Raw genomic sequence first — 72,089 nt, forward strand, 5'->3', positions numbered from 1 at the left:
ATAATTTAGTAGATGAAAAAGGTTGCCTACAATTTAAAAATGAAGAAATAAAGATAATTAAAGAATATTATAAGCAACTGTATGACACAAAAGAAATTCCAAGAGAGAGAATGATCCAATATCTGGAAGAAAATAATCTTCCAAAAATTTCATAAACCTGTAAGATTATGTTAGCGGAAAAAATAACAATGAAGGAAATAACAGAGGCCATAAGAAGACAAAAAAAATGAGAAAACACCGGGGCCAGATGGAATACCGGCGGAGTTATATAAAGCTTTACAAGATATACTAAGTGAACCACTGAAAGACATCTGCAATGAACTTTTGTTGGAGGCTAAACTCCCAAATGCATGGATAGAAGCAAATATTACCTTAATACCAAAAGAAGACTCAGATTTGACACAGATAAAAAATTATAGACCTATATCATTACTAAATGTGGATTACAAAATTTTTACTTCAATAATGGCAGAGAGACTGAAAAGATTCCTAACTGAATTTATACATTCAGACCAAAATGGTTTTTTGCCTAAGAGACAAATTAAAAATAATTTAAGAGCGATAATGGATGTATTGGAATATTATGAATTACATCCAGGGAAACAACTGGCACTACTATTCCTAGATGCTCAAAAGGCATTTGATAAAGTTTCCTGGCAATTTATGATTCAGCAATTAAAAATAATGGACTTTGGACAGAATTCTATAAACATGATAAAAACAATATACAATAAACAAACAGCGAAAGTGATTGTGAATGGAGACTATTCTGAGAACTTTGAGATAAGAAAAGGCACAAGGCAAGGATGTCCATTATCTCCATTGTTATTTATTTTCACTTTAGAAGTTCTAAATAGAAATATTAGACAAGATATAGAAATTAAAAGACTAGAAATAAAAGGCATAACATATAAATTACAAGCATTTGCTGATGATTTGGTATTTATTTTAGAAGAACCTTTAGAGATGATTCCCAAACTGTTGGGAAAGATAGAACAGTATGGAAAAATGGCAGGACTGAAAATAAACAGAGAAAAAACCAAAGTAATAGTTAAAAACCTTACAGTTAAGCAAAAAAAAATAATTTATTTATTTATTTATTTAGTTATATTTATATACCGCCCTATTCCCTGAGGACTCAGGGCAGTTTACAGGGAATTAAAAATCCAAAATACAAAAATTAAGAACCAAATTAAAAAATATTAAATTGACCCCGTAGTCGATTAAAAAGAACCCCAAATTAAAATTTCTCCTCAGTCTGGGCCCGAGAGCTCGAAGAGCCAGGTCTTCAGGCCCTGGCGGAATGATCGGAGGTCGGGAGCAGTCCTCAGCTCCACCGGCAGCTGGTTCCAGAGGGCAGGCGCCCCCACTGAGAAGGCCCTATCCCTGGGTGTCACCCGCCGGCAATCTCTTACCGGCGGGACCCTGAGCAGACCCTCCCTGTGGGAGCGCACTGGGCGAAGGGCGTTTGATGATGGCAGCAGGTGTTCCCTCAAATACCCCGGACCCAGGCCATGTAGGGCTTTATAGGTGATAACCAGCACCTTGAATTTCACCCGGAGGGCAACCGGAAGCCAATGCAGCTCGCGGAGTAGAGGTGTTACATGGGAGTATCGGGAGACCCCCATTACAACTCGCGCGGCCGCATTCTGCACCAGTTGAAGCCTCCGAGTGGTCTTCAAGGGCAGCCCCATGTAGAGAGCGTTACAGTAGTCCAAACGGGAGGTCACAAGCGCATGAGTAACTGTGCGTAGGGCGTCTCGGTCCAGATAGGGACGCAACTGGTGCACCAGGCGAACCTGTGCAAAAGCCCCCCTGGTCACGGCTCCTATGTGATCTTCAAAATTGAGCCGTGAGTCCAGGAGGACGCCCAAGTTGCGAGCCCTATCAACGGGGGGTAACACCTCACCCCCCATCGTTAGAGGTGGAATAACTTGGTTAACCCGAGATGCCGATATGCACAGCCACTCAGTCTTGGCGGGATTGAGACGAAGCCTGTTTCTCCCCATCCAGACCTGAACCGCCTCCAGGCACCGGGACATCACAGAGAGGGCATCGCTGGGTTGGTTCGGGGTGGAAAGAAAAAGTTGGGTATCATCAGCGTACTGGTGATACCCCACCCCGAAGCCACGAATGATCTCGCCCAGCGGCTTCATATAGATGTTGAACAGGAGAGGCGAGAGAACCGACCCCTGAGGGACTCCACAAATGAGAGGCCTCGGGGCGGATCTCTGCCCTCCCGTCAACACCGACTGCGAGCGGCCCTGGAGGTAGGAGGAGAACCACCGTAAAACGGTGCCTCCCACTCCCAACCCCCTGAGACGCCGCAGCAGGATACCATGGTTGATGGTATCGAAAGCCGCTGAGAGATCTAATAGGACCAGGACAGAGGAGCAACCCCTGTCCCTTGCCCTCCAGAGATCATTCACCAGCGCGACCAATGCCGTCTCCGTGCTGTGTCCGGGCCTGAAACCCGATTGGTACGGGTCCAGATAATCAGTTTCCTCCAGGAACAGAGGGAGCTGATGCACCACCACACTCTCAACAACCTTCGCCAGAAAGCGAAGGTTGGAGACTGGACGGTAGTTGTCTAAAGCAGCCGGGTCCAAAGCAGGCTTCTTGAGAAGGGGTCTCACCACCGCCTCCTTCAAGGCGGCAGGGAAGACACCCTCCTTCAGAGAAGCAGTTATTACTGCATGGAACCAGCCTCGTGTTCTTTCCCGAGCCGCATAAGCTAGCCAGGAGGGGCACGGATCCAACAAACACGTGGTGGTGCTCAGTCTCCCCATGATCCTGTCCATATCATCAGGGGAAACAGGGTCGAACTCAGTCCAGATAACGTGCTCAAGACCGCCTGATTCCTCCACATCAGACTCTGCCCAGTCAGAGTCCAGGCCGGTCCGGATCCGAGCGATTTTGTCCGCCAGATGATGACTAAACTCCTCGGCTCGTCCCTGCAAGGGATCCTCTCTCACCTCCTGGTTAAGGAGGGAGCGAGTCACCCTAAACAGGGCGGCCGGGCGATTATCTGCGGACGCGATAAGGGCGGCAAAGTAGTTAGACTTCGCCATCCTTATCGCCGCAAGATAAGACCTTATAAAGGTTCTTAACTGCAATCGGTCGGATTCGGATCGGCTGGATCTCCAACCGCTCTCTAGACCTCGTCTCCGACGCTTCATCTCCCGGAGCTCCACAGAGAACCATGGGGCCCAACGGGATCTGCGCCGGGTCAGAGGTCGCATGGGTACAACGCCGTCAAGTGCCCTGGTGGCAGCCGTTTCCCAGGCCTCCACCAGAGCATCGACTGGGCTGTGGGTAAGGGTGATAGGTATAGGCCCAAGCGCCCTCTGGAATCGATCCGGGTCCATTAGGCGCCTGGGGCGGAACCACCTGGTCGGTTCCGCCGCCCAGCGGCGGGGGGGTGGCATGACGGAAAACCAGCCTCAGGAGGTGGTGATCTGACCATGACAGAGGGGTGATGGACGGGGAGCCCCCTCCCAGATCATCCAACCACTGTCCAGACAGGAATACCAGGTCGAGAGTATGATCCCCCACATGAGTCGGGGCCTCAATAACCTGGGTCAGGCCCATGGCTGTCATGGAAGCCATGAACTCCCGAGCTAACTCCGACGACCCTCCCAGTGACGGCAGGTTGAAGTCACCCAGGACTATAAGCCTGGGGAACTCCACCGCCAACCCTGAGAGGGTGTCGAGCAGCTCAGGCAGGGCTGTTGCCACACAGCTGGGCGCCAGGTATGTGAGCAACAAACCCAACTGAACCCGAGAACCACATCTCAAGAGGAGGGATTCGCTCCCGGCCATCTGGACAATGATGGCCTCCCGGGGACACAAAGTCTCCCGAATAACCACTGCCACCCCACCACCCCTGCCCTGAGCCCGTGGCTGGTGCAGCACCCGGAAACCTGGCGGGCATAACTCGGTGAGAGGCACCCCTCCCTCCGAACCCAACCAAGTTTCCGTGATGCACGCTAGATCCGCACCTTCCTCCTCGATCAGATCATGGATGAGGGGAGCTTTGTTAACTACGGATCTAGCGTTAAAATAGACCAACCTGAGCTCAGGGGCCTGATCACCCTCATCCCCGGGTAAGAGGGTGCTAACCGGAGGGTCGGAGCGCGCCACTGCTCGGAGATAGCGGGGGCGCGATCCCAGGTGTTGATATGGCCCTCCGCGCAAACACCTGCTGCCATTCCCTATCGCCATGGGGATTTGAAGCCCCACCCCCACATTCCCAGAACCAGCAGCCACCCCCCCCGACCCCATCCCGTCAGGACCTCTAACAGGTCCAGACTGAGTGCCGGTTAAAGATTCCCTCCCTCCCCTCCCCTCCCTCCCCCTCCCTAACCTTTTAAAATAACCGGCTAAAAATTTTATCAGGGGCCTCTTAGCACGTCTCCACTCGAGGCCCCTAGTTAAGCCCAGCCATGTCGGAAAGAACAGATTTTCAAATAGTTAAAAAGGTCAAATATCTGGGAATATATTTAACAGCAAGATGTTCAATGATAAAAAAAAAAGATAATTATACAAAACTATTGAATCAAATAAGACTGGATTTGGAAAAATGGAAAAAAAACTTGCAATTGTCAATATTAGGAAGAATTGCTACAGTGAAAATGAACATACTACTGAAAATCTTATTCCAAACAATACCTATAAAACGTGAGAAAAAATTCTTTGAAGACTTAAATGTATTAATCTTGAAATTTATTTGGCAAGGAAAGAAACTAGAATTATGATGCCAAGGAAAATGGAGGTCTTGGTTTACCAGAGTGGGTTTTATATTATCAAGCATCTGCATTAACATGGGTAATAGAATGGATAACTGTTAGAAATAAAAGGCTGTTATATCTAGAGGGACATGATTTACACTTGAGGTGGCACATTTTTTTATGGTACAGGAAAAATAAAGTTCATAAATATTTCCAAAATCACTATATAAGAAATGCATTATTAACATGGGAAAAAATAAAATGCAAAATATATTTGAAAATTCCAGGGTGGTTGTCAACAATGGAAGCATTTGTATGAATGAACCTTTATTGTCAAAGTACAACCATGTATACATTGAGATTGGCTGAGCCTCCCTTCATGCCCCCACCCCCAACTCACATGGACAACAAACCATCCATCATATTACACCATGTGAGCTAATTGCACAACACACCGGCCTCGCAAGTCAATCATACATAAAGTTTATAAAATTATTTCCCGTTCAAGAGCCTAACAGCCCATGGATAAAAGCTGTTCTTCAGCCTGTTGGTACGGCTGGCTATACTACTATATCTTTCAAATTTAGTGAACTTTGAAAAAATCTAGACATATAGAGATATTCTAAACTCTGAAGGGAATTTAAAATCCAAACAAGAAATTTATCATGGTTGACACATTTACAAATGCAAGCTAGATATGATAGAGATGTTAAACTGTATGGATTTTATAAGGAACAAACTGTGTTTGATAAGACATTGTTAACTTCTGATGAGAAACTAATTAAGAAAATGTATAATTTTCTATTAACTTTGAAAATGGAAAGCGAAGAAGTTAAAGAAACAATGATAAGATGGGAGAAATTTTTTGGATACAATATAAATTAGAAAAATGGCAAAATTTATGGGAAAGAAATTACAAACTGACAATGTCAACTTCCTACAAAGAAAATTTATATAAAATGTTTTATAGATAGCACTTGCCACCAGCAAAACTAGCAAAAATGTTCAAACACATATCAGATAGATGTTGGAAATGTAAACATAAGTCAGGGAGCCTTGGTGGAGCAGTGGGCTAATACCTCCTTAAGTAACATCAGCTGCCTGCAATTAGTGCAGGTTCGAGTCCCACCAGGCTCAAGGTTGACTCAGCCTTCCATCCTTCTGAGGTAGGTAAAATGAGGACCCAGATTGTTGGGGGCAATAAGCTGACTTTGTAATAATGCCGCTTGGGTGTGTGTGTGTGTGAAAGCCCTAATAAGCAGGCATATACATAGAATGAAGGCTACTGCTAAGCTTGTAAACCGCCCTGAGTCTTCGGAGAAGGGCAGGATATAAATGGAATTAAAATAAAAAAATAAAAATAAATTATTATCATGTTTGGTGGACTTGTGACAAAGTAAAGAGTTATTGGAAAAAGATACATCCCTGACTAGAAAAGATATTGGGAGAACATGTATATTTTAAACCTGAACTTTTTAAATTAGGTATAATGCCAGAAAAGGCTAACAAACAAAGCACATATTTGATTTTGCATGTCACCACAGCAGCAAGAATTATATTTGCACACTACTGGAAAAATGAAGGAATACCATCAGATGAAGAAATAATTAAAAAATAATACTAGAGTGTGCAGAGATGGATAGACTGGCTATGAGACTGAAAGAAAAAGAAGAAATGGAATATTATCAAACATGGGACTTATTTTATCGATGGCTAGAGGAAAGAACTAAGGATTAGGAATTAAATATGTATTAGCGAATGTAAACTCAGACAGCACATTGGTTGAAAAATTGTTACTGAATGTATGGGAACAAAAACAATAAAAACTTTTACAAAAAAAAAAAAGAATCCCAAGCCAACAGTCATGGTGAAAAGCCACCCTTAAATTCCATACAGAAGGTATGGTTGGATCAATTGCTCACTCATTGCAACCCCACACCCTCCATCAGCTAAACAAAACACACACACACACACACACACACACACAAACCTGGGCGACTTTGTAGGGGCTTACTAATGCTATCATATTTATTATTTTATTTATTTATTTTATTGGATTTATATACCGCCCTTCTCCCGAAGGACTCGGGGCGGTGTACAGGGCAGTTAAAACACAATTGTTGTTGTTGTTGTTAGCTGCGAAGTCGTGTCCGACTCATCGCGACCCTATGGACATCATCCCTCCAGGCCTTCCTGTCCTCTACCATCTTCTGGAGTCCATTTAAGCTCACGCCTACTGCTTCAGTGACTCCATCCAGCCACCTCATTCTCTGTCGTCCCCTTCTTCTATTGCCCTCGATCTTTCCCAGCATTAGGCTCTTCTCCAGTGAGTCCTTCCTTCTCATTAGGTGGCCAAAGTATTTGAGTTTTAGCTTCAGGATCTGGCCTTCTAAAGAGCAGTCAGGATTGATCTCCTCTAGGACTGACCGGTTTGATCGCCTTGCAGTCCAAGGGACTCGCAAGAGTCTTCTCCAGCACCAGAGTTCAAAGGCCTCAATTCTTTGGCGCTCAGCCTTTCTTATGGTCCAACTTTCACTGCCATACATTGCAACTGGGAAGACCATAGCCTTGACTATACGCACTTTTGTTGACAGGTAAAACACAATATATACAGTTAAAAATAAATTAAATTAAATTAGCCTCAACAAGTAAATCACATTCTAAAAATTTAAAATTCCAATCCCTCAGTCCAGGCCAGCAAGCTCAAATAACCAAGTTTTCCAGTCGCGGCGAAAGGAGCGAAGGTCGGGAGCCGTCCGGAGCTCAACAGGGAGCTGGTTCCAGAGGGCAGGTGCGCCCACAGAGAATGCTCTCCCCCTGGGGGCCGCCAGTCGGCATTCCCTGGCCGACGGCACCCTGAGGAGGCCCTCTCTGTGGGAGCACACAGGACGATGGGAAGTTAACGCCGGCAGAAGGTGCTCCCGTAAATAATCTGGACCCATGCCATTTAGGGCTTTATAGGTCATCACCAGCACCTTGAATCTCACCCGGAGGGCAACTGGAAGCCAATGCAGCTCGCGGAGCAGAGGTGTTATATGGGAGTATCGGGAGACCCCCAACACCACTCGTGCGGCTGCATTCTGCACCAGTTGGAGCCTCTGAGTGGTCCTCAAGGGCAGCCCCATGTAAAGAGCATTGCAGTAGTCAATCCAAGAGGTCACGAGTGCATGAGTGACTGTACGTAGGGCATCTCAGTCCAAATAGGGCCGCAACTGGCGCACCAGGCGAACCTGGGCAAAAGCCCCCCTGGTCACAGCTCCTATATGATCTTCTAAACTGAGCTGTGAATCAAGAAGGACAGCCAAGTTGTGAGCCCTATCTACGGGGGGGTAACACCTCACCCCCCATAGTTAAAGATGGAATAGACTGGATAACCCGAGATGCCGGTATGTACAGCCACTCGGTCTTGTCGGGATTAAGATGAAGCCTGTTCCTCCCCATCCAGACCCTCACTGCCTCCAGGCAACGGGATATCACGTTGAGGGCATCACTGGGGTGGTTTGGGGTCGAAATAAAAAGCTGAGTATCATCAGCATACTGATGATACTCAACTCCAAAACCACGAATGATCTCACCCAGCGGCTTCATATAGATGTTGAACAGGAGGGGCGAGAGGACCGACCCCTGAGGGACTCCACAAACGAGAGGCCTCGAGGCCGACCTCTGCCCCCCTGCCAACACCGACTGCAAACAACCCAGGAGGTAGGAGGAGAACCACTGTAAAACAGTGCCACCCACTCCCAACCCCCTGAGGAGCCACAGTAAGATACCATGGCCGATGGTATCAAAAGCCGCTGAGAGGTCTAATAGGACTAGGACAAAGAAACAACCCCTGTCCCGAGCCCGCCAGAGATCATTCACCAGTGTGACCAATGGCGTCTCCATATGGATGGAGTGGTCATTGTCAGATCTATCAAGAAGAGCCAAAAGTTTGTCCTTCCTTCCACAGCTGTAGTTGGGAACATTGGCTTCCCCAGTAGAGAGCATGTCCAGCAAGGCATCTCAAGTGCCAAGAGTGCTCAAATAGTTGTCATGGTTGTAGTCAAGTGTGACATTTTGCAGGAATTGACCAACCTAGCAAAAAAAAAAAAACAACCCTGTCCAAGTTATCTATAGACCAACAGGCAGAGTGGTACGCGAACATGTTATCTAAAGAGACCCATGTCCACTGTCCACCAGGAATTCCATTGACCTTTATCTAGTTCCAATTTAGCACTGACCAGTAGTTGACTAGATTCTTGTAGATACGTAGCAATAATAAACTCTGTTGTGCTTTGAACTCAATGGATGCTCTTGTTATTTTCCCCTGACATTATTATCATTACCATCAGCAGGAACAACTAAAAAATATTTCTGTTTTTCTATACTATCCCATTGTTGGAAGTCAGCACCCACCCACCCTCCTAGAGAAGGAAATATTTGGAGGAATAGGAAAAACGGCAGAATATTATATTTCCCCAAAGGAATAATGAAAAATCTTAGGCAAAGACAGCCCCAAGTCTCCTGTCCCAAGCAGAAACTAAGCAGAAACCACCTTTTAGAACTGCAGATTCAATAAACTATTCAGAAAAACTGAGGCTCTATTCATGAGCAAACAAATACTACCGGCAGAAGCTCATTCAAGGCAGGATCTCTCAAAATCCCTTGAAGCAAGATTTGACAGCTAACAATAGCAGAGTGATAGGATTAGAACCAGCAACCCCTCAGTCAAAAAATCCAACATAGGACATAGCCATCAGCCACAATAGAAGTTACCCAACACTCTTTTAGAATACACAAGCCCACCTCATTGCACAACCTCCTGGGACATTCCAAACACAAAACCCCAAAGTATGTATAAAAGCCCACCTATCCCAACACCACTTGGTCATCTGTCCCAGAACTGCATGTCGTTGCTGTTCTGCTCTTCAATAAATAAACCTTCTTTCCAAATAACCTCCATTTTTATTTCCAGTGTCTTAGTCTCCATTTTGTTTACTCCCAGCTTGGAATTGGGCCTGAGGATTTTTCTTTCAACACCATTGAGTCTCATGGTAATACTCATTCAAAATGAGAGACAATCTATATTCACCCATTACCATTTAATTTTTTCTGAGTGTTGAGAAGATGGGCTGGGTTTAATTATCATAAATATATCAAAAATGTTTAAGAAATTAGACAGGTTTTGTAATATAGAAGTAAGTAAGTAGGAAGGAAAGAAGGCAAGTGTTAAAACTGCAAAGTCACGCAAAGTCACTCTGAATGACTTACATGTGAAAGAAAATATTATACGTGGTATTGTTGTTGAAGAGGTGATCTCCCAGCCTATAAGAGCTCCATGGTTTGTTTTGGTTGTGATGCTCCAAACTCAGTGGGCACTTCATTCTCAGATTCCCAGAGACTGGCTGGGATAACAGCAGCATCAGAAGGAGAAGGATGTCCATAATTCATGGGGTTGAATCAATCCTCTTCCCATTTATAAACAAGAACAGGAATAAGAACAAGAGTTAGAAGAAATCAGAGTACTCTCATAAGGGGGAAATGCTGATGGTTTTCCTGATTCAAACAGAAACTAACCGAGCTTTACCCGGAAAGAAGAGAAAAGTACATTCAAGAGCACAGCCCCAGCCTATCACAAATTTTGTACCACACAGAGGCATTTGGTGGAGCAGTGGGCTAATGCCTCCTTAACTAACACCAGCTGCCTGCAATTAGTGCAGGTTCGAGTCCCACCAGGCTCAAGGTTGACTCAGCCTTCCATCCTTCCGAGGTAGGTAAAATGAGGACCCAGATTGTTGGGGGCAATTAAGCTGACTTTGTAATAATGCCGCTTGGGGGGGGGGTGAAAGCCCTAACAAGCAGGCATATACATAGAATGAAGGCTACTGCTAAGCTTGTAAGCCGCCCTGAGTCTTCGGAGAAGGGCGGGAGATAAATGGAATTAAAAAAAAAAAATTTTTTTTTATTACTTTCTGATGCAAGATCCTTTCCACATTGCTTCAATCAGATGTTTACATCAAAAACAGTCATTGAAGAAATACGGGTAGCAGAAGAGGTCTCAGTGGACTGGGATGGTGATTTCATGCGCAGAGGGGTAGATGGAAAAAATCATCAGACATACCACTGGGGGAAGAAAGTGGTACTGGAAGAAGATAGTTCAACATTCAGGGAATTGTAGAGAGTCTTTATTCAGAAACTGTAGGGAATCAGCAAAGTCAGCGTAAAAAGGGTACAGTCTTTCTCTAAGTACCGCTGTTAAGAAGTTTATTGTGGGAGGAAAAAAAAGGTTCCAATTTTAATTGTTGCTATTTGTTGCTGGATAAACATTAACATCAGGCTCAAAGCTGTTTGACTGTAATGGGACACTGGAGTTTTGAGCTTTACTTGTAAATTATGTTGTCTGTAGTAGTGATGTACTGATGTTGCTTGACCACAGGAGGGGGCCAAAGACTATTATATTGTTGGAATTGCTGTAGTAATAATAATAATAATAATAATAATAATAATAATAATAATAATAATAATAATAATAATAATAATAATAATAATAATAATAATAATAATAATAATAATAATAATAATAATAATAATAATAATACCTTTATTGTTAAAGTACAACATGTGTACATTGAGATTAGATTAGAGGAGCCTCTCCCCGTGCTCCCTCCCCCCAACACACAGTGACAACAAACCCTCCATCCTACCACACCATGTGAACCAACTACAACACACACCAGCCTCCCAAGTCAATTCAGAGAGATTATATCCCATTCAAAAGCCTAAGAGCCCACGGATAAAAGCTGTTTTTCAGCCTGTTGGTACGGCTGCCTATACTCCTATATCTCCTACCCGATGGTAGGAGAGTAAAGAGATACCGTCCAGGGTGTGAGTCATCCCTGGGAATGTCATCCAGTGGTGTCAGGGGACAGCCCACAATGTCTTGTGTTGTGCTCACTACCCTCTGTAATACTTTCCTGTCCGCGGCTGTCAGACCAGCATACCAAACCACAATACCACAATACTGCTATAACATTACAGAGATCAATAGAAAAAACAGTATTAACTTTATTTTTGTTTTGTTTTGTGATAACTTGGAAAACATCACCATGATGACAAGACGACAACTAGAAAGAAGAGGATCAAGGGAATTTGAATTCCTAAGAGTTATTCTGGAAGAATATTCAAGTAAAACACATAAAACAGGTATGTCAAACTGCTGACCCGCAGGCCAGATGTGCCACGCTGAAACCACGCCCAATGGGAAAAAAGTCGCAATATGTCATGCGATCTCACATGATGTTGCAAGTTTGACGTGCCTGACATAAAACAATCCAGGCAATCCATTACTATTTTACAAATACTGTTGTTTTGGTTTCTCATTTCCAAGAATTTATATATATATAAATGCTAGGCCCCAAACATGAACTGTCCGGTGTGACTACAGCCTGTTCGATGGCCTTCAAGATAGGCTGAAAACAGGAAATAAAGATTTGCCCCATGTTTGGGGCCTAGCAAGGTAATCTAAATAGTTAACATTTGAAACATATCTTCCCTTGCAGAAAGCTAACAGAGCGAGAGAGACCTTGTGGCTCAAGAGGCAAATAACACTGCCTAATATGCAATCAGCCCAGGTTCGAATCTCAGAAGGGTATAGCTGACTGATGAAGACTAAAGAGTCAGAAATGCATCTTCAGTTTCCCTTTAATTCTTTGTTAGTAATTTACACAAATATATGAACTGTCCGGTGTGACTGCAGCCTGTTCGATGGCCTTCAAGATAGGCTGAAAACAGGAAATAAAGATTTGCCCCATGTTTGGGGCCTAGCAAGGTAATCTAAATAGTTAACATTTGAAACATATCTTCCCTTGCAGAAAGCTAACAGAGCGAGAGAGACCTTGTGGCTCAAGAGGCAAATAACACTGCCTAATATGCAATCAGCCCAGGTTCGAATCTCAGAATGGTATAGCTGACTGATGAAGACTAAAGAGTCAGAAATGCATCTTCAGTTTCCCTTTAATTCTTTGTTAGTAATTTAAACAAATATATGAACTGTCCGGTGTGACTACAGCCTGTTCGATGGCCTTCAACATAGGCTGAAAACAGGAAATAAAGATTTGCCCCATGTTTGGGGCCTAGCAAGGTAATCTAAATAGTTAACATTTGAAACATATCTTCCCTTGCAGAAAGCTAACAGAGCGAGAGAGACCTTGTGGCTCAAGAGGCAAATAACACTGCCTAATATGCAATCAGCCCAGGTTCGAATCTCAGAAGGGTATAGCTGACTGATGAAGACTAAAGAGTCAGAAATGCATCTTCAGTTTCCCTTTAATTCTTTGTTAGTAATTTACACAAATATATGAACTGTCCGGTGTGACTGCAGCCTGTTCGATGGCCTTCAAGATAGGCTGAAAACAGGAAATAAAGATTTGCCCCATGTTTGGGGCCTAGCAAGGTAATCTAAATAGTTAACATTTGAAACATATCTTCCCTTGCAGAAAGCTAACAGAGCGAGAGAGACCTTGTGGCTCAAGAGGCAAATAACACTGCCTAATATGCAATCAGCCCAGATATATATACTGTATTAGATTATTCTTTTGCGTGCTTCTCTTTGATAAAGACACTTTGCAGTCAGGCCTTGGCTATGTTTGACACTCCTCAATACTTTCCTATCCCTGATACCTGAAAATAAAACTCATATTCTCTCAGGAAATCCTGCATTGAATGTATATGCAAGGCTGAAACTCGAAACAAGACTTGAACGGAGACATCAGTCAAGAGAAGAAGATAACAGGGCTAAATACTGAAAAAAAGATGTATAAGTTGAACGTTGTTGTCTCCAAATTCAGGCAATCTAAGCCTGGTGTGGAGCTGATATGAACTTGACCTCTGAGTTTGAGACATTCTTGCCTTTGCAAAGGGGCTTCTTTGTCCACCTGAAAATTCAAATCATCAAATAATTCAGGCAAAGCAAAAAGCATTTATTAAAGGTGATCAAGTCTATTTGATAGGGTGTACAAACAAATGATACACACATTTGGAATATGTGATAGGTTGGAAAGTAAGTGATCAAACAAAAATTGATTACATGTGATGGTTGAACGAGAGAAAAAATTGATTCTAGATAATGTTCCTCAAGTGACAAAATTTACAGGTTAGATTACTCTTTCCAAGTTGGGTTTTATCTTCCTTAAAACCTGCATGTATATTCAAGGACATTCAGAATATATTCTGTTGTTTTGTGCTAAAAATACAGGCTTTTACACCAAAATAAATGGCTTTGATTAAGAAATACCTGTTTTTCGCAAGCACAAAAGGAGGAGATTAATCAATTGATAACAGAAGAAGAAATTCTTATAGCAATTAAGGAACTGAAGGTGGATAAAGCGCCAGGCACGGATGGTTTGACTGCGGCCTACTACAAAAATTTACAATTGGAGCTGATAAAGCCGTTAAAGGAACTGTTCCAGACAATTCAGAGAGGGGGAAAGGTGCCTCCGTCTTGGAGAACTGCTTTTATTTCTTTGATTCCGAAGGAAGATCAAGATGCTACTCAAGTAAAAAAACTATAGACCGATATCACTTTTAAATACAGATTACAAGATATTTGCCAAGGTGTTAGCTAATAGATTGATGAGGGTTCTGCAACAGGTGATTCATGGGGATCAAACTGGGTTTATAAGTGGTAGACAAATGAAAAATAATGTGAGGCACATAGTTGATGTGGTGGAGTTTTTGGAAAGGAACAACCAGATCCCTGCGGCGCTAATCTTTTTAGATGCTGAAAAAGCTTTTGATCAATTGAATTGGCAATTTTTGATGAAAGTTTTAGATAAAATGAATTTTGGGGATAAATTTTTGCAACCAATTAGGGCATTATATCAAAAACAAACTGCCCGAATAATAGTTAACAATAGTTTGACTGAAGTATGCAATATTGAGAAGGGCACAAGACAAGGGTGTCCGTTATCACCTTTATTATTTGTTTTAACATTGGAGGTATTATTGATAAAAATACGGAACTCGGAAAAAATTAAGGGTATTCAAATTAGAGATCAGGATTATAGACTGAGGGCGTTTGCAGACGACCTGGTTGTTACAGTGACTCAGCCAGAAAACTCTGTTGTGGACCTGATGGAGATAATAATGCAATATGGGAAGGTTTCTGGATTTAAGGTTAACGCACAAAAAACCAAAATTTTGGCCAAAAATATGACAGTATCGCAAAAGGCCCTTTTAGAAGGATTAACTGGATTTGAGATTGTTAAAAGGGTCAAATATTTAGGGGTGTATTTGTCACCCTCTAATACAAAGTTATATAAAAATAACTATGAAAAGTTATGGAGAAAAATTCAAAAAGAATTGGAGAGCTGGGAAAAATTGCAATTGTCTTTGTTGGGAAGAATTGCAGCAGTGAAAATGAATGTCCTGCCTAAATTTTTATTTTTATTTCAAATGATACCGGTTCTTAAAAAAGATTCTAATTTGGAAGAATGGCAATGGGGTATCAATAAATTTGTTTGGGCAGGGAAAAGGCCACGAGTTAAACTTAAGATTATGCAGGATACTCGTGAAAGAGGTGGTCTTAAAATGCCTAATCTTAAATTATATTATGAAGCTGCTGCGTTATCAGGAATAAGTGATTGGATTAACTGGACACAAGAGAGATTATTAAATCTTGAGGGCCATGACTTGTTATTTGGCTGGCATGCATATTTGTTGTATGATAAGAAGGTAGATAATGTGTTTAAAGTGCATATTTTAAGACAGGCATTGTTGAGAGTTTGGAAGAAGTACAGACATAAGCTAGATTATAAGATGCCGTTGTGGGCAATTCCAAAGCACGCAATAGAAAACATAAATGTTGGCTTCAAACATGATGTGACTACGTATAAGGAGATTTTAAGTTTGGAAAGAAATGTCTGGTGTTTAAAGCCGTACAACCTCTTGCGAGATGAGAAGATTGTTCAAACTTGGTTTCAATATACTCAGTTACGGGCCAGGTGGAAAGAAGATCAGAAAATTGGTTTTGCAATGACTGATGAAAATTTGATAAAGCAAATTAGAAATCAGGGTCCAGCACATATTAAACGGATATATCTTGCATTGATAGAAATTGACTCAGAAGCAGAACTTGTTAAAGATTGTATGATAAAATGGGCCCAGAATATCCAAGAAGTTATTACAATGGACACGTGGGAAAAGATATGGGTGAGGAACGTAAAATTTACACAAGCCCAAAATCTAAGAGAGAACTTTTATAAAATGTTTTATAGATGGCATTTAGATCCTAAAAAGCTTGCAAGTATGTATCCGAACTATCAGCCAAAATGTTGGAGGTGTGGTGGCGAAGATGCAACATATTTTCATATATGGTGGACCTGCAAAAAGGTTAAGGCTTTTTGGATAAAAATTTGGTGGAATATGCAGAAGATCTTCAAGCAAAGGATAAAGTTTTGTCCGCAATTGTTTTTGTTGGGCATAATTACAGATGCTACTGTTGTGGACACTAAGTTGATGTTGAATTTAATTACAGCAGCAAGACTTTTAATAGGTCAATATTGGAAGAAGGAGGAACTGCCGACTATAGAAGAATGGACCCTAAAAGTTTCTGACCTGGCAGAGATGGCAAAGATCTCGGCTTACTTGAAAGATCATTCGCAAGAACGTTACATTATGGAGTGGAAAAAATGGATTGATTATATCCAGAACAAATATGGGACTAAAAAGTTTCATTTAGCATTTGAATAAGTTTTCTTTTCTTTTTTCTTTTTTCTTTTTTTCTTTTTATATGTAATATTAGTATTGCTTGTAGTCATTTCATATGAGCTAGAGGGCGATAGAGTTAATAGTTTATTGTTGTTAGCATATGGATGTTTATGATTGTTCTTTGTTTTTATACCTTGTACTTAGCTCTGGGAAGTCGGGGGGGGGAGGGGGAAATGGGGGGGAGGGACAGGGAGGGTTAGGTAGGGGTGGGGGGAGGGGGGATTGTTAAAGATAAAATGTACTGTAAAACTTTTCAATAAAAAAAAAGAAATACCTGTTTTTCTGAAGTTAAAACAGAGGCCTAGACTGCCATGTTAAATGTGCTACATCACCTTTTCAAATACTAATAATATAGCCTAAAATTTTACATAAAAAAAACAATGTTTTCTGTCTCAGTTACCAAGAACGAGCTAGGAATGAAGTTGCTCTGACTGACCAATTTCAAGAAAGGTTGACAGAAGAGATTCTTAGCCCAAATTGAATGTCCAGGCATGACAGAAGAATTCATTCAACTGTGCTTGCAGATAGATGGGTGCCTAAAACAAGGAAAGTTCAGAGCCTCTAGTAACAAAGCCTGTTGTTAAGCCTGTAGCACCTCACCCATGTTTAGACTTGAAAATACCTCCACCAAGGTGCCCATGCAGATTGGGGATGCACAGCCTCATCTGACAGATGCTCGTGTGGTGGTGGCCAGGGATACATGACAGCAAATTACTTTGGCAGGAAATCCAGCTTATCCCTCTTAGGAAATTGTTTAAGTTTAGGAGGGCTACCAAACTGGTGAAAAGTTCTTGCAAACCAAGACCAAACACTGTGAAAACACCAAGTGGTTTTAGTGTCAACGCAGGATTTGGATAAGCAACAGAAGCAATTTTATAAATTTGAGTGTCTTAAGAAACAGATTTCCTTTAAAATTCATCCATTTTTCCAAAAGATGAAGAGAAATTTTAGAATGGACTGTGGAGGAGAATCTACGGAATCTTGGAAACCTAACCATAGTTAAGACAGAGTTCAGATCAAATGTGATGCAGCAGTCAAGATATTGAGTGAAAAGCAGGGTGACCCAGTTCATAATATTCATTGAAGTCTTCATGACAATTATTCAATCCTTATCTCTAAAAGTGATTGGATGGAATGAAAAAATAAACTATATCCACTACTTTAAGAAGCTGAAGTAATTTGGGATATAAATCTAAAAAAAATGAATGAAGATTTAATGTCCAAGGAACATAAAAATCATTTTGATTCTCTGGGGACAGGATGGGAAAGGATGATGTTTCAAGGTAAGATTGCCTATGTTGTCAGACTCAGCAATGCCCTACTTTCCCTCCCCTCTCCACTGACACAAGCACACAGAAACACAAACATATTGAACATCTCAGGAAACCTGGAGGGGGTGAAATGATAGGGACACAAGGAAAGATTGCCTGGGATGCTGCTAGTTTTGGTTCTCAAACAAAATCAACTAAAACAGATTTCCAGAGATTACATCATGGGCTTTTGTTGGAAAACTTTGTAGATTTGGAAATGTCCAACAGTACAATAGTACAAAGAATGGCTGATAACCTATGGTAAAATTAAAATGATGGAACTTTGGAAGACCCCCCCTCCAGAAAATATTTCTGGTATATCAACAACATTCTCATTCAACCAGGGTCAGGTTTTAAATATTTGGAGTGTGGCATTTCAGACCTCAGGTAGGTTAAGGACAAAGTACAGATATGCTAATTGGACTGCTCAAAAGAACTGCTAAGCTTGTAAGCCGCCCTGAGTCTTCGGAGAAGGGCGGGATATAAATGGAATTAAAATAAATAAATAAATAAAAACTAAGCTGGCATCTTGCAATTATATTGGACAAAGATGGGGGAGGCTATATTCCAATTGCCTTTTAATTATTTCAACCAAAATCTTTGCCACTGCTCATGACACCAGACATGAGGCACCAGACCTTCGAACTTTCCGTCGGGGCCTGAAGACCCATCTGTTCGAATTAGCTGGTCTGGCCTGATGGGGGATTATGGGCTTTTAATTGTTTTTAATCTGTACTTCTGTTTTAATTGGGCATGGATTTAATTCTTTTTAATTTTTGTATAGTGTTTCTTATGTATGCCCTGTGAACCGCCCTGAGTCCCACCAAGGAGAAGGGCGGTATATAAATCAAATAAACTATAAACTATAAACTATAAACTATGTATGGGGAGAACTTGGAAGAATTTCCATGCTTGGCCTGTTGGAACATGTTGAGAGTTGAAATTCCTCTATCTCATATGTTCACATTTCTTCTGGTCGTAAGCTGCTCTTTTGTATTCAGGTCTGGCCTCAGAATAATAATGTAGCACTTGGGAATGAAGACGCAGCCCAGCAGACCAGCACTGGAGGCCAAGATGGAGAAGACCTGAACAGCCACCATGTATTTCCCTTTGGTGCTCAGGTAGGTGGGCACAAAACTCACCCAGACACTGCAGAAGACCAGCATGCTGAAGGTGATCAGCTTGGCTTCATTAAAGGCTCCAGGGAGATTCCTGGCTAGGAAGGCCACCGTGAAGCAAATGGCAGCTAAGAAGCCCAGGTAGCTGAGGGTGATATAAAACATGGAAATAGAGCCTTCACTGCATTGCAGGATGATCTCTCCAGGCTGGGAGTGAAAATCAGAGTCACGGAATGGAGGAGAAACTCCAAGCCAGATGGAGCAGATGATAATTTGGACAGCAGAACAAGAAAGGATGATGGAGTTGGCCAAGCTCTTCCCCAACCATCTCTTCACTCGGTTTCCTGGTTTTGTGGCCAGGAAAGCCAGAACCACCATGATTGTTTTGGCCAAGAGAGAAGAAATGGCAACTGAGAAGACAATGCTGAACACCGTTTGTCGGAGAAGGCAGGTGGCTTTCCTTGGTTGGCCAATGAAGAGAAAAGGAGACAAAAAACAAAGCAGGAGGGAGATCAGAAGGATGTAGGAGAGGTCCCGGTTGTTGGCTTTGACAATGGGAGTTTCTCGGTATTTAATGAATATGATTAAAACGAAGCCTGTGGCTAGGAACAAGAATAGGGAAAACAAAACCAGGATGATGCCCAGATGTTCTCCATAAAAAAGGAAGGTTATATTTTTGGGGATACATTGGATTTGGTCCTCATTTGGATATTTATCATCGAGACACTTGGTGCATTTTTCTGTATCTGAATAAACCAAAAGGTAATATTTCTTCAATATTCTGTTATTTTGCATTTCAAGAAATATCTTCTTGCAACAACAACTGTGACAAGCAGCATTTTCCAAGAAGCATTGCTTAAAATCTCCATAGAAAAAGGAAAGAAAAATAGCATTTTCTTAAAAAAAACCACCAATTATTTTTATAATCTTTGAAACTGGAGAATTCGTGACCTGAGTGACATCTTGTGTAATTTCCAGAACCTGCATAGGAACCTACATTATTAGAGGTAACTAATGAACCATTCAAACTTTCTACAAACATTTCCTGGGTCCTGTCACAGTGCACTTTTTAATATGCTGGACTCCAGATGCTATTCTTTTGAAATTAATTTGCCAGATAGAGAAAGCTAGTCTTGCAACTACTACTACTACTACTTCTCCTTCTCCTTCTCCTCCTCCTCCTCCTCCTCCTCCTCCTCCTCCTCCTCCTCCTCCTCCTCCTCCTTCTTCTTGGCAGCCCCTGAGATATTGGAACACTGCTATCATGTCACCCCTCACCCTTCTCTTCGTTAAACTACACATACCCAATTCCAGCAACCATTCCCTATATGTTTTAGCCTCCAGCCCCCCAATCATCTTTGTTGCTCTTCTCTGTACTCTTTCTAGAGTCTCGACATCTTTTTTACATCGTGGTGACCAAAACTGGATGCAGTATTCCAGGTGTGGCCTTACCAAGGCATTGTAAAGTGGTATTAGTACTTCACGTGATCTTGATTCTATCCCTCTGTTAATGCAGCCTAGCACTGTGTTGGCTTTTTTGGCGGCTGCAGCACACTGCTGGCTCATATTTAAGTGATTGTCCACTAGGACTCAGAGATCCCTCTCACAGTTAATACTATTGAGCCAGGTACCACCAAAACTATACCTGTGCATTTGATTTTTCCTGCCTAAATGCAGAACCTTACTTTTTTCACCACTGAATTTCATTTTCTTAGCGCCCAGTGTTTGAGTCTGTCCAGATCTTCCTGTATTTTAAGGCAATGTTCTGGAGTATTGGCTATTCCTGCCAGCTTGGTGTTGTCTGCAAATTTGATGATTTCCCCGTCTATCCCTTCACCCAAATCGTTGATGAAGATGTTGAAGAGCACTGGACCCAGAACAGAGCCCTGGGGCACCCCACTACACACTTCCTTCCATGTAGATGCAGTTCCATTGAGGACTTGAATAACTACTAGGAATGACTACTACTAGTGGTAATATGGATGTAATGAGGTCCACCCATAATGGTCCATACCACCTCATTGTGGACCAGCAATAATCTTCAAGCAGAGGCCTATATATAACAGAATAACAGAGTTTCAGACAAATAACATCATTTCAGACAAATGGTTGTCCAATCTCTTCTTAAAAACTTCCAGTGTTAGAGCATTCACAACCTTGAGAGGCAAGCTGTTCCACTCATTAATTGTTCTAACTGCCAGGAAATTTCTCCTTAGTTCTAAGTTATATTACTACAATATAACACATTGTAATAATCATTCCAGGAAAATGATTCCTCAAATTTCAAATAACACAGATGTATCTAGAGTGATAAATATAGAAGGACATATCCAAAGTAAAAAGCAGAAGAGATATTTTCTCTGGCAGTAGAGAAGCTTGCCAAATCTGCCAAACCCTCCTATCTCTTCCCAGGCCCTCCCTCAAAGCCTTTCTGTTATTCCTCCCTCTAGATAAAAAAAAATGTGCAGTTTAAAGATAAACAAACAAAAAAAATGTACTTAAATCTGTCTTTTTAACTGATATCTCCATGACAGTGTTTTGGATGAATCCACTTCTACATAACCTGTCATTTATTATCTTTGGTGTCCCTCACCTTCCTGAGTAGAGATGGTCCCCTCAGGACAAGGAACACAGTCGTAGCAGCAAGCAGGCTCTCCTTCTCGTTTTTGCTTGACAAATCCAGGATGACAATTTTCCACACATTGGGACTGAGGCAGAGACTAAACAGAAAATCAAGGAATGCCAAAAAACATTGTTAGAAGTACCGTATTTTTGGGACCATAAGACGCTCCTGACCATAAGACGCACCCAGTTTTTAGAGCAGGAAAACAAGAATTTGGATTCTACTTTTACACCCTGGGAGCAGCTTGCCTTTCAAACCTCCGATATATAAAAGAAGGGGAAACGTGTTACAAAGGTGCGTCTCGCGGAGTCTTTCTCAAGCAACACCTGCACTCCACCACTGCAGAAAAAGAAGCGCTGCATTTCTCACCAGTGCAGGCAGCCCGAGTCCTGTGAGAGGATGAGTGGGAATGAAGCAGCCCTCGGTTCTGTGCTGCGGAAAAGCCGCAAGTGCTGGTGTCGCCTGGGCTCCTGCCTGGCTCACTTGCTTGCAGAAAAGAGGCTGCTTGCTAAATGAGCTGGGCAGCAGCCCAGGATCAGCATTTTTGAGTGGGATTTCTCAGCATGACTCAGCTGATCCTGGGCTCACTTAGCAAGCAGCCTCTTTTCCACAAGCAAGTGAGCTGGGCAGAAGCCCAGGATCAGCTGAGTTGAACTTAGAAATCCCATTCAGAAACACTGATCCTGGGCTCCTGCCTGCTGAGACTCCAGATTTAAGCCGCAGACCAAAGGAGAACACCGCTAATCAGGTGGGAGGCTGGGAGTCCAGATCCGATGCCACCGGCCAGCTGGAAGTTCGGGCGGGAGGCCCCACTGCCGCCGAACAGCCGGGAGCATCGGCAACCTTCTCGTGGCCGCCAGTCACCTGGGAGTGCTGGTGCCTTTGGGCAGGAGCGGCCGTCAAGCCCCAGGCTCCCAGCTGACTGGCAGCCCCCAGAGAAGGTTGCCAATGCTCCCGGTTGTTCGGCGGTGTCGGGGCACCCACCGGGACTTCCAGCTGGCTGGCGGCGTTGGATCCGGAATCCCAGACTCCCACTTGATCAACGGTGTTCTCCTCTGGTCTGTGGATAAAATCCGGTGTCTCAGCCTCCCAGCTGATCAGCAGAGCGATGGGGGAGGAGCAGAATCTGGGGTACCACACCTTCGGACCATAAGACACAGCCTCGTTTCCCCCCCACACTTTTTGGGTGAAAAAAGTGTGTCTTATGGTCCGAAAAATACGGTAATCATCCATGGAAAATAGATATAGACATGAACATTAGCCAAATAGTGCCTGGGCTTCATTTAGGTAAATGTGAAATCACTGACTCATTCCAAGCAGATTTAAGAGAAATAATTACTGACAGATTGTTCATTTAGTTCCTCCCTTTTGCTTTGAGCATCTAACATTGAAACAAAGGATTTTTCCACTTAAGAAGGTCTGGAGGGATGGAACTGACAAAAGATTTAAGCCTTAAGTAACAGCCAGTTCAGTTCCTCCTCAAAGCCTCGTTAATACGCTTTCTCCATTCTTCTTTTAAAGTATAGCATGATGATATTGCAATAATTTTTGGAAAATAAATTATTATAAAAAGATTTATTAAATTATTAATCTATTAGATTTATTAAATAAAAATGACATTGCAATAAAGAAATAAATTTCTGACCAGTAGGATCCAGACAGGTTTCTTCTGGAGTATATAAAATATCGGAAAAACTGATCCCCTTTTTTCAGTAGTCCCAAACTGTTCTCCCAATTAAGATATAAAGGAGGAAAAATCCTTAAGCATTAGAGCTTTCTTTACCTGTGCGTTTCTTTCTTCAATTCATATGGCTCTCATGCTGGTGAACTAAGACTAAAACTGTTCTGTACCAGCCTGCTACCGGCCCTGCAGAAAAGGCAGGGACAACCCCTTTACAAACGGCAAGAGGCTGGAACTAAGCCTGCCAAATTTATTAACATAAAACAGAGCAAAACAAGACACGAACCATGAAACAGGAGCTATACAAGCGGTTGCCTTCAGCAAACCAGCCCTCCCACGCATTCCCCTTTTATACAGTTCAGGGCGTGGCTTCTCTCTGCCTCCTTCCAAGGTGCCCCATTGCCTTCCTCTGTTTACTCCTGATTGACTGCCTCCTGCGTCGGGCGTCCTTGAACAGGGCCAGCTGTGGGTCATCTTCATCCACGCTGTCAGGCTCACACAGCTGGGTCTCCGTCGTGACCAGGTGGGAGGGGCCTGGCTGAGGGCTCTCATCAGCAAGCTCTCCAACCCCCTCAGCAAGCTCTTCAACACCCCCCTCCTCCTCTGAGTCGTCCGACCCAACTGCTGAACCCACAGGCTGACCCTGAATCACAACAAAAACTGACTCCCTAGTTTCTAGAATTGGGGTGAGATAAGGTGCAGGAGAGGTCATGAGAACTTGTCCCTCTAAAAGGGCAAGTCAGGCACCTTTTCATCTTCAGCAAATGGGACAAGAGTATGAGACTTGTGCCAGAACCAGTGGTGGGATTCAGCTGGTTCGCACCACTTCGGCAGAACCGGTAGCTAATTTTTTGTTGCCCAGGCCCAGAATGGACTTCCGGAAGCGGCATCCACACAGAGAACCGGTTGTTCACATATATGAATCCCACCACTGGCCCGAACATAATATTTCTAACATCCAGCCCTGTATCTGGATTTCTTCTACTGAAGAACTATAATTAGAGCACAGCAACTGGCATGGAAAAACCTACATTTCTTATTAAATTTGTATCTTCCTTTTTGCCCAAAGAGACAAGGTAGCTAACAATAAAGATAAAAAATTGTATTCTAGATTTTTCAGATTAAGTGCCCTCTTACAAGCCAAAGCCCAAATCTAAGTAGCATTTCCTTTCAAATTCTTCCTTGTTATTTCCAAAATGAGAAAGGATCAAACTCTTCTTTCAATGCTTCAGTTTTCTAAGTCAAGGAATTATCTCACATCATAAACAGTTTTTATGAGTTCATGTGAACTTAAATGTTTGGACCTTCTTCAGGGGAGCAGAAGACTTATGGCTCATCCTAATAGGATGAAAGAGAGACATGGATAACTCTGGCCAGATTTGGGCTTCTTATAAACATTATAGAACATCAGTGACCTTTCAAAGGAGACATTCCCCAATCTGGACAAGGTGAAGCTTGTTTCCCATGAGGACCAACAGAATCTCTAACCAGTCACAACTATATTTCATCTGGTTCAGTCTGAACCTTAATGCAGACACTGGTTAAAAGAACCTGAGGCTATTAGCAATACAAATGCCAGCACTTGAATATTTCTCAGCAGTTTGATCCATGGTCTCCATCCTAAAGAATAATCACCCAGCATCTAATTTTGGATATGGCTGAATCTGTTTAAAACAGTTTCTTTAATCATGGCATCTGAAGGACACCTTTGTAAATAGTACTGAAATCCCCACAAACAATCCAACAAAATGTTAAGTTTTCTCTTCTGTATGTTCAACTCTGAGTGAAGGTCATCCACCAGGGTGACTAGCGTTAATCCACTTGAAAAGGGTCCTAATCTTTAGAAAAGAGAGAGAGAGAAAATACAGCGATATTTACCTACCCTGTTTAGCAAATTTAGCAATGAAAGAGTTGTTTGGTTTATAATAAGTTTCTGTCTTTCAATACTTCCCAGTTTCATTTTCATCAATCTCATCCCGGGCAAAACCACCAAGCACTCAATGTCCATATCTGCAGTTACTTCTCCATTTTGATCCAAGTACAGTTTCTTCTCTGAAAGATTGTAGAACTCATTCTTCTCCAGAAAGGGATGGAACTAGAATGGGAATGTGCAGGAATTTTAAAGTGTGAGAAAACCTCCATTGAGCAACCCATGAAGATTTGGGTACATGGCCTCATTTGAAAGATGCTGGGAAGACACTGAGATGAGAGAATAACATTTTTTATAACATGGTGACCAAAACTGGATGCAGTACTCTAAATGTGATCTTACTAAGGCTTTATAAAGTGGTACTGCTAAGCTTGTAAGCCGCCCTGAGTCTTCGGAGAAGGGCAGGATATAAATGGAATTAAAATAAAAAAAATAAAAAAATACTAACACTTTAATCAGTCAGAATAGAGCTGGAAGGGACCTTGGAGGTCGTCTAGTCCACCCACTGTTCAAACAGAAAACCCTATACCATTTCAGAAAATGTTGTCCAATCTCTTCCTAAAAACCTCCAGTGTTGGAGCACCCATAACTTATGGAGGCAAGTCATTCCATCAATTAATTGTTAACTGGTTGGCTTAATGTAAAGACTGAGCAGTCACCAGTCAGACAATATTTAACTGGGATTCCTGTAGAGCCCCCTTCATGGATTACTGCCTTGTCGTGGCGAAGGGGCTTGCGTAATTCAATGAAGCTATGAGCTATGCCGTGCAGGGCCACCCAAGACGGACAGGTCATAGCCGAGAGTTCTGACAAAACGTGATCCACTGGAGAAGGAAATGGCAACCCACTCCAGTATCTTTGCCATGAAAACCCTATGGACAGTACCAAAAGGCAAAATGATATGACGCTGGAAGATGAGCCCCTCAGGTCAGAAGGCGTCCAATTTGCTACTGGGGAAGAGCAGAGGGCTAGTACTAGTAGCGCCAGAAAGAATGAAGCGACTGGGCCAAAGCCGAAAGGACGCTCAGCTGTGGATGTGTCTGGTGGTGAAAGGAAAGTCCGATGCTGTAAAGATTTTTTCTCCATAGGAACCTGGAATGTAAGATCCATGAATCAAGGAAAGCTGGACGTGGTCAAACAAGAAATGACAAGACTGAACATCGACATCTTAGGTATCAGCGAACTAAAATGGACAGGAATGGGTGAATTTAATTCAGATGACCATCAGGTATACTACTGCGGGCAAGAATCCCTCAGAAGAAATGGAGTAGCCTTCATAGTCAATAAAAGAGTAGGAAAAGCAATACTGGGATACAATCCTCAAAATGACAGAATGATCTCAGTTCGAATCCAAGGCAAACCATTCAATATCACAGTAGTCCAAGTCTATGCCCCAACCACCAGTGCTGAAGAGGATGAAATTGACCGGTTCTATGAAGCCCTACAGCACCTTATAGAACTAACACCAAAAAATGATGTCCTTATCATCATGGGGGATTGGAATGCTAAAGTAGGAAGCCAAAAGATAACTGGAATAACAGGCAAGTTTGGCCTTGGAGTACAAAATGAAGCAGGGCACAGGCTGATAGAATTTTGTCAAGAGAATACGATGGTCATAGCAAACACTCTTTTCCAACAACCCAAGAGACGGCTCTACACATGGACATCACCAGACGGTCAACACAGAAATCAGATTGACTTTATGCTCTGCAGCCAAAGATGGAGAAGCTCTATACAGTCAGTAAAAACAAGACCAGGAGCTGACTGTGGCTCAGACCATGAGCTTCTCCTTGCAAAGTTTAAGCTTAAACTGAAGAAAGTAGGGAAAAGCACTAGGCCACTCAGGTATGAATTAAATCATATCCCTGTTGAATATACAGTAGAGGTGACAAATAGATTTAAGGAATAAGATCTGATAGACAGAGTGCCTGAAGAACTATGGACAGAGGTTCGCGACATTGTACAACAGGTAGCAACCAAAACCATCCCAAAGAAAAAGAAATGCAAGAAAGCAAAATGGCTGTCTGAGGAAGCTTTGCAAATAGCTAAGGAAAGGAGGGAAGCGAAAGGCAAGGGAGAAAAACATACATATGCCCAATTGAATGCAGAATTCCAGAGAATAGCTAGAAGAGATAAGAATGCCTTCTTAAATGAACAGTGCAAAGAAATAGAAGAAAACAATAGAATAGGGAGGACCAGAGATCTTTTCAAGAAAATTGGACAGATGAAGGGAACGTTTAATGCAAAAATGGGCATGATAAAGGACCAAAATGGCAGGGACCTAACAGAGGCAGAAGAGATTAAGAAGAGGTGGCAAAATTACACAGAAGAACTATACAAGAATGAGCTTAATGTCCCTGATAATCACAATGAGGTGGTCACTGACCTCGAGCCAGACATCCTAGAATGTGAAGTGAAGTGGGCCTTAGAAAAGCTGAGCAACAACAAAGCTAGTGGAGGTGACAGTATTCCAGCTGAGCTATTCAAAATCTTAAAAGACAGTGCAGTAAAAGTGCTACACTCAATTTGCCAGCAAATTTGGAAAACTCAACAGTGGCCACAGGATTGGAAAAGATCAGTTTACATTCCAATTCCAAAGAAAGGCAGTGCCAAAGAATGTTCAAACTATCGCACCATTGCACTCATTTCTCATGCTAGTAAAGTCATGCTTAAAATCCTACAAGCTAGACTTCAGCAGTATGTGGATCGAGAACTACCAGAAGTACAGGCAGGATTTCGAAGAGGCAGAGGAACTAGAGATCAAATTGCCAACATACGCTGGATCATGGAGAAAGCTAGGGAGTTCCAGAAAAACATCTACTTCTGCTTCATTGACTATGCTAAAGCCTTTGATTGTGTGGATCATAACAAACTGTGGCAAGTTCTTAAAGAGATGGGAGTACCAGACCATCTTATTTGTCTCTTGAGAAACCTATATGCGGGTCAAGAAGCAACAGTGAGAACTGGACATGGAACCACTGATTGGTTCAAAATTGGGAAAGGAGTCCGGCAAGGCTGTATACTGTCGCCCTGCCTATTTAACTTATATGCAGAGCACATCATGAGAAAGGCAGGGCTAGATGAATCAAAAGTTGGAATTAAGATTGCCGGAAGAAATATCAACAACCTTAGATACGCAGATGATACCACTCTAATGGCAGAAAGTGAAGAAGAACTAAAGAGCCTCTTGTTGCGGGTGAAGAAGGAGAGTGCAAAAGTTGGGTTGAAACTTAACATTAAGAAAACCAAGATCATGGCATCTGGCCCTCTCAATTCCTGGCAAATAGATGGGGAAGAAATGGAGGTAGTGACAGATTTTATTTTCCTGGGCTCCAAGATCACTGCAGATGGGGACTGTAGCCAAGAAATTAAAAGACGCTTGCTCCTGGGGAGGAAAGCCATGGCAAATCTAGACAGCACACTAAAAAGCAGAGACATCACCCTGTCAACAAAAGTGCGTATAGTCAAGGCTATGGTCTTCCCAGTTGCAATGTATGGCAGTGAAAGTTGGACCATAAGAAAGGCTGAGCGCCAAAGAATTGAGGCCTTTGAACTATGGTGCTGGAGAAGACTCCTGCGAGTCCCTTGGACTGCAAGGCGATCAAACCGGTCAGTGCTAGAGGAGATCAATCCTGACTGCTCTTTAGAAGGCCAGATCCTGAAGCTAAAACTCAAATACTTTGGCCACCTAATGAGAAGGAAGGACTCACTGGAGAAGAGCCTAATGCTGGGAAAGATCGAGGGCAATAGAAGAAGGGGACGACAGAGAATGAGGTGGCTGGATGGAGTCACTGAAGCAGTAGGCGTGAGCTTAAATGGACTCCAGAAGATGGTAGAGGACAGGAAGGCCTGGAGGAATGTTGTCCATAGGGTCGTGATGGGTCGGACACGACTTCGCAGCTAACAACAACCTGTAGAGCAGGGGTGTCAAACTCAATTTCATTGAGGGCCGCATCAGCATTGCGATTGCCTCAGGGGGCCGGGTGGGTATGGCCTGGGTGGGCATGGCCTACTGGGTGGGCGTGGCTAGAGTGTGTATGGCCTACTGGGTGGGCATGGCCAGCTCTACATCGTTTGCATCAAGGGTGCCTATGGGGGCCTGGGCAGGAGTGGGACAGATCTGAGGGTCTCTGGCAGAAGGAGGGTCTCTGTACTTTATCTTTGGTTTTGGATAATTCCTGGCTGAGTTTGGCTGTGGGTTTGTGGGCTATTGCTATTCCTAGGGGTTAGAGAATTCTGGCTGTCATTTCCAACACCATCCCTTTGTGTATGGTACAGATAGTTTTAGTGTGGTAGTTGGTTGTGTGGTGTGTTGTGGTTTGGGTGCTGTTTTTTTTTCAGAATATGAAGTTTTTTGGGTAGCCGTTATGTAGAAAGATGTCAAGCAGCCATTTCTCTTCCACTTTTCTTAATGTTGTGGTACTACAGTGTGTTCTGGCCCTTTTGAAGAGAGTCTGGACACAGTTTCTTTCGTGTGTGGTGGGGTGGTTTCTTGCAAAGCTCAGGATCTAGTCCATGTGCATAGGTTTGCAATAGATACAGGTTTCCAGTTCTCCATTGTTATGGAGAACATCCTTATGTTGTCAAGTCTCCAAATGCCACAATCCGCGAGCTGCATTGGCTTCCAGTTGCCCTCCGGGTGAGATTCAAGGTACAGTATATATACTGTGTGTGTGTGTGTGTGTGTGTGTGTGTGTGAAGTATTTGTCAAGTCTCCCTAAGCCTCCCTAATATATATATATATATATATATATATATATATATATATATATATATATATATATATATATATATATATATATATATATATATATATATATATATATATATATATATATATATATATATATATATATATATATCAGTGTTTACTATCAAAGTATATCTGGTGCTAGTTTCTTGGTAAATTATTCTCCAAGCAATTAGATTGGTGAAATCTCTTGCTCATTTGTAGCACAAGGAGGTTGAGAGGGCTCTCCTCCTTCTCTTATGAATTCCTTCTTTAAAAGAACTTAGCTTTTTGGTTTCTTGTTGGGACCCCATACCTGCCATGGCTGCAGCCTTGGAGCAACCAATGTCCTGTGGGCCTGCTTTCATGTCCTCCAGGATCTGGCCAAATATGCAGCCTTCAAGGCATGGGCCAAAGTCTTAAAGATAAGGTAAAGAGAGTCACTGTCCTTTTTCTGTTGGGTCTTCAATGGACGTTTTTGGGTGCATCTTCTCCTCCCCTTGATAGAAAAGACATGCTTTGAAAAAGAACAGTAAAAATTCTGAGGTTCAAACCGGTAATCCAAAGAGGGATAGGGTTCAAAAGCACCATATTTTGGCTTTATACTTTGCAGAAAATCAAAGTTCCAAATACTGTGAATGTATTTGAGCTTCCCATGGTGAAACATTAAATATTTTCCCAATGTTGTGGTGATCCAGACTTTCCCTTCAATGGAACCTGACAAATCTTGAAGCGATACTTGGAAAGAATAAAATGTGTGGTACACAATAATATATTCTATGAAGTGAACAAAGACATTGACTTGTCTCCACTTAGAACTGGCTTCCCTGAGTGGTAATGGATAATAAGTCATTGTGAATAGTTGTGATACAACAACACAAATTCCATTCCTAACAACCAAAGGAGTAAAAGTAATCATGAAATTCTCTCCCTCCTCTGTGTCTGGAGCAAGGAGACCAATCAAGGTCCATCTGAAATGCAGGAGCAGTTGGACAATTGCTGCATACTGAAACCCTTCTTTGGGCAGCATCTGGTGGAAAAAAGGGAATTTGCTTTTATCGCTCAGAGTCTCTGAAGCAACTCTGTCCCTGATCTGAAAAAACAATGAAGCATTATATTTATTTTTGAGGTCAGATCAAATACAAAATATCAGGTTTAAATAAATCCTACTTGATTTTAATGACCATATCAGATTAGTTTTTTGAAAATGCAAATTGTATTTATCATCCTTATAATTTACCACAATTAGCTTCACAAATGCAGATGAATGAATACTTTATTTGGCTGAGTGTTATTAGACACACAAGGATTTTGTCTCCAGTGTAGAAGCTTTCAGTGTACATGCAAAGCAACAGAGTAGCAATAATCATAATAAAGATGTTACTATATTGTTCCAATGAAGAGCCATTTTATATTTAATTTTTGAACATTGCTACATCCTTCTCTGCTTCTATATCCAAAATTCTTTGTACAGCATTCTCTCTACATTCTTTTTCAATTGTTAAAAAAAATAGGGGGTCATGTAACAGGCCCTTGTGTAATTTGCCAGTTGTATAATCCAAGAGGTTTTTAATTGTAATTTTGTCTGTTCTAACAGACACAATTTGGGGACACTGTCAGATTTCCTAGCTTTAATTTTATACCAATAATTATATGACCTGATTTTAGACAAAGAAGAAATTTTATCAATTTCTGATTCTGAGGACAGCAGTTGAAGTCCTTTTATATTGTTGTAGTAATGATATAATGACCATATATATGTCTGAGTATAAGGGACGCGGTGGCTCAGTGGGTTAGGACGCTGAGCTTGTCGATCAGAAGGTCGGCAGTTTGGCGGGTCAAATCCCGAGTGCCGCGTAACAGAGTGAGCACCTGTTACTCGTCCCAGCTTCTGCCAACCTAGCAGTTCGAAAGCACGTAAAAATGCAAGTAGAAAATTAGGGACCACTCCGGTGGGAAGGTAACAGCGTTCTGTGCGCCTTTGGCGTCTAGTCATGCCGGCCACATGACCACGGAGACGTCCTCGGACAAGCGCTGGCTCTTCGGCTTTGAAACGGAGATGAGCACCGGCCCCTAGAGTTGGAAACGACTAGCACACATGTGCGGGGGAACCTTTACCTTTACCTATGTCTGAGTCTGCTTATTAGAATAGAAACAGAAAACACAGAAATGCAGTATTCAGAAATGGGAAGATGACTTCCCCTCATGCTTGAGCAACAGCTGACAACTGGTTCCTATAAATCTAAATGAAATGGAACCCTAAGTACTGTCCTTGCTAAAACCTGTGGGAGACAGACTACACCCCCCCCTGAAAGAAATATTTTGGAGAATATTAAAAAGGCAGAATATTTCCCCAAAGAATAATGGGAAATCTTACCCAGAAACATGCCCGCCCCCCCAAGTCTCTCTGCCCCAAACAGAAACCAGATCTGTAGAAATGCAGATGTGATAATCCTGTCAGAAAGATTGGAGCTGGGAAGCTTAGAACTGATGGGATTAGAAAGACAAAGATCCCTAGAATCAACAACCCCTCACACCAAAAAATCCAACACAGGACATAGTAATCAGCCACATGCCCAGGGAAGCAGGATATGACCTTTAGGACATAATAGGATTAACCCACCACCATTAGAATACCAGAAAGGCAGACTGAGCCTCAGGTCAAAGTTCAAGGTAGAAAAACCCACCACCCCCAGCAACATGTGGCCAGCTATTCTGTCTGGCTCTGTTCTTCAATAAACTACAACCTTCTTTCTAAAGCAGTCTTCATTTTATTTATTCCCAGCTTGGACTGGATCCCGATGAAGATTTTTCTTTCAACAAACCAATACGTGTCCTTATATTTTATGCCGAAATGACTGCTGTGCAAAAAGGTCTATTAACACCAGGTTTGAGCATTGCATGCAGTATAGACACCTTGAAGCAAGTATGAGCGTAATTCATTGGAAGCTTGCTAATAAGACCGACTTTCAACCCCATCATTCTAGTCAAAATTTGAATTTGACAGACATAATATACTTTTCTACCAGCAAGGCCACTCTATCAACTCTACTCAAGAGGAAATTAGCATTTATTTTTAGTCACAATATCTATTTGACCAATGGGGCAGTAATTGCTAGGTACATTTTGTATCCTTTTACATATCCGTATGTAGAAAACACTATGGACATCTTCCATCCAACTGGAAAAAGGAGGTTTTATTCTTTGTTCATCTACCCACTCTCAATTGTACTAAAGAGGACCTTAGCATTTATCTTAGTCACAACATTTAGAATAGAGTGGAGTGGGATGGGATGGGATGGGATGCCATGGAATAGAATAGAATAGAATAGAATAGAATAGAATAGAATAGAATAGAATAGAATAGAATAGAATAGAATAGAATAGAATAGAATAGAATAGAATAGAATAGAATAGAATAGAATAGAATAGAATAGAATAGAATAGAATAGAATATAAGGAATAGAATAGAATAGAATAGAATAGAATAGAATAGAATAGAATAGAATAGAATAGAATAGAATAGAATAGAATAGAATAGAATAGAATAGAATAGAATAGAATAGAATAGAATAGAAAATAAGGAATAGAATAGAATAGAATAGAATAGAATAGAATAGAATAGAATAGAATAGAATAGAATAGAATAGAATAGAATAGAATAGAATAGAATAGAATAGAATAGAATAGAATAGAATAGAATAGAATTAGGAATAGGAATAGATTAGAATAGGAATAGAATAGGGATGGGATGGGATGGTATGGAATAGGAAGTAAAATAGGATAAGATGGAATGGGATGGAATAGGAAATTAGAATAGAATTGGAATAGATTAGGAATAGAATAGGGATGGGATGGAATAGGAAGTAGAATAGGATGGGATGGGATGGAATAGGAAATTAGAATAGAATAGAATAGAATAGGAATAGATTAGAATAGGAATAGAATAGGGATGGGATGGGATGGAATAGGAAGTAGGATGGGATGGGATGGGATGGAATAGAATAGAATAGAATAGAATAGAATAGAATAGAATAGAATAGAATAGAATAGAATAGAATAGAATAGAATAGAATAGAATAGAATAGAATAGAATAGAATAGGAATAGGAATAGGAATAGGAATAGATTAGAATAGGAACAGAATAGGGATGGGATGGGATGGTATGGAATAGGAAGTAAAATAGGATAGGATGGAATGGGATGGAATAGGAAATTAGAATAGAATTGGAATAGATTAGGAATAGAATAGGGATGGGATGGAATAGGAAGTAGAATAGGATGGGATGGGATGGAATAGGAAATTAGAATAGAATAGAATAGAATAGGAATAGATTAGAATAGGAATAGAATAGGGATGGGATGGGATGGAATAGGAAGTAGGATGGGATGGGATGGGATAGAATAGAATAGAATAGAATAGAATAGAATAGAATAGAATAGAATAGAATAGAATAGAATAGAATAGAATAGAATAGAATAGAATAGAATAGAATAGAATAGAATAGAATAGAATAGAAAATATGGAATGGAATGGTTGTAGAGTGGAGTGGAGTGGAGTGGAGTGGAGTGGAGTGGAGTGGAGTGGAATGGAATAGAATAGAATAGAATAGAATAGAATAGAATAGAATAGAATAGAATAGAATAGAATAGAATAGAATAGAATAGAATAGAATAGAATAGAATAGAATAGAATTAGCAGAGTTGGAAGGGACCTTGAAAGTCTTCTAACTCCAAACGCCTGCTCAGGCAGGAAACCTTATACAATTTCAGACAAATGTTTACTCCATATCATTTCAGACAAATCTAATAGACCAAAGGGCCAATATTTACTATTTACTTTTATTCTCTCTTTTATGTATAGAAAATAGTATTGCCAGCTTCCACCAGATTGGATATAGCAGATATTATTTATATGTTAAGCCAGCCAATAGGAGAACTCACAATTTGGGATATTTTTTTTATGTAGCACCACCCCGCTTAAGTCTGGGCCCTCCCGACCTCCCCTCCAAGTGGCCGCCAGCCCAAGGAGGTCTCTCACATTGGCACTTCTGCCTAACAGGGCACGTAACATGGTGTTATTCAGTCACAATCGGCAGCCACGCACATGGGGCAGTGATGGTCACTCTCTCTCGAAAGTGACTCATGTGGGATGATGGTGGTTGATCTCAGGCAATAAGAACTTACAGGGAAGATGGTAGTCAATCTCTAATGACAACAACTTGCCCAGAACAATGTTAATCAGCTTCTGGTGGTAACAACTTGCCCAGAACAATGGTGGTCATTCTCTGGTAACACAACTTGTCTAAAGCAATGGCGGTCAGTCTCTAGTGACAGCAACTTGCCTAAAACAATGGTAGCCAGTCTCTGGTGGCAACAACATGCCCAGGATGATATTAATTCATCTTTGATGACAACAACTTACCTAGAATGATGGCAATCAATCTCTGGCACTGGCAGAGACCTCCCTTGTCCACTCTCCTCGCCCCTCTCTGACCTCATTCCATGTAATCCCTCATTATCTCCCCCAGCTGATCTTATAAAGAAAAAAAACCCTTACCTCCCACTAAAAGACGTACATCAAACTCTTTCCTAACTCTCCCTCTGCCTAACTTATTCCAATGTGGGAAAGGGATTAAAACTCCCTAAATTACCCTCTCCCCCTCTCTTTGTCTGGCCTGCCCACAACAAAAGAGAAAGAAACAATAAAGCTTCAACTTCCCCCCCCCACACCCCCACACCCCTCTCTCTCTCTCTGCCTGGCCTGCTTCAAGCAAAAAGCTCCAACCAGCCACTCTCACCCTCTCTCTGTGTGTGTGTCTCCTGCTTCAAACAACAGGTCTGGTAAGCTATTCCCACTCTCTTTCTCTGTCTGGCCTACTTCCAGCAAACAGCTCCAGGAACTACTCTCTCTCTCTCTATCCCTCCCCCTTTCACCTGGCTTGCCTGTAACGAAGCAAAAAAGCAAACATGAAAACCCCACCTTCTTACTCTCTCTTCGATCAGCTGGCTCAGAATGGCAAGCTCTACCAAACCTTCTCTCTTCCTCCCTTCTTTTGGCTTCCTCCTCCTTTTTCTTCCCTCCTCTGAGCCATGCCCTGCTACAAGACCCATGGCAGCTGCTGGAGATGCTCATCTTGCTGCCAAATTGGCAGGGCTCCTGCAAAGCCTCTCAGCTGGCCCCATTCTCTCCCCAACTCCACTATTTTTAATAGTTCAACTGGTAGAAACCTCTCTCCACTGGGTCTATTGGTCTTTAAACATTTTATGATTAATTTGATCAGGCATACATTAGAGTAAAATATAGTCCACATGTTGACTAACATGCTTGTAATTTTTAGAATATAGTGGTTAAATAATGGTGGTGGTCACTATGACTCTATTACAGTGTTTTTCAACCTTTTTTGGGCAAAGGCACACTTGTTTCATGAAAAAAATCACGAGGCACTCCACCATTAGAAAATGTTAAAAAATTTAACTCTGTGCCTATATTGACTATATATAAAGTAATTCTCTTGAATAGGAATCAAATAAACACAAAGAAAGTATTTTATAATTACTTTTCAATTTTTCCCACGGCACACCAGGCAACATCTCGCGGCACACTAGTGTGCCGCGGAACAGTGGTTGAAAAACACTGCTCTATTAGACATATATGTTTTATCAACAATAGTTAAGTTTGGGTTTTTTTTCATGAATATGAGATTTGTTCAGCATTGAAAATATCATTATATTTTGTAAGATAATGTACAAAATGTGAACTTTCCATCAGTGCTGTACCTTATTATTGTATAGATGACCCTGTAATTGAATACAGAGTCTCTCCTTGCTACCACAATTGTGCAGCAGAAGTGCACAATGCAATGGAGATTGATGTCATGAGAGAATATATCATTTTTAACCCTGCTCCCTCCCCACTGTGTATCCCAATCTCCAGCCACAATACCTACAATGGCCATAGTAAAAGCAGCTCTTGAATTCCAACCAGAAGATATGGTTGGATCTATCACACATCCACTACTACTCAAATTACTTTACCAAATAGAGGGGGGGAAAACATACAAACCTGTGAAACTTTGTAGGTGCCTACTAATGTTGACATCTGGATGGAGATCGCCCTGTCAGCTGCATCAAGAAGAGCCAAAAGACTGTCCTTCCTTCCACAGCTATAGTTGGGAACATTGGCCTTTCCAGTAGAGAGCATGTCCAGCAAGGCATCTGAAGTGCCAAGCGTAGTCAAAGAGTTGTCATGGATGTTGTAGCCAAGTGTGAGATTTCCTAGAAGCAGGGTATTCTTGTTGACATTTTGAATGATGAAAACAAAGGGTTTTATTCCTAAAGTTGCATAAGGTTCACTAATGTGAAAAAAAAATCTCCAGTTAATATCAGCAGGATGAACAGCAATAATTAATATCTTTTATCATTTTCATCCTATTTATCAATACATGACTATTGAGTCTGAAATAAATGCTCATCCAAAACCAGAGGCAAAAAAAGTCACCCATCAACATTTAATATTTGTGAATGTTGAGAAAATGGGATGGAGATAGTCCTCCACCAGGGTAAAGAATCACAAATAGTCCATTATTTGTAGCAGTGTTAATTTTCATCAGTCCAGTACCCAATCTGTAAAATAATTCAATCCTTAAAGTAGAGCCATCATAAAAGGAAATGGATGTTTCATACATGACCCAGAAATGCCATTCTAAAAACAAGCCATCCTCTAATTCTCTAAGGATCAGGCATCGGATAGCATTGAGCAGGTATGAAAATATGGAAATGACCTGGGTAGAGGGGAAGTTACAAAAATCACTAGTTTAAACTAAAGTCAGTATTCAAGCATTGAATTCAGGACTGAATAAGGAGAGGAAAATAATGCAGACTTTTTCAGGTATTTTTATGCCCGTCTTTGCATTTGTGTCTCTTCCAGAAAATAACACAGAGGAGGGAACTCATGTAAATCAGAACGATTCAAGACATTAGGTAGTTCGTGCAATTTAAGAGTAAATGGAATATGAGGAAAAAAAATGAGATTGATAGGATGGCAGATGGAGGGAATACAACTCCATCACACTGAATGACTTACATGTGGACCATGTGAGGAGCCTTGTTGAAACTGAAGATTTCACGTCCTATTGTTGATTTACTGATGATTATACTAATGAGATGGTCTTCTCGCCTGTAGAAGCTCCATGGTCTTTTCCCACTCTGGTGCTCCAAATTCAGTGGGCACTTCATTCTAAACTTCCCAGAGACTGGCTGGGATATCAGCAGCATCAAAAGCAGAAGCAGGAGGTCCATAATTCATGGGGATGAATCAATCCTTTTCCTGTTTCTAAAGAATTATTAGAAGAATTAAATAAATAAAATAAATAAATAAATAAACCTTTATTGTCAAAGTACAACATGTGTACATTGAGATTAGCTGAGCCTCCCCCCCGTGCTCTCTCTCCCCCCAACACGCAGTGACAACAAACCCTCCATCCCACCACACTATGTGAACCAACTACACCACACACCGGCCTCCCAAGTCAATTCTGCATAAGTTCACAGAGATTATGTCCCATTCAAAAGCCTAACAGCCCACGGATAAAAGCTGTTTTTCAGCCTGTTGGTACGGCTGGCTATACTCCTATATCTCCTACCGGATGGTAGGAGAGTAAAGAGATACAGTCCAGGGTGTGAGTCATCCCTGAGAATCTTCCTCACTCTTCCAAGGCAACGAGCCCTGGCGATGTCATCCAGTGGTGTCAGGGAACAGCCCACAATGTCTTGTGCTGTGCTCACCACCCTCTGTAATACTTTCCTATCCGCGGCTGTCAGACCAGCATACCAAACCACAATACCATACGAGAGGACGCTCTCTATAGTAGACCGGTAAAAGAGGGTCATTAGCCGTTGTTCTACCCTGTTCTTCCGCAAGATCCTAAGAAAGTGAAGCCTCTGCTGGGCCTTTCTAGCCACCTGCGTTGTATTAACTTTCCAGGTCAGATCTTCACAGAGGTAGACTCCCAGAAATTTAAAAATTTAAAAAGCACTCCATTAAAATGGAATATCCAGTGGCTTTCCTTATTCAAACAGAGACAAACCGATCTTCATCTGGAAAGGAGAGAAAGGTACATTTTGAAAGCACAGCACCTGACTATGTCCTAAATCTAGTGCAAACCACTCAGCATGAATAGAGGGTTTTATCTTTTTTTGTTTCTGATGCAAGATCCCTTCCATGTTGTTTCTGGCTGATGTTTACATCAAAGGCAGTGACTGGAGAAATGTCAAAAGAGACCTCAAGGCTCAGGATCATGATGCTTAGTGTGAGTGGTAATTTGTCCTCTGGGGCTTCTGAACTTTTGCTGTGTAAAAAGGGGAAGTTGGAGAAAAGGACATTTGTGAAATGTTGCAGATACATCCCTGGGGACACCCTTCTATAGTGGTTGTCATCCTTCCTATCCAGAAAGTAATGCAGGAGGAAGATACTTTAACAGCCAGAAAAGTGACCTGCTGTCCTTCAATGGGGGTCTTTTGCCTCCAGAGACTGCTGGGGAAGATCACCCAGAGCTATGGAGTTTGTTGCCACTCTAGGTTGTGGATTCTTAACTTGGTGCTCTCTGTCCTCTAACACCATCTGCACCCTTCAATCCTGACTAATGTTAAGAGCAGGTCCTCTTTGGGATTTTCTATTCTGTGAGATCTCAAAATACAAATCCTAAATTGAAGCTGATTTTAAAATTATTTTGTGCACGAAGTGAAATTTTGTTTCCCATCCTTTCTAGAAATTTAAATATTTGGATGGGAACGTAGTATGGGATATTGATGGCAAATAGCCCCATCCAACCCTAACCCTAGCTGAGAATAACTGAATCTTGATATAACTTGTCTGCAAGAAACAGATGTTAAGATACAAGATAAGGAATAGCTAATAAACAAAAGACTAGGGAAGGAATTCATATCCACTGGTCTGAAACATGTTTATTGGATTATCCTGTACATAATGCCCCAATTTACGCCTAAGTTAATATTATCAGATGAATATGGCAGATTTATAGCTGCAGAAATAGAGCTCAATGGAATGAGTGGTCATATCTTGAGGACCAGGTGTATTAGAAACCACTGAATTACACCTGTAATTTCCCAGTTGCAATGTATGGCAGTGAAAGCTGGACCATAAGAAAGGCTGAGCGCCAAAGAATTGAGGCCTTTGAACTGTGGTGCTGGAGAAGACTCCTGCGAGTCCCTTGGACTGCAAGGCGATCAAACCGGTCAGTCCTAGAGGAGATCAACCCTGACTGCTGTTTAGAAGGCCAGATCCTGAAGCTAAAACTCAAATACTTTGGCCACCTAATGAGAAGGAAGAAGAGCCTAAGGCTGGGAAAGATTGAGGGCAAGAGAAGAAGGGGACGACAGAGAACGAGGTGGCTGGATGGAGTCACTGAAGCAGTAGGCGTGAGCTTAAATGGACTCCAGAAGATGGTAGAGGACAGGAAGGCCTGGAGGAATGTTGTCCATAGGGTCGCGATGGGTCGGACATGACTTCGCAACTAACAACAATTTCATTTATTTTTCTTTTCATGGGAATGCTTGGGGAGATTTTTCAAATGTATTTTAGTACTTATGTCAAACTTTATATCATTTATATTTAAATGATCCTGTAGTGGCAGGTGATGGATTCATATGTCTCATTACCCAAAGGAAAACCATCTTTTCTCAATTTTGGGATAATTTACTCAGGTTTGGGAAGCACTGGACACGGCCAGGGTGGGGACTTAGATATCCAGGAATGTTGGAGGTGGAAAGTAGTAATTCCACTTGAGAACCTGTTCTTCCTTTTTGTATTAAAAAAAGAAACAATGTTTATTGAGAAATTTTGACAGAATAAGTTCCACAAATGCTTAGAAAAAAGAGGAAAAAGTAAGAAAAGGTAATAGGAAATAAGGAAGCAGCTTATAATTGTCTTTAGAGCAGGTATAAATGCATGTAAATATACATTTATCCTTTCTCTTTATATCATAATTCTTTTTAATTATTTTCCATAAGTTACCCATTCTAACAATTTAACACATAAATCATATATTCTTTTTTCCACATTTTAAAATAAGAATTCCATTTAAATTTCTTGTTATTAACAAATGTATCTATTATCTTCTCTTGGGTATTCCTCATTCCCAAGATGGAGGTGAGATCCCAAGATATAGGCAGGCACTGTTTCTATCTTTCTTTTTAGGGCAGTTATAAATGCACTTATATGGATTTTATCCTCTCTCTTTAAGATGATATCATAATGCCCTTCTTTCCATATTTTATCCATTCTATTCATCAAGGTCATCAATCACATGTTGATTAATTTCCATTTTCACTGTCCAAGCAACCCTTCACAGGCTATTCAGATCAGGACATTTGGCAGAGCTTAATCGTCAGCACCCAGAGATGCATCCGTTTCCCAGTGTTAATATTATGTGAAAAGGCTTCTTTGGGAGAAGCCCCGAATCTGGACTGGGAAGGGGCCATAGAACCCATCTAGTGCAGCCCCACCTCCTAAATCCAAAAGAGAGCATTTCCTGCAAATGCTTGAAAATCCTAAATTTAGAGAATTCCTGGCTTGGCCTACAGTTCAGGCACTGTGGGTCTCTGCATAATTTCATACTCTGGCATTCCTGCTCTCGTGCCCCTTTTCCCCTTGACATGTTTATTTTAAAATATGATAAATCAATCCTTCGAGATTCATTTCAGTCTATTTCCCAGATAAGCATTGAAACACCCTTATTTTAATATATCTTGACTCAGGCAGCCTCATGGATACATCCAAAATGCAAAGCTACAGTTTCCCCTTTGGTCTTCCATCCGAAGTTCTAAGATGCATTCCCTTTCTCCTTTAATCAAAGTCATTTATTCAAATGTTGGTCAATCCAATTTCCAGAGTAGATCATTGTGGCCAAATTCAATAGTTCATGGTTCTTATAAGAGGAATTATTGATGAGCCTTCCTTGGCTGTGTTTTCTCAGCCAGTTTGATAACCACTACAGCTTATTGTCCACTCCACATTTGTTAATTAAAATATTGGAGTTACTCAATTAAAAGTTTATTACATATAGAGCAGGCATGTCAAACTCATGACGTCACGTGACATCGCGCTACATATCACAATTTTTCCCCATTGCCTGCAATGGGGTGGGTGCGGTTTAAGGATGACACATCTGGTCCATGGGCTGGCAGTTTGACATGCCTGATATAGAGGATCTGTCCATCCTAGGAAAGTTACCCAGTTACAAAATTTGCTTTAACACTTTCTTGGTAGTGGTTTTGGATGGCTGGACTAACAATGAACCCTGTCTGTCATGAATAGTCTTGCATGACCAGTCAGTCTATTTCCTTTACAATCCTAGAACTGAATTCATCTCTCCCTGGAGCTGAGATTTGTACGGGTTGAAAGTGAAGATATATCCCCCAAACTTTATAGAGAATTTTTCCAGTCTCAAGCTGCAAGCTTGTCTTTTACGTGGCTGCATCACAACTGCTAGTGGATCACAAACTCTCCTAGTGGAGAAGACTGGGACCAATCACACCCTGCTCAGTACTTCTTTACTCTCCTACCATCAGGTAGCAGATACAGGAGTATAGCCAGCCGTACCAACAGGCTGAAGAACAGCTTCTATCCATGGACTGTCAGGTTCTTGAACGGGAAATAACTTTATGTATAATTGACTTGCGAGGCCGGTGTGTTGTGCAATTAGCTCACATGGTGTAACAAGATGGTGGGTTTGTTGTTACTGTGAGTTGTGATGGGGGGGCACGAAGGGAGGCTCAGCCAATCTCAATGTATACATGTTGTATTTTGATAATAAAGGTTTATTCATTTGTTTTTAGTTTCTGTTTTCTATTTTCCTTCTGTCAAAGTCTGGAATTTTTCCTTCGTTTTTAAAATATGTTTTAAACATTCTTTCATTTTTTTTCTCTACTCTTCTTCTATTTCTGGGCTGCATCTGAGGAAGGTTTCCTAAAAGAGATAAAATTTCACCTTCAATTCCTCCATTTCTGAGGGAAGACATAAGCCCCACCCTTCTCTCTCCCCCTAGTGCAGGGGTAGGCAACCTCGGCTCTTTTATGACTCATGGACTTCAACTCCCAGAATTCCTGAGTCAGCTATGCTGACTCAGGAATTCTGGGAGTTGAAGTCCATGAGTCATAAAAGAGCCGAGGTTGCCTACCCCTGCCCTAGTGCATACATGGCAAACTTGTGATGTCACGTGATGTCGCTCAATGTATCCGGATGGTTTTGCCATTGCAGTAATGGGATGAGTGCGGCTTCCTGATGACATTTCCGGCCCACAGGCCAGCAGTTTGACACCCCTGCCCTAGTGGCTGCCTCTGTTCCTGGCCTGCCCCTGTCATGATAGTAACCTAGCAATCATTCAGGAGGGAAAAGTCAATGCTTGCCTGGTAGCTCAGCCACCAGTCATGAAGAAGAAGTTGAATAAACAAAATAAAAGCATGGGTGAGAGGAGGAAGTGTCAAAATAAAGAATAAAATTAAAAGATTTTAGTCTGATGGGAATAAAATTAAAAGATTTCAGAAATCCAGAGGGAGGGGAGGCTTAAGTCTTGGAAGGTCCCCCCCATCTAAAAATGGCTGCCGTGAAGTGATTCTCTCAAGTGGAGGCTTTGGGGCAAATGGGAGCAGTGGCTGCTGGGGAGAGCCCAGCCGGAGCGTCTGGAAGGGCCATAAGGGACCCTAAGGATGGATCTTTCTCAGAAACCTAGAGAGTTGCCTCCAGGGAAATGTTAATTGTATCTTTATAACCACCATTCAATTATGAATGCTGATTATAAAGTGTTCACATGAAATATGGCTGGTAGATTAAAAACAATTAGCAAGAGTTTGTTCAAGACGATCAATGTAGTTTTTTTTTTTACTTAAATGACAAAAAACAATGTGAAAGCTGTATAGGATGTCAGTATTTTTACAATAATGTAACAAAAAACAAGTCACAACTTTTCTTCTTAAATTCAGAGAAAGCTTTTGATAATTTGGATTGGCTTTTTTTGCTTAAGGTTCTGTAAAATATAAGCTTACTGAGGATTTTATTCAACAAATTTAGTGTCAGAAAGCTCAAATTATGGTTAATTGTGATCTAAATTAGCCGTGTGATATCTAGAAGGAGTCAAGTCAAGGTTGTCCTTTGTCCCCTTTATTGTTTATTTTTGCTCTTGAGGTATTGATTTCTCATGGCCCAGGAGAAAAAAAAACAGCAGGTGAGGTTTCATTAGGTTAGTTGCCTAGCAACACAGTCAAGATTCTGGTCAGTGACAGTTGGCTGCAGCCACATTCCAAGGAGGGTCAGCCTGTAGAAGAGACTTTGTTCCCTCTCTTCTCTTTGCTGGAAACAACCTTTATCTCCAGTGTGATCCGTGTGTATGAATTTTTCTCTTGACCCTTAGGCCATTGGAATAGCTGAGAACTATGATCTTGCTCTTGAGCCATGGAGCTCTTTTGCACACTCTTCTTCGGAAAACAACCTTTGCAGAATGAAGTTGCCCTGAATAACTAATTTCAGGAAAGGTTGGCAGGTGAGATTCTTCACAAATTAATACAAACTGAATGTCTGGACACAATACAAGGAGTAACTCAGCTGGATACCTATAACAGCAAAAGGCCAGAGCCTATAACAAACCTGTTATTATGCCTGCCAAGCCTCACCCATGTTTAGTGAGAGAAAGACTCCTCTGTGGGACCCATGAAGAATTTTGGGTACAGGGTCTCATTTGAAAGATGCTGAGAAGTCAAAGAGATGGAGATGGGATCATTGCTTTTACAGGGACATATGGCAGCAAAATACCTTGTGCAGAAATTCAGCCCTGTAGTTCTGCTCTGAAAGAACAAAATCTGGTGTCACTGAGGCCCTTTCCGCTTCTGTTCTCCAATTTGCAGATAAAGCATTTCCATTTTCTTTTTCCTTTCATTAATTCTCAGTGGCTGGCTGTACAAAATGGCCACAGTGGAGGAAATTAAAAAGATCTCATCCCCTGAAAAAATTCATTAACTTCACAGTGTGGATTGTGGCATGGGCATTAAATGCAGCAAACAGGTCCAAGAAGAGGAGGAGGAGAAAGGCTGAGAATTTCTTCGATGTTAGGAAGATATAGCCAATAAGAAAGATATAGACAGGCACATATATTTCCACTATATTTGAGAGTAAATGTGATGAATTCAAGATGACTTCTTTTTGTGAATAGGATCTGTTTGCAAAGTTCCTTTTTAAGAAGATAAGAAAAGGTCTTCTGGATCAGGCCAGTGTCCATCTTCATATCAAAATGACTACCCAGATAGTTCTGGGGTGTCCACAAGCAGAAGATGTATGATATATCCCAACTTCTCACTGGGTGTTCATGCCCAATCTCACCCATTTTCCTTATATCACATTCATGAGATAGTCAATCATCCCATTCTGTAGGAATTCTTTTCTAGAAATCTTACCAGGCTGTACTTTAGCTCTTCTCTTGTTTAACTTCTACATAATAATTTAGTCTACCAGTTGTATAATCTAGAAACAGGGTGTTTCCCTGTTCTCCATATGTTGATGATGCTAAGATCTTGAGTCCCATATCACAAAAAAACCACACTGCAGATAAACTATCATGCAACTAACATAATGGCATTTTTACAGCCCCCATCACATAACCCCAATTGCATAAGTATCCTGTTTAAAATATCTTGGGGGCATTTCAGGGCTCAGGTAAGCTAAGGACACAGGACAGATATGATACCTCAACTGCTCAAAAGAACTCAGTGACCATCTTGCAATTCTACAGTACAAGGATGGAGGATATGATTGTCCAGCCAATCTTTAATTTTTTTTCAAGCAAAATTAATGGCCTACTCATGGATAGCCTACTCATTTTCTAGGTCCGGCCTATTGGAAATGCCTCTATCTCACATTCCCACATTTTTTCTGGCTGTAAGATGATCCTTTGTATTCAGGTCTGGCCTCAGAATGATAATGTAACACTTAGGGATGAAGATGCACCCTAGAAGGCCAACACTGGAGGACAAAATGGAGAAGATCTGAACAACAACCATGTATTTCCCTTTGGTGCTCAGGTAGGTGGGCACAAACGTCACCCAGACGCTGCAGAAGACCAGCATGCTGAAGGTGATCAGCTTGGCTTCATTAAAGGCTCCAGGGAGATTCCTGGCTAAGAAAGCTACTGTGAAGCAGATGGCAGCCAGGAAGCCCAGGTAGCTGAGGGTAATGTAGAACATGACATCAGAACCCTCATTACATTGCAGGATGGTCACTCCAGGCTGAGAGTGGTGGTCAGATTCAGGGAATGGGGGACATACTCCAAGCCAGATGGAGCAGATGATAATTTGGATAGCAGAACAAGAAATGACGATGGAGTTGGCCAAGCTCTTTCCCAACCATCTCTTCACTTGGTTTCCTGGTTTTGTGGCCAGGAAAGCCAGCACCACTGTGACTGTCTTAGCCAAGAGAGAAGAAATGGCAACTGAGAAGACAATGCTGAACATTGTTTGTCGGAGAACACAGGTGGCTTTCCTTGGTTGGCCAATGAAGAAAAATGAGGACAAGAAGCAAAGCAGAAGGGAGACAAGGAGGATGTAGGAGAGGTCCCGGTTGTTGGCTTTGACAATGGGAGTTTCTCTGTATTTAATGAATATGACTAAGACAAGACTTGTGGTTAGGAACAAGAGTAGTGCAATAGAGGCCAGGATGATGCCCAAATGTTCTTCATAAGACAGGAAGGATTTAACTTTGGGGATACATTGGACTCGGTCCTCATTTGGATATTTATTATCTGGACACTTGGTACATTTTTCTGTATCTGAGGGGGAAAAAATCTTTAATATTCTGTCCTTTTACATTTCAAGAAATACTTTCATTGGACAACAACTGATAACTGGAAGTTTCTTAAGATGCATTTCTTATCATCTCCAGAGAAAGAAAATAAGAATGCCATTTTCTTTTTTTCTTTTTTTTCTTTTAAAAAAGCTATATTTCTAATAATCTATGAAACTGGGAGATGTTCTGGGATCATGGTGAGTTCCAGTCTAATGGGCAGAACCTTCATATTAAGCCTGCATTATTAGAGGTAATGAATCTGTTAATCTTTGTAGATTAATAGGTGACACTATGAGCACTTTCACAAAAGCATTTGTCAATGGTACAACCAAAAAAAGGTAGAATATAATTGTGTGTGTGTGTGTGTACACAGACGTTGCTAAGGTCTATCAAATTGGAGAAAGTCCTAAGAGATGAATGATATACTCTGTAATGTACAGAACTCTCATAGGAAGTAAGATTTAAAAAACCCTCCCCTTTTACAACTGTGTATTTACTGAATTCTGTGTAAAGTCAGGGTGACTGGATGGAGCTGAGCATTTACTGGCCGGATGCCCTTCCTGATGCCACAGGGAGTTCACAGCAGATATATTTTCTTTGCTTCCTAGGAGAGAGAAACATCTGCCACTACCTAGGATTGAACTCTTAGCCTTCCAAGTGGGAGGGGAGAGTCTTCAGCACTTGGTCACCCTGCCACTGTAAGAGAAAGCTAGTCCTACAAATAATTTGGAATGGCTACTGTAGCAGTGGTACTTTGTGTGTAATGAGGTGCTCCCATAACTGCCCACATTACTCATTGTGAACCAGCGACACCTTCTCAATGATCTGCAAGGAAAGGCCCATGTATAATGTGGTACAAAAAACTTTCCTAGAGGTGGACCTAATTTTTTCCCGAAAGAACTCAGATGTTCCTAGTGATATAAAAATGGAAGATCACATTCAAAATAAAAGCAGAAGAGATGTTTTCTCTCACTGTAGTAAAGCTTCCTCAATATGTCACATCCTCCTGTCTCTACCTCACTTCTCCTTTAAGGTTTTTTTTTTTTTTTACTATTCCTCCCTATAGATCAGACATATTAAACTCGTGTTGTCATGTGATGTTGCAAGACATATCAGGACTATTTTGCTATTGCTGGCAATGGGGTGGGTGTGGCTTCCGGGTGACATGTTTGGCCCGCAAGCCAGCAGTTTGACACCCCTGCTATACATTATAAATTGTACAGTTTGAAAATTAACAAGAAAGCTGCTGAGCTTCAAACTGTCTTTTAACTTGCAGTTCCACTAAAATGCCCTGGATGAATCTACTACCATGAGGTCTGATCTTTTCTTTGATGTGACCCACCTTCCTGAGTGGAGATGGTCCCCTCTGGACAAGGAACACAGTCATAGCAGCAAACCGGTTCTCCTTCTCGCTTCCGCTTGACAAATCCTGGACAACATTTTTCCACACATTTGGACTGAGGAGGAGACTAAGCAGAAAAACAAAGAATTCCAAAAGAAAATATGTTAGCATTAACCATCCTGACATGCCAACATGATCTTGAAAAGAATAAAAGGGAGTGCTCAGTTTCTTGAACTGTAATGATATGAGGTAGAAGTGAGGTCATGAAAACATATCCCTCAGAAAGGGTAACTCGGCCATCTTTTGCTACAGCATGTGGGACATGTGTCAGAACCCTGTGTCAGAAAGACATATTTCTATGGCCCAGCTAGGCATCCAAAAAAATGTTCCTTTCTGCTGAAGAACTACAACCAGGTAACAATTAGCATAGAAGAACAAGCCCATAGTTAAATTTGGAGTCTCCTTTTATTTCAGATCACTCAAGGCAGGTAACAATCAAGATGAATTTCAGAGGAGCTGTCCTCTTACAATACTGCCTAGCCAGAATCTAGGCAGTATTTCCTTTAAAATTGTCCCAAAGTTACTTCAAATATCAGGAAAGTCTTTTCTCTGAGTCAAAGCCATGTTTCAATGCTTTGGTTTCCTGGGTCAAGGCATAATCTCCCAGCAGACCAGTCACTATGATTCCATGGGAACAGAAATTCTTGGACCTCCTTCATAAGAGCAGAAGGCCTTCTGCACTATCCCAGTGGGGTGAAAGATTGGACTGGATATCTCTGGCCAGGTCTGAGTTTTATAAAAACTGCTTGCCCTGTCCTTCTATGGGACACTGGACCTGTTAAATAGCAGGTTCTTTGGCACAGGAATGAAGACGCAGAATGGAGTACAGGGTAACTCATCGTTTATTTCATGCAATGACTGTACTGGAGAAATGGCTGCAACTAGCCACAATATATAGTCTAGCCCCTAGGCGGCAGCCAATAGGTTTGAATCAACCATTGCCGCCTGGAGATAGCCAATTGCAGCACAGGAGACTTGTAGTCTGGGTTGCTGGAGAGCCATTAGCTGTTCCAGCAACCCACATGGTATTCCCTCAAAAAGCCCAGTACGTAACAGGACCCAACCAGGACAAGTTGAATCCTAATTCCAAAGCTAATTTTCCAGCAGGACCTCCATCCAGTGCTGATTCAATTTCAAACATGAACTCTGGTCACTGATCAATAAATTTGCTGCCTTCTTTGCAATTTGCACACAAGGAAGAAGTGAACCTGAGGCTATCATATAGCACTTGAGGGCCTCTCTTACCATTTTCATGCAGCTTCTCCATATCAACACTAAGCCATGGTGCATAGGCTTAGCCAAACTGAAATGGGTCAGAACGCTTAGAAAATAGAGAAAAGACACCAAAACTTCTCTCACCCTATTGAGTGTAATTAGCCGTGATAGATAACGTTCAACAATGGTAAGTCTCTGTCTTTCAAAAAACAACAGTGTGTCCATGAAGGAACCCTCCTTGGTGAAAAACACCCAGCTTGTGATCTCCAGGTCGGCTGCTAAATCTCTGTTTTTGTCCCAGTACAGTTCAAATTCAGAAAAATTGGTGAACTCATTCTTCTCCAGAAAGGGATGGAACTGAAATGGGAACATCCAGGAATTAAAAAAAAAACCTAGTAAACTTGGCAACTTATTCCTTTTTGACTGTTCTCATTTGAACCTTTCTTGTACACTGATCTAGCTTGCAAATATTATTAGTTGGGAGAACAAGTTTACAACCATCTTTATAAGCATCTTCAAAGGTGAAAAGCAATTCTGAAAGCAAAATTTATCAATTATATATTGTCAATATATGTATTGAAATTTTTATATATATAGGGGACATTCTAAAGTAGATATGAAATAAATTGGACAAACAAAGAGAATATTCCTAACCTCATTTAGGGGGGAAAAACACACAGAAAGCAAAGATTTGTTATAAAAAATGTTGCCAGGCAGGTTTCCAGTTTGTGCGGGCTTCCAGTTTATGCATGCGATGCTAGCAGACATGCGGGAAGGACCCTCTCCCCGCCGTCCGATCTTTCTTCCTTGGAGGACCCTGAAAAGGGTCAAAAGTTGCCCTGGAGGGGCGACCACCATGAGGAGGCCCTCCCTGTGATTGCAGAAGGACGTCAGCCCTCTGCTCAATCTGGAGCACCTCCTCTGACCCAAAGAAGAAGAGATCACCCATCTTAATGTTAAGCGTTCCCTGCCGAAAGCCAAAAGCACCATCAAGCACAATGAAGCAATTTGGAGGACCTGGATAAGACCTTACCTTTCTTATTCCCCTAACTACTTTCTTGTGAGACCTTTTTGAAAATCTCCTGTCCCTCTTTTGAAAGATCGGTGAATGCTTACTTGGGGAACAAAAACTTTAAAGCCTAAAAAGAAATTAAATGACTAAGCTAAAATTGAGCAACCTCATTTGTACCTTTGGAATTCCTGGGCTATTAAAAAGCTCTTATTTTTACCTACTATCCTATTTTCTGTTTAAGCTGTGAAAGAAGGGGAAAAGAAAAAAATGGATTAATTGGATAAAAGCCTCATGTAATTTTGGAAAAAAGATTTTACATCTTATTTTATATGCTATTGATGACATCTTGTGGCGAAATCTGGTATAGCAAGTAAATCTTTTCTTTATTGTGAGAGCTGGCTGAAAAACAGATTTGTCCTTGACACTATCTTTAAAGATAAGAATTGGAAACACCTGGCACCGAAAACAATCTCTAGGAATAGTGGAGGTGGACACTCATTGACTCTTATTAAAACAGCCTCCACAAAAGACCTATCTGTTAACATCAAAGAAATGGAGGATTATATCCCACCACTTAACTATAAACTGATACTTGAAACAATCCTGGCAATGACTGAGCAAATGAAAGCCAGACTGCAAGATAAATCTGACAGCTTAAATCTACCAAATGAAACTTTGACTTTAAATGATGAATTGATAATCCAAAAACAAACAGAAGAGGAAATTAACATCAAAATAGGAGACCCTAAAGAACAACAAATATAATCTATTGAGAACCTTGAAGCCCAAACCTCGATTTTAACTATAAAACCTACAATTCAAAAAATAATAGAAGCCAAAGAAAGCAACACCAAGATGGAAGATACCAAAGGCTTTCAAATACAGTATGTTGAGAACCTAGCCAACCAAATAATAACTATAACACCAGCCATTACCTCTTACCCAAGCCAGATGGAATTGGAAGAAGAAGAAGACTAGACTGAACTAATGACAACTATACCACACCAAACATCGAGAATTGATCTATTAAACCAACATCTCAATGATTACAAAGTGGACGCCTTCTTTGCAAAACTGAGAATTGGATGATCTCCCTGGATTTAAACAATGTGTGTAGGAAGAGAGGGAGACACTTTTGAGAATCTAAAGGCACCGATATGGAAGCCTGATTCGCACAAAAAGAAGGAGAGAGTTAGATTTAAAAAAAATGGATTTCTTTTTTGTTGTTGTTGGGATTTGTAATGATAGAGCTTAAAATTTCTTTTAATGGGCTGAAGGGAATCTTCAAAAGATATAAACTGATTCTATACTTAGGTTTTAGATTTTTAAGGGAAAGCAGAATTAGCTATCAGAACATAACTCTGAACTATATTATAGAATTTGGAATGATATAATAAAAATATTATTTTAATAACTGATGAACTATTAAGATGCTAAATAGAATATGTTTGTTGTAATGATAAAAATATAAACTTTTATATTTAATTTCTAGACTTCTAAGGGAAAGGAAAGTTAGCTATTAGAATTGATTTATATTATATAATTTGGAATCAGAAAAAAGATATTTTTTTAAATAATTGATGAACTATTAAGATGATAAACAGAATATACTTGCATAAAATAAGAATGTACTGAAATGAACAATGTATGTATTTTGGACAGGATAATTACTATTTAATGAAATGGGGAAATGTGGGTTACCCCAAAATTAAGTTTTCTTCTATATATTACAGGCTACTTTGAAATATTCTATTACAATCAGGTAAAACTCAAAAAAAGGAAATGGATATGTATGTGAAAATATATTGAAAATTGTTCTAATTGATTGTGTCACAATTAGAAATGTATTTATTTGATTAATTTGATTATGATATCATAACTAAGGGAATCGGAGAGGGAATTCTTGTTGATGTAACTTGAGCTATCTACAAATGATTTTCTTATTTGCTATGGTTTACTTTTAACTACCCAACCTCCGTATTGCTTCCTAAATACCTGGATGTAAAATAAAAATTATAATAAAACTTGTATTAAAAAAAAAGTTACCAGGCTAATCTCCCAGCAGGGAGTTCAGCTGGGAAACAGAACCAATAAACTATTTCTATTTTTTTGTAAGGCTAAATTAAGATATTTTTATCCAAGTGATATTCTGTTCATCTTGTGGTGTGAGGCAACACTGCCTGTTTGAAAGTACAAATGTCCCACCCATTCTTTTTAAAGCCTGAGAGGTTTCTGAGTTTCTTTCTCTACCCATTATTCAGTTGGAGGCTCCTCTCCTCCCCTCCTCTGATTACACATTTTAATAGATTATGGGAATACTAGTGATATAACTTGATTTCAGCCAATTATTAACGATATAATTCCTGATGTGGTTATTAAGTAAATGTAAAGGTTGCCCTGCACATGCGTGCTAGTCGTTTCTGACTCTAGGGGCCAAAGAGCCAACGCTTGTCCAAGGACACCTCCGTGGTCATGACTAGACGCCAAAGGCGCATGGAACGCTGTTACCTTCCCACCGTAGTGGTCCCTATTTTTCTACTTGCAGTTTTACGTGCTTTTGAACTGCTAGGTTGGCAGAAGCTGGGACGAGTAACAGGTGCTCACTCTGTTACGCGGCACTCGGGATTCGACCTGCCAAACTGCCGATCTTCTGATCAACAAGCTCAGCGTCCTAACCCACTGAGCCACTGCATCCTCGATGTGGTTATTAGAAACCTAGATAAATGAGGGTTGGATGGTATGATAATTAAGTAGATAAAACTGTCTTTATAATTATATTTGTTTCAAAAATAAAAAGCTTCTATAAAAGTATTTATGATTTTCTGATGGAGAAAAGTGCTTAAATAAAATCAAACAGAAAATTATCTGATTTTTAGCAAGTAGGACTTGTCAAATTATGGTAACTCATATAAGAACAAAGCTGTTGATAGCAGATAGAAAGCAGACCATTCATTAAGATTTCATTTTACTTCATATGTATACTTCACTGATTATAATAAATTAGCAGTATTTTAATTTGATTTTGTTTGATAATAACATAATTAATTTCATAATAATGTAATTAATGATTTGGATGAAAATGAATTGAATGATTACCAGTTGGCAGCTTACATTAAACTGTGTATCTAAAGGTGCATCTTTCAGAATTACAGAATTAGATAATAGGTTGTAAAAGGACCTTGAAGTTCTTCTAGTCCAGGCATCTCAAACTCACAACATCACATGACGTTGCGTGATGTATTGTGACACTTTCCCCATTGCTGGCAATGGGGTAGGCACAGTTTTGGCCCGTGTGCCGGCATTCCTGTCATGTGGCTGTCCAGTCTCTTCTTAAAAACCTCCAGTGATGGAGCACCCAAAACCTCTGGAGGCTAGCCATTCCACTGATTGATAGTTCTAACTGTCAGGAAATTTCTCCTTGTTCTGTGTTGGTTCTCTCTTTGATTAGTTTCCATCCATTGTCTCTTGTCCTGCCTTCTGGTGCTTTGGAGAATGGGTTGACCCCATTTTTGTGGCAGCCCTAGAAATACTGGAACACTGCTATCATGTCAGCCCTAGTCCTTATTTTCATTAAACTAGATATCTCAAATCAAGTTGTAAAATTCAAAACAGATCTTGATGTCTTATCAAAATAGGCTGAATAAAACCTCCAAATGGTATTTGAAAGAGAGAGAAATACAAAGTCTTCCACACAGGGAAAAAACAAACAAAAAACTGAATGCAGCCCAAGAAGGATGAGTCATATCAAACTTGTTAAAAACATTTGTGAATATCATTTTCACAAACAGTGTCTCTATCAGGAAAGATTGAGTAGCTATCAGAGAGGTTTTAACTGGGATTCCTGCAGAAAGGTGGGATTGGGGAATAGAATAGAATAGAATAGAATAGAATAGAATAGAATAGAATAGAATAGAATAGGGAATAGAATAGAATAGAATAGAATAGAATAGAATAGAATAGAATAGAATAGAATAGAATAGAATAGAATAGAATAGAATAGAATAGAATAGAATAGAATAGAATAGAATAGAATAGAATAGAATAGAATAGAATAGACCTTGGAGGTCTTCTAAACCAACCCCTTGCTCAGGCAGGAAACCCTATACCATTTCAGACAAATGGTTGTCTATGTAGTCTAAGGCAGTAGTCCCCAGCATTCGTGGTTTGCTGTTCCAGCTGGGGGGGGGATGTTAGAGGGGAACCAGGCCATATGAATGTCAAGCTGTTTGAGTGTAGCTGCGCACGTGCAAGCATGCCGGCCTCCTGCTCACACAAATGGAGATGCACATGCATGCCAGCCAGTCTTGCATGGCCCATTTCCAAATAGGCCACGGCCCAGGGATTGGGGACCCCTGGTCTAAGGTTCTCCCTCAAATTTATGAAGGTAAAATTCTACAAAGTTAATCGTAAAACTGCAGGTACAGTGTTTTTTTGTTGTTTTTTTTTAAAAAGTGCGTACATCTTTTTAAAAATTACCCTTATTACTTATCAAACTATATCTGTCAATGTTCCCACCCTTTGAGTGATTAGATTGGTGAAACCTGTTGGCCTCTTATAGCACAAGAAGGTTCCCCTCCTTCTCCTTTGGATTCCTGCTCAAAAGGAACTATACTGGATGCTTGGTGGGACTTCATACCTGCCATGGCTGCAACCTTGAGGTCCTAAAACTGTCTGTGTCCCCCTTCCTTCTTCTCCTGGATCTGGAGGAATATGCAGCTTTCAAGGCATAAACCAGAGTCTTAATGACACTGTAAAAATGGTGGAAATTCCTGGCCCCAAGCAAGTTTCTTTTATTTTGGGTCTCCAATGGTAGCTTCTGAGTGCATCTTCTCCGGCCTTTGACAGAAAAGATGTGCTTTGAAAAGGAACAACGAAACATTTGCTCTCCAAGTGTATGCTCCACAAAGAAAACTAGTGCAGGGGCATCCATCATTGGCCTTTTTTTCCTTACCATACCAAGGGTCCATATAGTATTCACATATTTGAGAAGACTCATGTTGAGTGGAAATAGCCCGATGACTGTTGTGATCCAGACTTTCCCTTCAATGTGTCCTGACAAACCGTCAAATATTAATTGGAAAATAAGAAGTCTGTCCCAAATGGCTTGATACTCTATGTAGTGGACATAGGTATTGACTTGTCTCCACTTAGAGAGGGCTTCCCTGAGGGGTGCTGTAGGTTGAGTTGTTGAGATTTGTTGTGATATAACAACACAAATTCCACTCCTGACAAGCAATGGAGTAAAAGTCCTCATGAAATTCTCTCCATTCTCTGTGTCTGAAGTAAAAAGGCCAATCAAGGTCCATCCAAAATGCAGAAGCACTTGGACAATTTCTGAGTAGAAGAAGCCTTTTTGGGGGAACAGGGAGTGGTAATATGGCAATTGACTTTTATCATGTAGTGACTCTGAAAATAATTGAAAATTCATCTGAAAAAGCAAGACAGAATATTGTGTTATATTCAGGGTCAGATCAATTCCAAACTATTAGCTTTAAATTAGAAATTTGGTTCTCATAAGCATATTCAAAAAGTTAATTGTTGATTAGTCATTAAGCTGTATAAAAGACCCAGAGCCTCTCCTAATCTACCTAAGTGTGAAGAAGAAGACGCAAAGCAATAGAGACATTGTCATGTTATTACTGCTTTGATCCTTGTCTCCTAAACACTGTAGATCCCAATCCCTAACCAGGATACCTACAATGGCCATAGTGAAAAGCAGCTCTTAATTTTCAAAGAGAAACTATGGTTGAATCTATCACTCACACACTCACTACCCTACTCAATGTACTTGTAGAAAAACACACATACAAACCTGAGGGACTTTGTAGGTGTCTCCCAATATTGACATCTGGATGGAGATGTCATCAGCAGCTGCATCAACAAGAACCAAAATGTTGTCCTTCCTTCCACAGCTGTAGTTGGGAACATTGGCTTTTCCAGTTGAGAGTATGTCCAGCAAGGCATCTGAAGTGCCAAGTATGTTCAAATAATTGTCATGGATGTTATAGCCAAGTGTGAGATTTCCCAGAAGCTGGGGAGTTTTGTTGGCCACTTGAATATTAAAAATGTACCGTAGAAATGTTTCTGTATCAGAAGACTTACTAGTATAAAAAAAGTGTTCATGTTATCATCATCAGCATTAACAAGAATAAAAAAATATTTTAAAAAAATTAATCCTTTTTGTCTCCTCATCCCTTCTGAGTTTTAAGCTTATACCAATTCAAAATCAAATGCAAATGATAGTCGCCCATCACCTTTTTAATGTGTATTGGGAAGATGGGATTAAGATTGTGTTCCACTAAGTTTAAGAATCACGAATATACCATTATTTGTAGCAGTACTAATTTTCCTATGCCTAGTAACTAGGATTTAATATCATTCAATCATTAGAGAAGAACCATCATAATAGCAAGAGGCTGTTCCATAAATGACCCAGAAAAGAAATTATATCTATAAAAAGCAATACCACCATCTATTCCTATAAGTATTAGGTATTGAATATGAGTAAGCAGTCATACAAATATGGAAATATAATGGGCAGAGGCAACTACAACCCATCACTTTACACTAAAGTTAGCATTCAAGTGATAATTTAAGACTGGATTGGAAAAGTTATATAATTTGGACTTATTTCAGAGTTAAACCCCACCCCCATCTTTAAATTTGAGTCTCTTCCGCAAAATATGACAAAAGAGGGAAGCCATGGAAATCAAAATGATTCAGGAAATTAGGCACATAGGAATAAGTGAAATAAGGGGAAAAAAGGCAGAGAGTGTCAGAACTGCAAATAGAGGGAATGCACTTCCATCACCCTGAATGACTTACAAGCTTGACTGAATAGAAGGAGCCCTGTTGAAAGGCAACATTGTTGTATGCGATATTGTGGTTGCAGTGGTGACTATACTAATGAGATGATCTCCTGGCCTGTAAAAGCTGCGCGGTCTTTTTTCATCCTTATACTCCAAACTCAGTGGGCATTTCATTCTAAGCTTCCCAGAGTTTGGCTGGGACATTAGAAGCATCAGAGTCAGGAGCAGGAGATTCATGGGGCTGAATCGATCCCCTTCCTGTTCCTACACAAGAAAAAACAAGAAGAGTTATTTATTTATTTATTTGGATTTATTTGGAGTTAGAAGAATTCAAAGCAGCTCCATGAGATGGAAATGCCAGTGGCTTTCCTGATTCAGACAGAGCTTCACCTAGAAAGAAGAGAAAGAGATATATAAAAGAGAAAGAGATATATAAAAGCAGAGCCCTATCTGTCCCTTCACTTGTGCCACACAGAATATGACCTTAGCCATTTATCCTTTTCTGATGCAAGATCCCTTTCATGTTTCTTCAGTCTGATGTTTACATCCAAGTCAAGAAGTAGCAGAAGAGCTCTCAAAGACCAGAATTGTGAAAATTACAGCTTTTTCTCTTGGGATCCTGAACTTCTTCCAGGGCTCCATGTATAAAGGGACAGGTATAGAAAAGCATCTTAGGGGAAAATCACAAATCCACCCCTTGAGGTACTGTTGTGTAGTGGTTGTGGTCCTTCCTGTCACTACATGTCCAGAAAGTGATGCTAGAGGAAGATAGTTCAACACCTGGATAATGTATTTTGCTACCTTCAATGCGGTATATTGTCTCCAGAGAGCCCTGGAGACAACATCAGCCAGAGCTATGGAGTTTAGTGACCTGCTAGGTTGGTGGCAGTTAACTCTAGTTCTGCCTGTCTACTAATGTCAATCAAGTCATCATTACTCTTGAACCCTGCCTAATATTAAGAGTAGGACCTGTTTGGGCTTTTCTTTTCTATTAGATCTCCACATTTGAATCCTAACTGGAACTGATTTTAAAATTTCTTGTGATGGAAATTAAAATTTATTTCCCATCTTTTCTAGAAATAACAATTTTTGGATGAGAGTTGATTAAAAGGAAAACGCCAGGATGTGGACTGTACCACTTGATTAATAGAGAGAAAGTTATAGAGTGGATAGATTTTTTTTTCTTGATGCTCTCTTGGTTTTCCTTCCATACTTGTGTAAAAAACTGAGAAACTTTATATTTTGAAGTTTATTTTTTACTTTACTAAATAAACAGAGGGCTGTGATGTTTACTTCTTGTCACAGCCTCTCAGAAAACTCTTTGGGGGAACTTGGTGGTCCCTCTTGTTTTTTGGGATATGGTTAGTGGAGTTTGGGCCCCTTTGGCCAATTCATCTCTGAGACTGTCTGTGAATCACCCTCAAAAAAATTGCCAAGTGCTTGGGAGGTGTGATTGTGAGTCCCTATGTTCCTGATGTCTCTGGATCAGTTTTTCTTTTGGGATTATGTTTCTTATCTGGAGGGGAAGGATACTGTTATGTTCATCTTGGTCTTTAAGGGTAGTGAAACATCAATATTTTTTTCCACTCTGGTGTCTCCTGATATCCATGCAGCAGCCATACTTATATCCCCTCAGAAATTCTGTTGAGCCACTAAAAGGATTATTCAGGGTATGTGAAGGATAAAATTGCTTAGATTTATCCTGATCTGGGCAGGGAAGGTCGGGATGCCTGGGGCAAGATTTGGTGGTATGAATTGGGAGGAGTTTCAATTAGTGACTCCTAAGGAAGCAGACATGGTTCCCTGTGAGTTCCAGAAGGTCCCCACAATACTGCTTTTTGAAGGGTTTTGAACACTTCATTCTGCACCTAAGATATTGGTGAGAAAAGTGATGACCATCCCTGTAGTGTGTGGATTTATGTTTGGTTCCTATCCTGGATTTTGTTATCCTGGCAATCTTCTTCATAATCTCCTACTGTACCAATTCTTGTTTTTAATGTCTGAATTTGTCAAGCATGTACAGTCATTGGGTGGTGGGCCTCATCTAAGTTTAACAACATAAAAAAATAAAGTTATAAGCCTCACTGGCTCCATTATGACAACGCCCAGCATATTTTCTTAAAATCATTTAAGAAGAATAGAACAGAAGTTATCTAATTATAAACACTCTATAAAGCTTGAAAGCAGCCATAGTACACACAAGGGGTCAGATCCCCTCCTAAAGCAATACCTGGGGACACAGTCAAAATTTAAATGGCCTTTTAAAGAAGGTCAGGATTGGAGCTCAACAAGTCTCAGAGGGGATATTATTTTATAGGGCAGATGTTATGAAAGAGAAGGGCTGTTTCCAAGGTCCTCAGTTTTCAGAATTGGGGAGTGGGGTATAGAGAGCAGACATAAAACAGGGATTTCAAAATGGGTGATCTTCTCCTTGAAGGACCGTGAAGAATCCTGCTGGGCAACTTTCCACAGACTTGGATTTGGGAAGGGGCTAAATAGGTAGATTAAAAGCACTGAGGACCAAATTCAGTGTACAAAGTGCAGGGCCTAAATTGAAAGATGAGGAACACTGAGAAAATGCAGAGAAAATAAATCGATAAACCTTGATATGAAATTGAAACAACCCAATGGTTCTGAAGCTGAGCAAGTTCAACTGAAACAAGTTGAACAAGAGTCATGATTTGAACCTGGATCCTTACTGGTTTTCTTTGGTCCAGATTTTGGGCAGGAAGTGATGGAAAGGCTAGAATTCCCCTTCCTTAATACCTTTATGTTAAGAAGCTGAAATCTAAGAGCAGACAGGCCTTGATACTTAGTAACCTGCTCGCATGCAAGGATGGTCAAGAATGCTTACAAAAGAAAAGTCATCAACCGCCCTGAGTCCTTCAGGAAAGGGCGGTATATAAATCTAATAAAATAAAATAAAATAAAAAATAAGAAGAAGAATGCTTGCTGAACTGGAATCCCAGAGATATAATGAGATAAGGTAACAGTTTGGGAAAAGAGGAACTTGGGGGGGGATGTATTAATTATGGTATAATGTGCCAATTGCCACTGGAAATTAGGAATAAATGTGCTGATTGCTTCTAGATAATACTGATGCTAGCTAACAAATATTGGGTGATCTCAAGTAATGTGGATAAGGTCATAGGATGACCTAAAAAGGTTGGCTCAGGGTGAGCTTATGGAGATGTAGTTATAAAAACTGTACTGTTGAAGGAATGGCCTTTAGACAGAACTAGTGGGAATGATCCCCCTGTGCCCTTTCTTCTGTCCAGAATAAACTCTTTGCAATCTCTACCTCAGTGTACTGTATGTTTCATACACTAGGTATGAAGCCAGCTTATTGGGACAACACCATTGAGATGGTCTCCTGGCCTGTAATGGTTCAGTGGCTCTACTCCATCCTGCTCCAGAGTCAAGGTGTTGGCTTCAATGTCAGATATCCTGCATTTGGCCTGGAGTTGATAAATACTTGATGCCTGAATTTGAGATAGAGACTTTTATCTTTCCAAAGGGGCTTTTTTGCCCATATCAACATGTGAATCACTAAGAATAAAAGCAAAGCAAAAAACATTTATTGGTGGGGGAGGTTTCCCAAGTCTTTTTATAGGGTACAGAAACAAATGATATATGCATTTGATATTTGTGATACATCAGCAAGCAAATAGTTGAACAATAAAAGGCATTGATTACCTTTGAGTCTTGAACAAGAAAAAAAATGATTCTACATAACTTTCCACAAATGACCAATTTTTGGGTTCCCTTAAATTTCCCAGCTAGTTTCTATTTTTCTTGAAACTTGCAAGTACATTCAAGGACTTTCAGAATACTTACACAATGGTGTAATTGCTGAAAAAGCAAGTTCTCACAAGTATAAAAGAAATGGTCTGGGCTAAAAAGAGGAAAATATTTTTTTTCTTAATATTAAGAAAGAAGCCTGGACTGTCATGTTAAAAGTGCTCATATAATGTTTTTAAAAGCTAATAAGGAAGCCTAAATTCAAGGCAACATTATAACTGTTAAATACATATCATAAGAATTAAATATGAATTTCCTTATTGAATCATGATTATAAAGTGTTTACACTAATTTTGACTGATTGATCAGTGCATATTCTTATTTAAAAGACAAAAGACAATGTCAGAGCTGTATTGGATGTAATAGAATATTTACAAAAACTTAATGAAAAGCAAGCCAGATTAATATTCCTACATGCAAAGGAAATAATTTGGCAATTTGAGGAAGATGGGTGATTAAAAAATATGAATGAATGAATGAATGAATAAATAAATAAATACATTTGAATTTAAAGTCCTGAAAGACATTATCTTTATGAAAATAATTAAGAAATGAAGCTGTTATATATGTTTCAGAAGATTCAAATTTATTTATTATTTATTTATTTATTAATGGGACTTATATCCCACCCTATCTTCCAAGGGACTCAGGGCGGCTAACAACAACAAAAATTAAAGGTCTCTGTACAGTAAATTAAAATTTAAAATTGAAATAAATTAAAGATTAGAGTTAAAATTGTAAACATAATTAAAATCCCTGTCAGTCCAGGTCAGCCAGGTGGAAAAGGAGTGTTTTGAGGCCGCGGCGAAAGGACTGGAGATCTTGGGCCATCCGAAGCTCATGAGGGAGCTGGTTCCACATGGCTGGCGCTCCCACAGAGAAGGCTCTTCCCCTGGGGGTCACAAGCCGACATTGTCTAGCCGACAGTACCCTGAGGAGGCCTTCTCTGTGTGAGCGTACTGGGCGATGGGAATTCGTTCCCGGCAGCAGATGGTCCTGCAAGTATCCCGGGCCTAAGCCATGTAGGGCTTTAAAGGTAAGTACCAGCACCTTAAATCTCACCCGGAGGGCAACCGGTAGCCAATGCAGCTCATGCAGGAGGGGTGTAATATGGGAGTATCGGGGTGCTCCCATCACTACCCATGCAGCTGCACTCTGCACCAGTTGAAGCTTCCGGGTGGTCTTCAAGGGCAGCCCCATGTAGAGAGCATTATTATTAAAATTTTGTAAAACTTTTCAATAAAAAAAGAAGATTCAAATTATGGTTTATGGTGATCTAACTAAGCCATGTGATCTCCAGAAGGGGATAAGACAAGGTTGTCTTTTGTTCTCTTTGTTGATTATTTTGCCTCTTGAGGTTTTGACCTATCATAGCCCAGGAGAAAGGAGAGCAGAAGGGAGATTCCATTAGGTTAGTTGCCTAGAAACACAGTCAAGATTCCGATCAGTGGTAGTTGGCTGCAGCCACATTCCGAGGGGTGACTGGCCATATTAGAGGCAGGGTTCTCTCTCTTCTCTTTGGTGGAAATAACATTTAGCTCAAGTGTGATCCTTGTGTATGAATTTCACTCTTGAACCTTAGATGCTTGGATTGGCTGATACTTTGAGCTTGGACGAATGTTGACCTTGGACCAACTTTAGATGACTCTTTTACAAGCTTCTCTTTGAAAAACACACTTGGCTTGTAAACCTGACTTTGTTTGACATTTTTAGGTACATATTATTAGAATAAAAAATTGGTTCAAATCCAGGTTGATTCTTCCAAAGAGCACTCAGTGCTAATTGCTTGAGTCAGAGGTGGAGTTCATTTGATATGGTTACCTTTAAAAAAGGTAAAGGTTCCCCCGCACATGTGTGCTAGTCGTTTTCCGACTCTAGGGGCCGGTGCTCATCTCCATCTCAAAGCTGAAGAGCCAGCGCTTGTCTGAGGACGTCTCCATGGTCATGTGGCCGGCTTGACTAGACGCCAAAGGCGCACGGAATGCTGTTACCTTCCCACCGTAGCGGTCCCTGTTTTTCTACTTGCATTTTGACATGCTTTCGAACTGCTAGGTTGGCAGAAGCTGGGACGAGTAACAGGCGCTCACTCTGCTATGCGGCACTCGGGATTCGACCCGCCAAACTGCCGACCTTCTGGTCGACAAGCTCAGCGTCCTAACCCACTGAGCCACCGCGTCCCTTTATGGTTACCTTTACAGAGCAGCTTTTCTATTGTCCCCAGGAAGCACATGAACTCAGCCTGTCTTCTTAACAAGATGAGGCTGAAACCTTCCTAAGTAATTTTGAAGAAAAAGTGACCCCACTTCCCTTTATCACAGTTCTCTCCAATACCTAATAATCTACATACACATCTATCTCATTTCCATATCAACAGGTTAATAATATAATATAATATTCTTGTTTTCATTATAATTTCCACATACTGTAAATTCAATAGCCAAATTTTCTCCCATTTCAACATTTAATACATCCTTTCTCTTCTCCTTTGTATCTGCTCTCTTATGCTTAGACTTTTAATTTTATTCTTATCACTACATCCAAGTATATCCGTTACATTATATCACTCTCAAAATATATGTCTTAGTCAATTTCATTTAAACGGCTCAATATTTCAATTTAACGGTTGATATTCACACATCTAAGTTTTTTTAATTAGTATTTTTATCTGGACATCAAAACAATCTCTCATAATCCAAGTACAATCCTGTCTATTTAGATATTTTCCATTTCAGGGCTCTTAAATAGGTCCACTCTTCTTCAATCTTATTCTGGTTTTTTTTCCCTTTGCCATGTCATTTTCTGTTTCTTTGCTTCAGGGTCATCAAAGAGTTCTTGTGTTGTTGTATCATATTGAAGTGACCTTCCAAGCTCCATTTTTGAAGGGTTGAGGAGTCTGATAGAGGTACCAAATCTTCTCATTATTTTCTCCTCTTGGCGTAGTTGTCCTGGACTGTCTTATTTTTTCTTCCATATGTTTCTCATTTTGATCTTCAAATTCCTTCTGCTTTATATAACAATTTTTTCCCTCCATCCTTTTTGTCAGGTTTTTCTCCAAGTTTTCTCTTATCTGTGCTTGTTGAGTAGTTAAATCTTCTGCCAGAGAATTTGATTGTTCAATTTCTTCTGTTATGTTCTGTCCCGATAGATCAGGGGTGTCAAACTCAATTTCATTGAGGGCCGCATCAGCATTGTGGTTGCCCTCAAGGGGCTAAGTGGGTATGGCCAGGGTGGGCGTGGCCTACTGGGTGGGCATGGCTAGAGTGCGTATGGCCTACTGGGTGGGCGTGGCTAGCTCTACATGGTTCGCATCAAGGTTGCCTATGGGGGCCTGGGCAGGAGTGGGGCAGATCTGAGGGTCTCTGGCAGAAGGAGGGTCTCTGGGCCAGGGCCAAGGCAGTGGGGGCCGTTCCCTCACTGTTTCCAGGATGGCTTTGCGGGCCGCATGAAACCAGTTCGTGGGCCAGATCCGGCCCCCAGGCCTTGTGTTTGACATGTCTGCGATCGATTATTAGTTGTAGTCACAATTTGAGTTTGCTTATCCAAAACGCTTTCTAGTTTTGTTTTGTTTTCCCCAAAAGCTCTTATTTCATCACCGGCTGTAGAAAGGAACTGATAGGTTTGGCTGGTTATTTTCATCATAGCATAGATTTGTTTTTGTATTTCTTCCATGGTGAACTCTCACATCTGGTGTTCAAGGTTAGTCTTATCTTCTAAAGTGTCAGCCAAGTCTCTCTCTCTTTTTGTGTTTAGGGTGTCAGGTTGCAATTTCAGGTTTAGCCACAAGGTGTCCCCCAGGTGCTTAGAAAATTCTTTTCAATTGTATCTTCTGTTTTAGAAGAACAGAGCCAAATTATCAAATAAGGATAGGAAGTAAGGTGTAGATAGTCAAAAGCTTTTAGTATGCAAGTTATTTTTTTTAAAAAAGGAATAAAGTTCTAGTTGTAGTCCAATTCGTTTTTTCAATGTTTCTTTTTAAATCACCCCTAGAAGTTCAATTGCCGCTGTTTCTGAAGGGAAGGTTGAAATTCCCCCTCCCTCTCTTCAGGGGGAAAGGTGCTTAGCAGCTTATTTAGGTGGAAAGAAGAAGATTGGAGTATAAGAGAGGTTGATCTTACCCAGTCTCTACCATGCTGCTTTAATGTTGCCTGGTGGTAAGTGTGACTTTGGCTGTCTGCAACATAGTGACCGGCCATGTTGCTATGGCCGGTCTTTTGTCCGCCGGTTTGAAGGGAATGCAGGCACTAACGGGAGAGTTGCAGCTCCCCCACATTTCTGCGAAGGCCCCTTCTTGCTGGTTGCCTCTCCAGGGTGACTCTTCAGCCCTTTTAGGGGCCCCCAGCGATGTGAAACTGGACGTGGAAGATGAGAGCCATTCTGCAAGTGTCCATAATGGCCGCATTGGCAAACCAGAGGATGTATCTATGATTTTTTTGTCCAGCCATTCCTTTGAAAATGAGGTTTTGAAAAAGTTTAGGGTCGCCAGAGGAGAAAAGTTACTTCTCACTGTAATTTTCTAAATTCTCACCTCTGGGATCTCTTCTGCTACAATTTACTGTCTTTGAGATAAACATCAGAGTGAAACAACATGGAAGACATCTTGCATCAGAAAAGGATAAATGCCTCAGTCATACACATTGTGGCACAGGTTTGGGAACAGGTAGAGACTATGCTCTTGAATGTACTTACTGTCCATTCCACGTGAAGCTTGGTTTATCTCTGTCTGAATCTGGAAAGTCACTAGAATTTCCATATTGTGAAGGTGCTTTCAATTCATCTAACACTCTGTTGTTCTTTCTTAGAAACAGGAAAGGGATTGATTCGTGAATTATGGACCTTCTGCTCAGGCTTCTGTTGTTGCTGATGTCCCAGCCAGTCTCTGGAAAGCTTAAAATGAAGTGTTCGCTGAATTTCAAGCACCAGGATGAAAATAAACCATGGAGCTATTACAGGCCAGGAGACCATCTCATTAATATCATCACCACTGGAAGAAAAATAGTGCATACAACAACATTGCCTTTCAACACAGCTCCTCATTGTCAGTTTGAGCCGTAAGTCATCCAGTGTGATGGAGTTGCATTCCCTCTATTTGCATTGCTCGTTATTTTCTTCTTATTTCACTTATACCTGTATTGTAGGACTTATTACTTGAATCATTTTGATTTCCATTGCTTTTCTCTTTTGTCTTATTTTGTAGTGGGGGGGGACTTGAATCCAAAGATGGGGCAGGAAAAAAAACCTGAAAAAAATCCAGATTCTATAATTTTTTTGGTCTAATCCTGAGTTATAATTTGAATATTGACTCTAGTTTAAAATAGTTACTGAATGAGCTGTGGTTGTTTCTGCCCAGACCACTTCCATAATTTTATAACCCTTCTTTCATATTTAATGCCTGAACCTCATAGAAACAGAGAATGACTTGATTTTAGAATTGCTTTTATGGCTCACTTATGAAAGAGCTTCTTCCTATTATGATGGTTCTACCTTAATGACTCAATGATTTTGGATCCTTGTTACTGGGCAGATGAAAATTAGTACTGCTACAAATAATGATTTATTTGTGATTCTTAACCTTAGTGGAAAACTATCTCCTTCTCATCTCCCCAATACTCATTAAAAAGAAATGTTGATGGGTAACTATCATTTGTCTCTGGTTTTGCATCGGTATTGGCTTAAGACTCAGAAGGTTTGTGGAGACAAGGAGGATTGCATTAAAAATATTCTGTTATTGCTGTTAACGATGATGATGGCAACATGAACATTTTTTATGTTAGTTTATCTTTTGATAGATTTAGAGCACTACGCTACATTTTTAATATTCAAGTGGTCAACAAGATTCCCCGGTTTCCGCAAAATCTCACACTTGGCTACAACATTCATGATAACTATCTGAACACCCTTATGACTTCAGATGCCTTGCTGGATATGCTCTCTACTGGAGAAGCCAATGTTCCCAACTACAGCTGTGGAAGGAAGGACAACATCTTGGCTCTTGTTGATTCAGCTGCTGCTGACATCTCCACCCAGATGTCAACATTAGGAGAAACCTATAAAATCCCCCAGGTTTGTATGTTTATTTTTCTATAGTAAAATTGAATGGGGTGGTGAGTTGGTATGTGATAGATCCAACCATATCTTCATGATTTTCAACATGGCCATTGTAGGTATCATGGTTAGGGATTGTTTCATTTCTAAAATCCTTTGCTCCTCATTGTCTGTTGGCCTTTTGTTGGAAGCATGAATGAAAGCATCACTTGTACACCTAATTCTTTAACTTTCTTCTCTAGCTGTTCATAATATCTTGTTATTGTTTTCAAATTCGTTCTTGTGTCATTGGTTCCCATGTGTAGAAGTAAGGGTCAGTAATCTATGGGGTTCATTATTTTAGTAAGATTCTGAGTTACATCTTTGATTTTTGCTTTGGGGCGAAAACATGCCTCCCTAGATTGACTGCCCAGTCTGCAGGCTATAGTTTCTGTTCCCCAAAGGAATGAATTTTCTATCACCAATATTCACTTTTTTCCTCCTTAGGAAAGTCTGTGATGATTTTCTTCCTGTTAAATATTAATAGGGTTGTGTTTAATATTAATTGATATTAGACAACATATTCCCTGTTTGATCACCTTTTTAAAAAAAATACATACAATATGTATCTTTATTTGAACAAAACATTTCAGTTGAAATTTGCTTATGGGGGTCTTCTTGCCATAATTTGTAGATGCAGAAGCATGATTTGCATTCTTTATTCTTATTCTGTTAAACTTAATGTATTTTCTTTTATGCCATTGTCATTCACTATTGTTAATGTTGTTTTATTTTATTCTATAACTTGATATGGGCTTAATGACTAATCAACAATAAATTATTCTAATAGGTTCATGAGAAACCAGTTGGATTTGTTTAAAGCTAATATTTTGGAACTGATCTGACTCCAAATATAACAGTTTTCTTCATTACTTTTTCAGATCAGTTTTGAATTATTTTCAGATTCGCCACGTGATAAAAGCTATTTGCCCTTTTACCATCAGCTTTTCCCCCAAAAAGGGATCTTCTACCCAGGAATTGTCCAAGTGCTCCTCCATTTCAGATGGACCTTCATTGGTCTCTTTGCTTCAGACACAGAAAATGGAGAGAATTTCATGAGGACTATTACTCCTTTGCTTGTCAAGAATGGAATTTGTGTTGTTACATCACAACAATTTTCAACAACTCAACTTACAGCACCTCACAGTGATGTCCTCTCTAAGTGGAGACAAATCAATGTCTATATTCACCACATAGAATATGGTACTGTTTTGGAAAGAATTCTTCCTTTTCATTTTATACTTAGGCGTTTGCCAGGACCCATTGAAGGGAAAGTCTGGATCACAACACTCCTCGGCTTGTTTCCACTGAGAGAGCACAGAGCTCTCAAATATGTGAATAGTATCTGGACTGTTGATTTTGAGAGAAAAAAGGGGCCAATCAAGGATGCCTTTATACCCAGTTTCTTTCTGGATCCACCCTTTGGACATCAGTCATTTGTATGTTCTTTTTCAAAGCACCTCTTTTCTGTCAAAGGCCGGAAAAGATGCACTGAGAAATCACCACTGCAGACCCAAAAGAAAAAGAACATGGTGTTGGCCAAGAATTTGCACCGTTTTTACAGTGCCATTAAGACTCTGGACCATGCCTTGATTGCTGCATATTCTTCCAGATCTGTGAGGAGGAGAAAGGAGGGCAAAAAGCAGGTGGGGGCTCCAAGGCTGCAGCCATGGCAGGTATGAGGTCATGACAATTCACCAATTCAACAAATACAAAAGTTAAATTAATTCCAACAAAACATGTCCAATAACAATAAAAGAAAGCCAGTCCAGAAATACAAGAGTCACAATAATATTGACAAAAATGTAATCACTGATAAAAAAGTAACCGAATGAAACAATTAATACAACATTAAATTGTCTTGTGGCAAGTTGTATAGCGGTGAGTTAGCCGGGTCAAGTTGTCTTCAACCCCCATCAAGTTGTCTTCAACCCCCATCAAATTTAGTTCCTTTGGAAAAAGAATCTGAAGGAGAAGGAGGCAAACTATTTTATATTTAGACCGAGTGGCTTTGCATACCTTCATCCCGGATTTATTCGGACATTCCACCTCTTACTATGGGGGGTGAATTATTACCCCCCGTAGATAGGGCTCGCAACTTGGGAGTCCTCCTAGATTCACGGCTCACCCTGGAAGACCATATAGGAGCTGTGACTAGGGGGGCTTTCGCCCAGGTTCGCCTGGTGCGCCAGTTGCGGCCCTATCTAAGCCGGGATGATCTATGCACGGTCACTCATGCGCTCGTGACCTCTCGACTTGACTACTGCAACGCTCTCTACATGGGGCTGCCCTTGAGGACCACCCGGAAGCTCCAACTGGTACAGAATGCAGCCGCGAGAGTTGTGTTGGGAGTCTCCCGATACTCCCACGTTACACCTCTGCTCCGTGAGCTGCATTGGTTACCAGTTGCCTTCCGGGTGAGATTCAAGGTACTAGTAATGGTATTCAAAGCCCTACATGGCAGGGGTCCGGAGTACCTGAGGGAACACCTGCTGCCGGCATCGACTTCCCTCCGCCCTGTGCGTTCCCACAGAGAGGGCCTCCTCAGGGTGCCTCCGGTCAGAGAATGTCGACTGGTGGCCCCCAGGGGTAGATCCTTCTCTGTGGGCGCCCCGGAGCTATGGAATCAGCTCCCGGTTGAGCTCCGGATGGCGCCCGACCTTCGCTCCTTTCGCCGCGAGCTAAAAACATACTTTTTTGAACAAGCTGGCCTGGCCTGATGAGGGGATCGGGGGGTGGGTTTGTTATTGCTATTTATTAGGTTTTAAATATCTATTTTAGTATGTGGGCATTTATTTAATTTAGTTTTAACTTTTGTAATTTGTATTTTTATTCTTGCCCTGTTCACCGCCCTGAGTCCTGCGGGAGAAGGGCGGTATAGAAATATTATTAAAATAAAAATAAAAAAATATTGACCTGCTTGTATTAAAGATTTTAACAAGTTTCACCAATCTAATAACTCAGACAATAATGTTCACAAGAATGGGAACTATAGCAGATATAGTTTGATATTAAATATAGCTAACTTTTAAATGAAGCATGCATTTTAAATAAATTTCTGTATGTATAAATTTGAAGGAAACCCTTGGACCACCTAGACCATCTTAGATCAATGAAGGGTAGACTTCTCTGGATCACTGGCTCAGTACTAAAATTCCTCTTTCAAGATGCTTTTTCCTCTTATTCAGCCAGAATCTTCCATACTGTACCTGAAGTCACTTTCCATCAAACTGATGTTAAGCATTTGTGTAACATCTTTCATTTATTGGATAGTTGCTGTATCCTCCCTTCTCAATCTAAGAGCTTGTATTATTTGGAAAAGATGCTCCCAGATACCTTCTGACTTTCCACTCTGGTAGACCAACATGCTTCTTCTCTTAAGGCCAAGTCTTTCCTTAAGGCTAAGAGCAGCTTCTTTCATCTCTTCCTTGGTTTCATCATTGTCCTCTAAAGTTGATCCAGTTTTTTGGCAATATTTTTTCCAAGTGTGGTGCCTGAAAGGGGCACTTGGGATCTCCCAAGAAAACTACCCTTCACTTTCTGAGATTCTTATGAATGCATATGCTTTCTTTCCCTGATCATCACCCCGCTGATTCACATTTGGTTTGCAATGAACTACTATTTTAATAGTATAGTGAAGGTTATGGTCTTCCCAGTTGTAATGTATGGCGGTGAAAGTTGGACCATAAAAAAGGCTGAGTGCCAAAGAATTGAGGCCTTTGAACTATGGTGCTGGAGAAGAGTCCTGCAAGTCCCTTGGACTGCAAGGCGATCAAACCGGTCAGTCCTAGAGGAGATCAACCCTGACTGCTCTTTAGAAGGCCAGATCCTGAAGCTAAAACTCAAATACTTTGGCCACCTAATGAGAAGGAAGGACTCACTGGAGAAGAGCCTAATGCTGGGAAAGACTGAGGGCAAGAGAAGAAGGGGATGACAGAGAATGAGGTGGCTGGATGGAGTCACTGAAGCAGTAGGCATGAGCCTAAATGGACTCCAGAAGATGGTAGAGGACAGGAAGGCCTGTAGGAACGTTGTCCATGGAGTTGCAATGGGTCAGACATGACTTCACAGTTAACAACAACAACAACTATTTTAATATCATTTTCACAAGTAGAATAATAGGATAACAGACCTGGAAGGGACCTTGGAGACCCTATACCATTCCAGACAAGTGGCTGTCCAGTCTCTTCCTAAAAACCTCCAGGGATGGAGCACCCATAACTTTCAAAGGCAAGCCATTCCACTGGATAATTGTTCTCACTGTCAGGAAATTTATCCTTAGTTCTATGTTGCTTCTTCCCTTGATTAGTTTCCATCCATTGGTTCTTGTCTTCAGGTACTTTGGAAAATAGTTTCCCCTCATCAATTGATTGGTTTATTGATTACCAATTTATTAATCAATTATCATTTCATAAGCATTCTTATTAGGTTTTATGGCCATCATTATTGCTCTACATTTCATTTTTCTTATTCTTTTTAAAAATATTTTATTAATTTTCTAATTTTACAATTAAAGATTTAAAAAGCAATGTGGTGGCTGGGTAATCAATAGTTCAATAACATACATAAATCTTTAGCACAAATCTCAAGTTACAACATCAGACATTTCCTCTCTTTTTCCCTTAATATCTACTATTTCATATTGGGCTAATATAGTTCTTATCAATTAAGTAAAACCATCTTTGTTACATTTATCAATAATTTTTAGGTCATACTTATCTTAATTGTGTTTGCATTCAATCCTTATATACAATCAATGTCCTCTTATTGCTTTTTTTCCCAGGTTTTATTTTGCCATCAATATTCAAATTAACATTCGTTATATTATAATTTCTAATCTTTAGGTGACCAGAGTTTCCCTTATCTCAACTTCTACATTTTCTCTTTTTATAACAAAATCTAATATTCTAAATTCACATCTTACATAATCTTATTCTATTTTCTCGAAGTTATATATTTTCCACCATATTAAATTAAAAGTCTATTAATGTTATCATACATCTTACTTATTCAATTATAATGTTACTTTATTTTCTAAAAAATATCTATTTTCCA

The 72,089-nt window shown here is 40.7% G+C and overlaps 1 protein-coding gene across 1 annotated transcript; it reads right to left on the reverse strand.

Annotated features, from left to right (window-relative positions):
* Positions 1-18,738: 18,738 nt before the first annotated feature.
* Positions 18,739-57,389, reverse strand: LOC308661345 (vomeronasal type-2 receptor 26-like; the record flags this gene model as incomplete). Its single annotated transcript, XM_081316267.1, has 7 exons — positions 18,739-19,649; positions 21,497-21,623; positions 22,391-22,666; positions 25,090-25,302; positions 30,252-30,959; positions 56,156-56,444; positions 57,169-57,389. 7 exons carry the CDS (start codon positions 57,387-57,389, stop codon positions 18,739-18,741), a joined length of 2,745 nt encoding a protein of 914 aa, XP_081172393.1.
* Between the last annotated feature and the right edge of the window lie 14,700 nt (positions 57,390-72,089).

Source organism: Vipera berus (assembly GCF_964194415.1).
Source record: "Vipera berus genome assembly, chromosome: 2".
NCBI lineage: Eukaryota > Metazoa > Chordata > Lepidosauria > Squamata > Viperidae > Vipera > Vipera berus.